Source organism: Coloeus monedula (genome assembly GCF_965178545.1).
Source record: "Coloeus monedula genome assembly, chromosome: 2".
In the NCBI taxonomy this organism is placed as follows: domain Eukaryota; kingdom Metazoa; phylum Chordata; class Aves; order Passeriformes; family Corvidae; genus Coloeus; species Coloeus monedula.
The window spans coordinates 14,758,323-14,830,411 of NC_138782.1; positions in this window are offsets into that span (position 1 = coordinate 14,758,323).

Sequence of the window (72,089 nt, forward strand, 5' to 3'; positions counted from 1 at the left end):
GTCAGGAGGCCTTGCTTGAAGCAAGAAAATCACAGGAGTGCTCCAAGACAGATGAAGAGCCCACGTGACCAGTGAGCAGGCAGTTCCCTTCCTACAGGCCATGGCAGGAGAATAAAAACCATGTGCAATACGCAGCAAGGAGGGGTAATTAGCTGTTGCTTAACACTCATGGCCAGGAATTGCAGCTGTTTCTCACTTCTGGCTTCTGAAGGACTCAGCTGCTCTCAGAGACCGTGAGGCCAAAAAGACGAGTCACGTGAAAACAAGTTGCAGAAACATTGATGTTAATGCGTGGAAAAATTGAGAATGAGAGGGCTGTGAGATACAGCAAGAAAGGTAACCAGGAAAAATCAAAGTCTCCCATTTTATTTTGCAGCCTTGCTTACACTGAACATTAGAATCCTTGCCCACATTCACTGATGTGTAGCTTGCTCTGCCATTCAGAACTTCTCTACAAGGGCCTTTGCACATAAAGAATGCTTCTGGCATGACCTTAGCACCATCTCCAAACCAGTGACCTTGCCACCACTGGAAATAGCCAAGCAATTGCTCTGTAGCTGTCAAATATATTCCCAAGAGAATCCCCATCCCCCAAGAGTGGAAGATGATGATTTTCAGGGACATTTTGGGCCTAGCACTAAACAGTCACTGGAAAGGAAGTCTGCTCATCCCTGTCCTTATCCCTCACCTTTCGAAAGCCATCCTTCAGGGCTTTGGCACTCGTAAGGCCAGCACTGGTGGGGTGATCCGTCTCCTTGGCCTGGTTCAGTGGGAGCCCTGTTAATGGAAGCAAAGGTTCCTGGAAATCTCTGGCACACTTCAAGCCCCCAACAGCTGGGCAACAGGCAAGACAGCTTCCAGATTGCAGAGCTCTGATAAGACCCAGAGATTGTGTCTGAGAGCAGCAAGGTACATATGCCTAGAACCTCTCCCAATGGATGGGCTACTGCCACAGTGCACTGGCAGCAGACATGGCATTGCTCTGTTGGCCAGCAGAATGAAACCTCCTGCATGATGGAGGCCTCAGCCCTGGATGCTGGAGAGCTGCTGTGTTTGATAGAGAAGGGCAGAGACAGAGCTTGCTCTTGACAGAGATTCTTATCTGTCCTAATTCATGCTGATTTTAGTAAACATCTTCCTGGTTCCTAAAAGAACTCCCGGGTTCTAATACCCATAAGCATTTAGATCAATATTTTCTTCTCTTTGTGGCAATATTTTAGAGGACATGAAAAGAAAACCTTAGCATTGCAGGAGTGTTAGTAAAACGTGAATTGTGTTCTTGAAACTGGATAATTGGCTTTGCCCAAGGATTTTCATTCTAAACTGGGTGAGACTGGGCCACTTTCAGGCCAGTCTGACTAAAGGCTGATTTTCCTAATGGAAGTGGAACAATGTAGCTCATTCTGAAACACTCTCCAACAGAGCCCTTAAAACTCAGAGGATGAATCACTCTTTACATGGCTTCACAGAGGATAAAAACACGTGGCAGCAAAGAAGCAGAAAACCAATGTCTTAAATCAGGATTTTTTGCCCAGCAAAATGGTCAGCTTAATAATAAAAAAGAGTCAGATATGGGCTTTGAGGAAGGAGGGCTATTCCGGATTGGGGGCAAGGCCTTGGAAGGTAAGAGCATCTGGGAAGTTGACAGGGAAAATACTGACTCCAGGGTAGCCTCCTTGGGACCAGTGCAGTCAGCCCCAAGTGCAAAGTGGAGACACAAAATATAACAGAGGCCACAATGCCAACATAAAGCATCTGAAGCTACAGTATTTCATGTGAGAGATTCCCTGGAAACCTCTAAAGAGCTGCACAGGGAAACACGCTCCTGCCAGCAGCCACTTGAGGCAGACCAGGGAGACACCCTGACCCACTTGCACAGAGCCAGCACAGGAGCAGCCTGGCCTCTGGGCTGCCCTGGGACAGCAGGGAGCCCAGAGGCCTGTGCTTTCCAGGAATGGCTCAGCTGCACACGCACCCTCCTGCTCCTCTCGCGGCCCCACAGCTGAGCAGCCCTACAGCTACACGGGGCACTGGGAGCAGCACAGCTCATTGCAGGGGGCACATGCAGGGCAGAACTGTTCCCTGGCAATGTGCCCAGGCTCTCTAGGCTGGCACAAGAGCCTTCCTCCCGCCAGAGAGCGGCCCAGCTCCCGCCTTACCTCTTTGTGAGGCTGAGCCATGCTCAGCCTTCAGCTGGTGCTCCCTGGCAGTGACCCCGGGGGCAGCGCTGCTCAGCTGCCCCTGCCGGGGCTCCTGGGCCAAGGCCCCCTGAGCAGGCTGCGAGCGGAGACCTGCACTGCCAAGGCCGGGCTTCCGCGCATCAGTCTTCAAGCCGAAAAGTTCAGCCAGTTCCCTTGGGAACAGAGGCATCCCAGGTCCTATCACACACCATGAACTCTTTCCCTTCTTCCTCTGGGTTTTTGTTGTAGACTCAGAAGAAGCTGTAGATCAGGTACAAGGGAAGAAGTGAGTTAGTTGAACTCCCACCTTTACAATCACCACAACTAATGGGTGAGGCACTCGAGGGGTTATTTATTATTGAGAAGATCGCTTTGTTTTTATTTTTCATGAAACTAGCATCACTATAATTGCTCTGAGCTGTATGGAGCTGGCAGGACAGGAGAGAGAGGTTCCACTACTTTGCTTCTGTGCTGCTCATGGCTCATCCACTACTTGGGGATCCCTTTCCTTCCAAACAGTTGGCAACCCACAGGGGTCTCTAGAATTTGACAATTCCACCTAGGAAGTAATTGCTTTCCCAAGCCAGTTTTCAAGGCCTTTGTTTCTGTAACTCCCCCTCAGTTCTCGGCTGGGTTTTCTTGGTGGTTTTTATTTCTCTTTACAACAAAGGCAGTGCTGGGGCACAAACAATGGCACCCCATGTGTTAGAAGCAAAAGAAGATTTGCAATCCCCATTAGATGTCCCCAGTATTCAAGCAGCCCATATCTGTAGGGAACACATTGCTCATGCAAACGTTCCAGCTTTTCTCTGCTTTCTTGCTCCAGGAGTTTATTCCCTGCTTTCCTTCCTGCAGAGACACCCAAACCCAACATAAACATGACCTGCCTCAAAACATTTCTGATCTTCGCTAATCCCGACAATTCAAAATTTTCTTAATGGAAATGGCATGGTGCAGGTTAATCTGAAATGCTCTCCATTGGAGCTTTTGAAACTCAGAGAACTAATCTTTCTGTACAGGCCTCCACCGATGATAAAATCGTGTGGCAGCTGAGCAGTAAAAAGCAATAACTGTCTTAAATCAAGATTATTTTCCCCTGTAGAATGGTCAGCACAATTATAAAAGCGTAACACGTAAGCTTTAATGAGATCGCCCATTTCTAGTGCAGAATTAATCCAGCAAAAATATCACCTTACATACTCAGCAATTCTTCTCCCCAGATGCATTCAGCATTCCAGCTGCATATCAGCAATAAAGGAGTCATTCCAAAGGGGCCGTGCCCAGGATTTGGCAGAACTAACACTGAGGCAAGGGACCAGTGCATCTGATCCCTTTTTCTGCATCAGCAAAATTGTTTCTTCAAATCTCATCTCTCCTATCATTCCACGCCCAGAGATGGCAAAGGAACAACAACACTGGCATTGAGGCTTTGAACTTGAAAGCAGGGGCTGACACACATGCACCAGACACCTCATTTGGTCTGGCACAACTCTTCTTGTCAGGGATCAGGCAAGGCAGGGAGGGGGGACAAGGCAGAAGGCATCTCCTCCCCCAGCCTCAGCCTGCAATACTGACACGGGCAGAGAGAGTCAGGGAAGAGATTTGTCCTTGTGAACCTGCCATAGGTGGCTTTAGGCTTGTGCTGTCAGAGGATGACAAACTCTGATCCTGCATAGGCTGCATCCATTTGGAAGTCTCCTTCCCCTTAACTGGAACATTCACAAGGCCTTTCTGTCTAAGGAGGTTTCCCTATTTCTCCCCGTGCAAAACCAGGCAATGTCCATGAATCTCCTTCAGATCTCAAAGGGTTCCACACAGAAACTGCCCCAAGGGAAGGTGTCCTCCTTCAAAGGCAGGAGGAAGGAGTGGGAACATTTCTCCTTTCAGGCTAAATGTCTTTTTTTCTCTACTAATTATGACCTTAGAAAGGGTGCAGGGAGATGAAAGGCATGTGCACGATGGAGAGGAATGTTTTCTGTTCCTGCGGTGCATTTCCCAAGCCCCAAGGTACCAGTGCAGCTCCTGGAGTAATTTTCACTGCACCACTGGAGCACACTCCCAGTGACCAGGCTCTGGGAGAGTGCACTGAGCCCAGCAAGAAACTGAAAGGAATTTGAAGACATTTAAACCAGGATGGTTTTCAACCAAACTGCCACAATGCCACCCCATGGTCAGCATTCCAATGGTCAGTTTAGGACAGACATGCCCTGTACCTACCTGCATGTTCAGAGTTCTTCTCTTTGCTTCTGCTGCTGGATCTTGGCCTTGAGAAAATGGAGGACAAAAGAATATATGAGGAGGTAGAAAGAGAAGGGCATGGAATGTGTGTAGCATCAAAGGAGGCAAACCTTCTTAGCATGGTCTGCCTAATGAAGGAGGAAATGCAACACATAAACCCAACACAATGCAAAGCTGAGGAATTGTCCTTAAGCTTTCAGGTGCTGGAGTCCCACAGAGCTTGCCAAGCTCTGGCTGAAACACAGCAGTCATTCTTCAACTTGCATCAGACCTGCCCAGTTCTCTCCTTTTGGAGCCAAGTGGCTCCTACAGCCTCTGTGAAGCAGCAAGAGCTGCTGAGCTGAGACACAAGTCTGTATGGAGGGCAGCTACTTTTGTTCTGCTGCCAAAGCTTGACTTTGCCTGCTCATGCCTTACACTGGTGACAGTCTCGGGCTACATGGGGTCATAGCACTGCTCTCTCCTGAGAATGACAGTACACCTCCTTGCTCTTTCAAGGACAAAAAGGCCTTTTCCAACTCAGCTGCCAGGTAAGGATATTCAGATTGCACTTTAAAAGCCTTACGGGTGCTTTTCAATTGGAATGATACTTCTGGGACTCCTTCTTTATCCTTGTCACTACGATAAACTTGACAGCTACATTTTCTCACACATATATCCAAGCCAATATCTTTGCATCAGGTACAGTCCTATAACTCTTCTCTAGCACCTTGCCCTCTTTGATCTTAAGCCCAGATCGAAACACTAAACATGGATCAGATTATACATCTGTACCCCAAGTTTTATCTGGGCTCTGGTTTCACGGTGGAGGCCCAGGCACAGAGAAGTCACACCTGACATTTACAGGAGCAGCACCTGAATTTGCAGACACCTCCTCAGTAGCCAATATTTGCCCTGACATATCCTCATGGCTGCAGAAGTTGACAGTCAAGGATCACAGTATTCAAAGAACCGCAGTATCCAGATCCATGCAATACAGTTCCCAAATGACAGCACAAACACCACAGAGGGAATCAGTAGCCGCGTCCAGCAGAGGACCTGTTCTGAGGTGCTCTTAAGCCCTGCCTCCTCTTCCCCACAACCACCTCTGCTCTTAGGGCATATGGTGTTGGGTTTGCCATTGTGCTGGATCACCACAGATGGGCCAAATGGGGAATACACTGAGGTTTGCCTAAATACATGGGAGAGATGACTGTGGAAAATAACCTCACGAGACAGGAAGAGCGAGGGGAACAGCACACTGGAGCAGCAGACACCTTGGCTTACCTCATCTCCTGGGACTCCTGGAAATCCAGCTGCGGAGAGCTTGGGACAGACGCTGCCGCACTGCTCACAGGGGGACTCACTGCCTTGCGTATTGGGGGGATCAAAGGTGGTCCCAATGACCCTTTCTTCATATCCCCACCACTGGAACACAGCAAGGAAGCCTGCAAAGAGTAGAACACCGTACTCCTCAGATCCAGCATCCAGCTTGCCCCCATTCATGCCTGAAGACATTTAGCCATGCTCTTAGCTGGGACCTGGCAGAAATGTCAAACTGATGGAGCAACTTGGTCTAGGACAGGGAATGGAAAGGGAAGTGGTGAGGGAGAGACCATGTCCCACATTTGCCACCGCTATCCCTGTGCTCACTTCTCTGGAAATGTGGCTACATTCCCAGATGGCATCCACATGTTTGGCACCAAGATGTTCTGCGGTGCCACTGCCTCCACTGGCCTTTTGGATCGTATGGGAATGGCCTTGGATCCCTATTCTCTCCCTGTCCCTAAAGCACCTAACAGCCAGTGCTGATCTCCAGCCAAGTCCCCACAAAGCCATCCTGCAGGATGTCCAAACCTGCTTTTCTCAAGCCCCTCATTTCTGCTGCTGCTTCCCTTCCCTCGTACAGTTCCCCAGCAGCCTTTGAGCCCCGATGCTGCTGAGCTCTGGGCATGCTCGGTGCTCTCTCTCCAGCTCCCACACATCCATCATCTCAGGCTCACTGGCATTTAGGAAGTTCTGCCGAGCTCCCTGCCCTGCTGCTCTCTGGAAGGCCTCTGCCTGCCCAAGTTGCTCCAGGGCCTCCATGCCATGTCCAGCAAGGGGGGTGGAGGCAGCAGGGGCAGATGCACACCCTTCCTTAGTATCCCATTGTCCCTGGCACAGCTAAAGAGCCAAATCAGGCCCTGTTCAAACTTCAGTGGAAGGATCAGTTCCTCTCAGGGATACGCTGGGCCCTTTCTCAGCAAGGCTGGAATCAAGTACACAAGCCTTGGGTTGGACATTCTGTTTACCAAAGCTGTTGTTCATCTGCCTCCTCCTGCACCCCACGGCAAACCCAGAACAACTGCAGGTCCTGGCCCTGCTGCAAAGGCAATCGTGGGGGTGGGCTCTGGGCTGCTCTCCCCATGGCCACCTGCCATCCCTTCCCTCTGGACAAAGCCATGCCAGAATGCACAAAGCTGCCCAGAAGCTGATGAAGTCTAGAAATAGCATCAGAGACAACTGGGCACAAGGGCATGGCTGTACAACTCAAAAGCTGACACAACCTGCAACTGACTTTGCAGGACTGCCTGGATGTTCCAGCAAACACCTTTCTCCGTCCAAACTGGACACAGCTGACAGAAAACACCACCAAGACACAGAGATGGTTCACACACACCCGTAGTTTACTAAATGTAGAAGGATTGGTTCACAAGATTGGACAACTTCAGCTGCTCTGACTGCCTGTTGGTGTTTTCTCAGCCATAAGACAGAGCAGGAGCCACAACAGAGCCAGAAACCATTCAAAGACCTCCCCTGCTATTGATACTCACTGAGGACATGAAGCCTGCACTACACACCCACTGCAAAGACAGCCTGAAGTGCAGTGTCCTGCTGAGCTCTCCCTTTGCTCAGCTGCTTCCCTGGCCTCACACCACAGCAAAAGGTCTCAGAGCTTTGCCTACAGCACATAAACTGAACCCCTTCCACACAGGACTCTAGCTTCATTTCCTTACCTTCCATCCTTTTCCCTCTGTACTCAACTCCTGGTTTGCTCTACTGTCTTCGTCGTAGCTAGTGCCATTTTTCCCATTCTCCTGCTCTCCGCTACATATTTTCTTTGCATTTGAAGAAGGAGAGCTCTTCTGGATGGGAGGCAATGGCTTGGAGGGAAGGAGCATAGAGGGAGATACTCGGAAAGACTTGGCAAAAACGAACCTAGTTACACCTGCAAAAGTGGAGACAAAAAATATAACAGAGGCCACAATGCCAACATAAAGCCTCTGAAGCTACAGTATTTCATGTGAGAGATTCCCTGGAAACTTCTAAAGACCTGCACAGGGAAACACGCTCCTGCCAGCAGCCACTTGAGGCAGGCCAGGGAGACACCCTGACCCACTTGCACAGAGCCAGCACAGGAGCAGCCTGGCCTCTGGGCTGCCCTGGGACAGCAGGGAGCCCAGAGGCCTGTGCTTTCCAGGAATGGCTCAGCTGCACACGCACCCTCCTGCTCCTCTCGCGGCCCCACAGCTGAGCAGCCCTACAGCTACACGGGGCACTGGGAGCAGCACAGCTCATTGCAGGGGGCACATGCAGGGCAGAACTGTTCCCTGGCAATGTGCCCAGGCTCTCTAGGCTGGCACAAGAGCCTTCCTCCCGCCAGAGAGCGGCCCAGCTCCCGCCTTACCTCTTTGTGAGGCTGAGCCATGCTCAGCCTTCACCTGGTGCTCCCTGGCAGTGACCCCGGGGGCAGCGCTGCTCAGCTGCCCCTGCCGGGGCTCCTGGGCCAAGGCCCCCTGAGCAGGCTGCGAGCGGAGACCTGCACTGCCAAGCCTGGGGGTCTGCACAGCATCCTTGCAGCCAGCCAGGGGCGGGAGGGCACCAGGGTGGGGAGGCCGCACAGGGCCCTCCTTAGGCATGGTCTCCATCCACTTCTTCCTTGAGGTTTTGTCTACAGAAGAAGCTGTAGATCAGGTACAAGGGAAGAAGTGAGTTAGTTGAACTCCCACCTTTACAATCATGCATGAGGCACTCAAGGGGATTTTTAAATATTGAGAAGATCACTTTGTTTTTATTTTTCATGAAACTAGCATCACTATAATTGCTCTGAGCTGTATGGAGCTGGCAGAACAGGAGAGAGAGATTCCACTACTTTGCTTCTGTGCTGCTCATGGCTCATCCACTACTTGGGGATCCCTTTCCTTCCAAACAGTAGGCAACCCACAGGGGTCTCTAGAATTTGACAATTCCACCTAGGAAGTAATTGCTTTCCCAAGCAAGTTTTCAAGGCCTTTGTTTCTGTAACTCCCCCTCAGTTCTCGGCTGGGTTTTGTTGGTGGTTTTATTTCTCTTTACAACAAAGGCAGTGCTGGGACACAAACAATGGCACCATGTGTTAGAAGCTGCCGAAGCTTTGCACTCCCCATGAGATGTCCCCAGTACTCAAGTAAACTGTATCTGTAGGGAACAAATGGGGCATCCAAACATCCCACTTTTGCTCCAGGGATTTATTGCCTGCTTTCTTCGCTGCAAAGAAACTGAAACCCAACACAAACATGACCTGCCTCAAAACATTTCTGATCATGGCAGTTCCTGACAATTCAAGATTTTCCCAATGGAAGTGGCATAGGGCAGATCATAAAAAGAAGACCTGTCTTAAATCTGGATTTTTTTCCCCCTGTAGAACGGTCAGTTCAATATTAAAAGAGATAGCTCATTTCTACTCCAGAATTAATCCAGAAATGCCACCTTACTTAGTCAGCAATACTTCTCCCCAGATGCATTCAGCATTCCAGCTTCATATCAGCAATAAAGGAGTCATTCCAAAGGGGCCGTGCCCAGGATTTGGCAGAACTAACACTGAGGCAAGGGACCAGTGGATCTGATCCCTTTTTCTGCATCAGCAAAATTGTTTCTTCAAATCTCATCTCTCCTATCATTCCACGCCCAGAGATGGCAAAGGAACAACAACACTGGCATTGAGGCTTTGAACTTGAAAGCAGGGGCTGACACACATGCACCAGACACCGCATTTTGTCTGGCACAACTCTTCTTGTCAGGGATCAGGCAAGGCAGGGAGGGGGGACAAGGCAGAAGGCATCTCCTCCCCCAGCCTCAGCCTGCAATACTGACACGGGCAGAGAGAGTCAGGGAAGAGATTTGTCCTTGTGAACCTGCCATAGGTGGCTTTAGGCTTGTGCTGTCAGAGGATGACAAACTCTGATCCTGCATAGGCTGCATCCATTTGGAAGTCTCCTTCCCCTTAACTGGAACATTCACAAGGCCTTTCTGTCTAAGGAGGTTTCCCTATTTCTCCCCGTGCAAAACCAGGCAATGTCCATGAATCTCCTTCAGATCTCAAAGGGTTCCGCACAGAAACTGCCCCAAGGGAAGGTGTCCTCCTTCAAAGGCAGGAGGAAGGAGTGGGAACATTTCTCCTTTCAGGCTAAATGTCTTTTTTTCTCTACTAATTATGACCTTAGAAAGAGTGCAGGGAGATGAAAGGCATGTGCACGATGGAGAGGAATGTTTTCTGTTCCTGTGGTGCATTTCCCAAGCCCCAAGGTACCAGTGCAGCTCCTGGAGTAATTTTTACTGCACCACCGGAGCACACTCCCAGTGACCAAGCACTGGGAGAGTGCACTGAGCCCAGCAAGAAATTGAAAGGAATTTGAAGACATTTAAACCAGGATGGTTTTCAACCAAACTGTCACAATGCCACCCCTGGGTCAGCATTCCAGTGGCCATTTTAGGACAGACATGCCCTGTACCTACTTGCATGTTCAGAGTTCTTCTCTTTGCTTCTGCTGCTGGATCTTGGCCTTGAGAAAATGGAGGACAAAAGAATATATGAGGAGGTAGAAAGAGAAGGGCATGGAATGTGTGTAGCATCAAAGGAGGCAAACCTTCTTAGCATGGTCCCCCTGATGAAGGAGGAAATGCAACACATAAACCCAACACAATGCAAAGCTGAGGAATTGTCCTTAAGCTTTCAGGTGCTGGAGTCCCACAGAGCTTGCCAAGCTCTGGCTGAAACACAGCAGTCATTCTTCAACTTGCATCAGACCTGCCCAGTTCTCTCCTTTTGGAGCCAAGTGGCTCCTACAGCCTCTGTGAAGCAGCAAGAGCTGCTGAGCTGAGACACAAGTCTGTATGGAGGGCAGCTACTTTTGTTCTGCTGCCAAAGCTTGACTTTGCCTGCTCATGCCTTACACTGGTGACAGTCTCGGGCTACATGGGGTCATAGCACTGCTCTCTCCTGAGAATGACAGTACACCTCCTTGCTCTTTCAAGGACAAAAAGGCCTTTTCCAACTCAGCTGCCAGGTAAGGATATTCAGATTGCACTTTAAAAGCCCTACGGAGGCTTTTCAATTGGAATGATACTTCTGGGACTCCTTCTTTATCCTTGTCACTAGGATAAGCTTGACAGCTACATTTTCTCACACATATATCCAAGCCAGTATCTTTGCATCAGGTACAGTCCTATAACTCTTCTCTAGCACCTTGCCCTCTTTGATCTTAAGCCCAGATTGAAACACTAAACATGGATCAGATTATACATCTGTACCCCAAGTTTTATCTGGGCTCTGGTTTCACGGTGGAGGCCCAGGCACAGAGAAGTCACACCTGACATTTACAGGAGCAGCACCTGAATTTGCAGACACCTCCTCAGTAGCCAATATTTGCCCTGACATATCCTCATGGCTGCAGAAGTTGACAGTCAAGGATCACAGTATTCAAAGAACCGCAGTATCCAGATCCATGCAATACAGTTCCCAAATGACAGCACAAACACCACAGAGGGAATCAGTAGCCGCGTCCAGCAGAGGACCTGTTCTGAGGTGCTCTTAAGCCCTGCCTCCTCTTCCCCACAACCACCTCTGCTCTTAGGGCATATGGTGTTGGGTTTGCCATTGTGCTGGATCACCACAGATGGGCCAAATGGGGAATACACTGAGGTTTGCCTAAATACATGGGAGAGATGACTGTGGAAAATAACCTCACGAGACAGGAAGAGCGAGGGGAACAGCACACTGGAGCAGCAGACACCTTGGCTTACCTCATCTCCTGGGACTCCTGGAAATCCAGCTGCGGAGAGCTTGGGACAGATGCTGCCGCACTGCTCACAGGGGGACTCACTGCCTTGCGTATTGGGGGGATCAAAGGTGGTCCCAATGACCCTTTCTTCATATCCCCACCACTGGAACACAGCAAGGAAGCCTGCAAAGGGTAGAACACCGTACTCCTCAGATCCAGCATCCAGCTTGCCCCCATTTATGCCTGAAGACATTTAGCCATGCTCTTAGCTGGGACCTGGCAGAAATGTCAAACTGATGGAGCAACTTGGTCTAGGACAGGGAATGGAAAGGGAAGTGGTGAGGGAGAGACCATGTCCCACATTTGCCACCGCTATCCCTATGCTCACTTCTCTGGAAATGTGGCTACATTCCCAGATGGCATCCACATGTTTGGCACCAAGATGTTCTGCGGTGCCACTGCCTCCACTGACCTTTTGGATCGTATGGGAATGGCCTTGGATCCCTATTCTCTCCCTGTCCCTAAAGCACCTAACAGCCAGTGCTGATCTCCAGCCAAGTCCCCACAAAGCCATCCTGCAGGATGTCCAAACCTGCTTTTCTCAAGCCCCTCATTTCTGCTGCTGCTTCCCTTCCCTCGTACAGTTCCCCAGCAGCCTTTGAGCCCTGATGCTGCTGAGCTCTGGGCATGCTCGGTGCTCTCCAGCTCCCACACATCCATCATCTCAGGCTCACTGGCATTTAGGAAGTTCTGCCGAGCTCCCTGCCCTGCTGCTCTCTGGAAGGCCTCTGCCTGCCCAAGTTGCTCCAGGGCCCCCATGCCATGTCCAGCAAGCGGGGTGGAGGCAGCGGGGCCAGATGCACACCCTTCCTTAGTATCCCATTGTCCCTGGCACAGCTAAAGAGCCAAATCAGGCCCTGTTCAAACTTCAGTGGAAGGATCAGTTCATCTCAGGGATACACTGGGCCCTTTCTCAGCAAGGCTGGAATCAAGTACACAAGCCTTGGGTTGGACATTCTGTTTACCAAAGCTGTTGTTCATCTGCCTCCTCCTGCACCCCACGGCAAACCCAGAACAACTGCAGGTCCTGGCCCTGCTGCAAAGGCAATCGTGGGGGTGGGCTCTGGGCTGCTCTCCCCATGGCCACCTGCCATCCCTTCCCTCTGGACAAAGCCATGCCAGAATGCACAAAGCTGCCCAGAAGCTGATGAAGTCTAGAAATAGCATCAGAGACAACTGGACACAAGGGCATGGCTGTACAACTCAAAAGCTGATACAACCTGCAACTGACTTTGCAGGACTGCCTGGATGTTCCAGCAAACACCTTTCTCCGTCCAAACTGGACACAGCTGACAGAAAACACCACCAAGACACAGAGATGGTTCACACACACCCGTAGTTTACTAAATGTAGAAGGATTGGTTCACAAGATTGGACAACTTCAGCTGCTCTGACTGCCTGTTGGTGTTTTCTCAGCCATAAGACAGAGCAGGAGCCACAACAGAGCCAGAAACCATTCAAAGACCTCCCCTGCTATTGATACTCACTGAGGACATGAAGCCTGCACTACACACCCACTGCAAAGACAGCCTGAAGTGCAGTGTCCTGCTGAGCTCTCCCTTTGCTCAGCTGCTTCCCTGGCCTCACAGCATAGCAAAAGGTCTCAGAGCTTTGCCTACAGCACATAAACTGAACCCCTTCCACACAGGACTCTAGCTTCATTTCCTTACCTTCCATCCTTTTCCCTCTGTACTCAACTCCTGGTTTGCTCTACTGTCTTCGTCGTAGCTAGTGCCATTTTTCCCATTCTCCTGCTCTCCGCTACATATTTTCTTTGCATTTGAAGAAGGAGAGCTCTTCTGGATGGGAGGCAATGGCTTGGAGGGAAGGAGCATAGAGGGAGATGCCACGGTAAATTTCTTGGCAAGACTGTAGCCAGTCAGTCCTGCAAAATGGAGAAACAAAATATAACAGAGGCCACAATGCCAACATAAAGCCTCTGAAGCTACAGTATTTCATGTGAGAGATTCCCTGGAAACCTCTAAAGAGCTGCACAGGGAAACACGCTCCTGCCAGCAGCCACTTGAGGCAGGCCAGGGAGACACCCTGACCCACTTGCACAGAGCCAGCACAGGAGCAGCCTGGCCTCTGGGCTGCCCTGGGACAGCAGGGAGCCCAGAGGCCTGTGCTTTCCAGGAATGGCTCAGCTGCACACGCACCCTCCTGCTCCTCTCGCGGCCCCACAGCTGAGCAGCCCTACAGCTACACGGGGCACTGGGAGCAGCACAGCTCATTGCAGGGGGCACATGCAGGGCAGAACTGTTCCCTGGCAATGTGCCCAGGCTCTCTAGGCTGGCACAAGAGCCCTCCTCCCGCCAGAGAGCGGCCCAGCTCCCGCCTTACCTCTTTGTGAGGCTGAGCCATGCTCAGCCTTCACCTGGTGCTCCCTGGCAGTGACCCCGGGGGCAGCGCTGCTCAGCTGCCCCTGCCGGGGCTCCTGGGCCAAGGCCCCCTGAGCAGGCTGCGAGCGGAGACCTGCACTGCCAAGCCTGGGGGTCTGCACAGCATCCTTGCAGCCAGCCAGGGGCGGGAGGGCACCAGGGTGGGGAGGCCGCACAGGGCCCTCCTTAGGCATGGTCTCCATCCACTTCTTCCTTGAGGTTTTGTCTACAGAAGAAGCTGTAGATCAGGTACAAGGGAAGAAGTGAGTTAGTTGAACTCCAGCCTTTGATATCTACTCATCAAATGGGTGAGGCACTCAAGGGGTTTTTTAAATATTGAGAAGATCGCTTTGTTTTGATCTTTCATGAAAATAGCATCGCTGTATTTCTTCTTAACAGTATGGACCTGGCAAGCCTGAAGGGCAAGGTGGAAGGCTGCAATGATAAGAGGGGAAAAAACCCATTCCTTCTTGAGACTGGGCTTCTGTGCATACCAAGTGCAGACCCACACAGTCCTGACTGCTGTTCCTGCAAAGCAGCAAGACCTCTCAGCAAGCAGGCAGGCCTTGCTGGTGTTTTAATAGCACCGTTATAACATCCTCAGGGTTGGAGCTGATCAGCAAGCAGCGGAAGAACAGGAAATTTATTTTTAGTGAGACCTGACATTGATGGCAAAGGTAGAAACAGGCCTTGCATCTTATGACCATGTCCACTTTGTGGTCTGCTGTGGCCACAGTCCCTGTCCTGGCTGGCAGTATGAGTGATTTGGCTACTGAGAAAAAGGAGAAAGCAGAGGAAACTAAGGACAGAATGTTGTGATGCCTTGGGCATCCTTGCAGGATCATCTGTACCTGTCAGCCACCTACTCTGACACAGAGCCAGCACTGACCACCATCGACCAGTTTTCCCTGAAATCTGCTGGGATTTTTTTCCATTTGGCTGAGGCCTTTCCTCTCCATTCTATCCTCACCTTTTTCTTCAGCGGTCTTTCCTTTTCCAGTGAAGTCCATGTTGGAACCCGTGCTTCTGCCTCGCAGAAGTATCTGGGTTTGAATTTGGGAACGCTCTCGGCGTAGACAGCGACGGGAGCTTGGTACCCAGCCTTAGAACAAGGTCGGGGGACTCCAATCGCCAGCAGTCGGCACAGAGAGGCAGAGCCAGACGCGTCTCCTGCCGCTGTGTCTGTGACACCCGCGACCTTCACAACCTCAGCGCGGGGCTGCCCCTTTGTGACGCGCTCGCCCGTGGTTCTCTCGTCTCCATGGCCGCAAAACCCCCATCCCAACACCATCCCCTTCCCTTCCCTTCCCAAGGGCAGCCAGCCCTAAGCCCCAGCAGGCCAGGCATCTGGGTTTGACACTGTCTAGGAGGAAAGGCACTTTCCAAAGCTACTTTTCAAGGCATTTATTTTTGTAACTCCCACTCAGATCTGGGCTGGGTTTTGCACTTTTTGGATTTGATTTTTTCTGTTCACAACAAACGAAGGGCTGGCACATGAACAATGGCACCCCATGTCAGAAGTTGAAGAAGCTTTGCACTTTCCATTAGATATCCCCACTATTCAAGCAGCCCATATCTGTAGGGAACACATTGGCCTATCCAAACAATCCACTTTTGCTCTACTTCATTTTTCCAGGGGTTTATTCCCTGCTTTCCTTCCTGCAGAGACACCCAAACCCAACATAAACATGACCTGCCTCAAAATATTTCTGATCTTGGCTAATCCTAACAATTGAAAATCTTCCTAATGGAAGGTCCTAAAGGAAGTGCCTGACTGGGCAGGTCATTCTGAAATGCTCTCCAACAGAGCTCCTAAAACTCAGAGAACTAATCATTCTGTACAGGCCTCCACCAATGATAAAACTGCCAAGCAGTAAAAAAAAAAGGAATAACTTTCTGAAACCAGGATTTTTTTCCCCCTGTAGAACATTACAGTCAATAATAAAAGAGAGAAAGAGAAGCTTTAATGAGATAGCTCACTCCTAGTCCAGAATTAATCCAGCAAAAATGCCACCTTACATACTCAGCAATGCATTCAGCATTCCAGCTGCATATCAGCAATTAAGGAATCATTCCAAAAGGGCCGTGCCCAGGATTTGGCAGAACTAACCCTGAGGCAAGGGATCAGTGGGTCTGATCCCTTTTTCTGCATCAGCAAAATTATTTGTTCAAATCTCATCTTTCCCATCTCTTAAAGGAAGCTTTGCCCCCTGCACTAGATGCTCCCAGTATTCAGTGGGCCAATATGATCAGTGTATCTGTAGGGTGTAAATTGGCCATGCAAATGTTCTCCTTCCTTGTGGCAGGGGTTTATTCCTGCTTTCTTTCCTGCAGACACACCCAAACCCACCATTAACATCACCTGCCTCAAAACAATTCTCATCTTGGCTGTCCCTGAAAATTCAAAACTATACACAGAGAGTTTCCCTGTCCCCAGGGACAGGCTCTAAGGCTGGGCTCTCACTTGCACGGAATGAAGAAGAGCTGCTGCACTTGCCAGCGGCTCTGGGGTCTCGCAATCAGCGCTTTGAGCGCAGCTTTTGTACACACTCCGCCTCCCTGAGCCGAGCAGCATTCCTGGGCATGGGCACCGCCGCTGCAGGCCAACATCCTCCAGGCACAGCTGCAGGAAGGAGATTGCAACGAGTCCTGGCTGAAGGAGTCTCCAGTCTGGTGCAGCCCTTCACCTGGGGCGGAATTGTCTTGTGCCGCCATGGGGGGAGCAAAGGGGTGATGGGCTCTGTGCAGATGAGGGTCTCCTCGATGTGCTGCTGGTCGCTGGGCTGATACAGCTGCTGGTGCGTTGCCCCGCAGCATCAGGAGCCTGCATGGAAAAATAACACTGCCAGTGCAAGTGACAGCCACCCATCCCTGCCATGGCCCTGCCCGCAGGGCGTCCTGCCTACCAAACTGCTCGAGTCAGGTCATGTTAGAGCAACATAAAAAATGTTCAAACGATGCATTTTCCACATGCTGTCAAAATCATGGCCATACAGTCCACATGTTGGAGGCAGACTGCTGTCAGCAGAATGGAGGAAGCCCCAGCAGCTGCTCTCCCCATGGCAGGATGCCCATGGCAGCAGAGGCAAGTCTCTGACCTTGCCCACTGCAGTGGGATCCAGGACAGTGCTTTGGAGTTGTTCCCACTGAACTCAGGCTGCTGCTACAGCAGCAGCATCACTTCACACATTTGATAACAAAGAGTTGGAATGGCACGCAGGACTTGCCCCAAGAGCTACAAATAAAAGGCAGGGTGGTTAGAAGAGTTTGCTCCTTTTTAATACAAGCAGGCCTGGATTTAAGCAGGGACACTGGGCTAATCGTACTGGGGACTGCTTTATAAGCCTTGTCTCTAGCAATTCCCACCAGTCTGCAAGATTTTGTCAGTAGAAAGGGGTAGATAAGATTTTACAGCACATCCATGAGCAAGTCTGGGCCAGAACTCAAAGCACAAGACAAATACTCCCAAATCTGCCCCCATGGGGAAAGGAAGCAGAAAAGCAGGTGAAACAAGTGCCATTGCAGCTAAATTGCCTGCATTTATCTTCTGGTCCAACCTTTCTGTACAAAATCTCCTCAATTCAAACACACAGCTTAAGATCAAGGAATAAAAGTGTTTCGAGAGCATTTCAAGCCTGATTCCTCTTACTTGCATGGAAAGGTAGATGCTAAATTCCTTAAAAACACAAATGCGGGTCTGTTTGGGACTGCATCCTTCAAAACAAGGAATGGAGGTTTAGAAGCACAGAACTGTTTCCATTGGGAAAGACCTTTAAGCTCACAGAGTTCCCCCAATAACCTGAGACCGCTAACACTGCCAAGGCCACCACTAAATCATATCCCAGGATGGGATGCCATTGGCCTTCTTGGCCACCTGGGCACACGCTGGCTCACGTTCAGCCACTGCCAAGCAGCACCCTCAGGTCCTTCTCTGCTGGGCAGCTTTCCAGCCACTCTGCCCCCGGCCTGTAGCCTTCCGTGGGGTTGTGGCCCAAGTGCAGGACGGGACACTTCACCTTGTTGAACCTCATACCACTGACCTCAGCCCATGATCCAGCCTGGCCAGATCTCTCTGTAGACACTTCCTACCCTCCAGCAGATCAACACTCCCACCCAGCTTGGCGTCGTCTGCAAACTGGCTGAGATGCCCTTGATCCTCTCCTCCAGATCACTGATAAAGCTATGAAACACGACTGGCCCCAGTGCTGAGCCCTGGGGAACACCACTTGTGACCAGCCACCAACTGCATTTAATTCCATTTAATTCCACCACTCCCTGGACCTGCCCATCCTGGCACTTTTCACGCAGGGAAGGAAGACTGCATTAAATACTTCAGACTTTTCCTCATGCTTTGTTCTATGCTTCTCCCCACATCCAGTAAAAGGCAGAGATTCTCCTCAGGCCTCCTTTTGTTGCTGTTGTATTTACAGAAATAGTTCTACTCTCTTTTGCAAGTTTCTAGGAAGAAATTCTTTATTGTGAGGCTGCTGAGGCACTGGGAACAAGTTACCCAGAGAAGCTGTGGATGCCCCAAGCCTGGAAGCGTTCAAGGCCAGGTTGGATGGGGCCCTGAGCAACCCGGTCTAGTGGAAGGTGCCCCTGCCTGACACAGGCTGGCTCAAAGGGTCGAGCTCTGGCGTGCCCTCAGTCAGAGGGAACGCAGCATCACTTCCACAACATCCTCAGGGAACGCCTTTGGTGGCGAAGCAGGGGATGCAAGCTGGACGCATGTGCTGCTTCCTCCTCAGAGGAGGTACAACAGGCAGCCGGTATGTGGGCTGGCGTCAACCAGGAGGAATAAGGAATAAAGGAATAGAGAGGGGCCTCTGGTGTAGGTTCCAATACAGATTTATTGCTGGAGGAGCCAGGGACCACAAAGGCTCAGAGGGAAGCCGTGCATGGCTTTTTAAAGGGGGGTGGAACAAGGCGGGGAAAAGGGAAGCACCCAATGGGGTACAACCAAGGGGGAGGATACCGTTAAACACGAACCAATGGGAAAACAGGGAGGTGGGACTCACAACAGGGAACCAATGGACAACTGAGAAAAAGAGAACTTTCTAGAACAGGGGGAGGTTACTTGGGTCTGAGAACCACCCAGGGGATGTGGCTTAGATGTCCGAGCCGTCCCATGATCCGCCCTCCGATCCACTGTCATGGGCGGGGAAATCCACCCAATGGATGGCCCTGACTTGAGTGGCATGTAATGATCTCGGCTCCTGAGTGAGGTGAGCCACCCCAACACCTGCCCACAGCCAGAGCTTTGGAAGTAGAGAATCTTTCAGGTCCTTTCCAATCTAAATCATTCTGTGATTCTACGATTTCCCTGCAGGAGTCAGATTAAACTTGGGCTTTGTCCCTTCCAATTTTGTCCCTGCATCCGTAGAGTCCTCCTGAGTTGCCTGCCCCTTTCTCCAAAGATGATAAACTCTCCTGTTCCCCTGAGTTCCAGCCAAAGCTCTCTGTGGGACCCATTGAGAGTGGGGCTAGTACATAAGGCAGGGAGTCAGGTATATCTTCCAGGGTTTCATTTCATAGGAGTAGTAGCAAGGAAATAGGTCAATGATGTTCTCCCATTGTTGTGCAGCAAACATACAGTAATGTTATATGAAACATGCTCATGGCAACCACGCTACAGAGCCCATCAGGACTGGAGCTGCTGTGGAGGTCAAACACAGTTTATCATCAGTCAGAGACTTGATGGGAGGATAAAATTAAATTTGAGTGATGTCAGTTCTTTGAGGCTTTTCTGAGCCCTGAAATTTCAGCTTAATGTACCTGAAGCATGAGTTTTATCTAGTGCAACAAGCCCATTGGAACGGGGCAGTTTCCTCAGGCCTGCGGGAGAATCCCACTGCAGATCCTTGTGCCACTGATTCCATCTCTCCCCACCTTTCTCAGTTCTTGGTGGCAAGGTCACTTAGGTTAGACACACAGCTCCCAAGAAGTGCTCCTGTATTTTTTCTGCACAATGAATTAAAGTGAGATTACACATCCCAAATCTGTGCTTTCTTTCTGGAAAACTGATAGATTTGGGGAATTTCTGGAGCAGGAAGCTTGCTTCCTCAAATATTTCCTGTGCATGGTAATGAGCACAGAGGAAAGATTTAATGTTAAAAGCTTTGCTCAGGCAATGCTCTTTTGACAAGTTCCCTCCTTAGCTCTCCTTGGGAAGATCTGAAAGGTTCAATGATCCCAGCAAAGCTCCTGCAATGGCTGCCCGTCAGCAGAGCAGGGCTGTCAGCTGTGAACCAAGTGTTGCCACAGGCAGCAGCTTACCCAGGGCAGCAAATCAGGAGCTAGGAAGGAGCTGATCTGAAGGCCAAACCTCCTTAGCTCCTTCCAAGAGCACTGCAACAATTCCTCATTCCAAGGAGGTGCAGTGCTGGACACCAGAGCTCCGTGTGAGGACTGGACACAAGTTTGCTCCCACCGAGTGCTGTGATGGTTTCTGCAGGAGCTCTGGGCTCCTGTGCCTGCCGGACACCATGAGGAGAGAAGGAGCCGAGTACACTGACGCACCTTTGCCTCGAGCATAGGCCGGCCTTGACCAAACACACTGAAAGGTTTCCCTGAGGAGATTTACAGCCAGACTGACAATCTCACAAAGTCAGACCCGAAACCAGTCAGAATTTACCCGTGAGAATATTACAGTGAAATTTTGCAGCTTTAGTGAAACCCACAGAGAAGGCCAAGAAGATAATCAATGAGAGAAGATGTTCTGGACACAAGCGGAGGATGTTCTTGTTATGGGACATTAAGAGTGTACAAGGAAGAACTTGTGGATAATATGTAGCAACTCTACCTTTGCTTGTATAGCTAATTGTTTTACTGCCTGAATGGTCATTGTTTGTTAGACAGCCTTGTTGTTTGCTAAGCAGCCAATCTTAGTTAGGCCACAGCATTTGTGAGGACGTTTAAGAATAGCAATAGAAAAAATAAAAAATCTTTCTACCTCTCTCAACTATGGATTACGACTAGTGTGTCCTTTTATGTCCACCTCGACAACAGCCACATATGGTGACCCCAAGACGTGATCCAAAGAGCCTGCCTGGAGAGCAAGAAGCCTCCACGGAGAACAGGGGAGGCGGATTCAATGGGAAGGAGAGTAGCAAGGAGAGCTACCAAGATTCAGATCGGACTGCAACCTTTTAAAGGTGAGCCTGTTGATGACAGAATGGGAGCAACTACATCCCAAGAGGAAAATTCAATAGTTAATATATGGACATCAATGTTAAAATGACGTGGCATAAATTATGATGAGCTGATATTGCAAAGACTGTTACTTTGGAGCAAAATCAAGGAATTGAGACCACGTGTGTCAACGCTTTTAGTATACAGACATGGGAAGCAGTAGTATGGAATATTTTGGACCTTGCTTCTCAGGGGGATGATACTGTTAAAGAATTTATGATGACAAGGAGGTTAGTTTTAGACACTTTGAAAGAACTGAAAAAAGAGCAAGATGCTGCAGCAGCTGGCCCGGCAGAGAGAACAGACACAGATAGTGCTGGTGAGACTGGTAACATTGCAGCGGGCGGGGGTGGCAGGGCACAGGCTGGCAAAGACAGACCTGTATTGTTTCCAATACCCAAGCTGTGGAGGGCTTTGCCTCCTCCCTTTGCAGATTCTGCTTCTCACTCCACTTCTCCCCCCCGTCCCTACAAAACCCTTTGATCTATCTTTACCACCTGCCAGGAGGGGTGACATTGATGGAAAAGGTGAAAATGAGAGTGTGCCATCAGCACCCCTGCTGCCCGCTGCTGCATCCCCGCTGTTTGCTGCTACTAATCCTTTTGTACAAGAAACAAAAGAATCCGTGCCAGAAAATCCAAATGATAGCTTGCTTTATAGAGATACTTTAACTTTGCCACCCTTATCTGTAGCTCGGGGTATGCGAGATTCTGCCACTGTTTGAAGAGATATCAGACTCCAAGTGTTATCTGATAGAGATTTTGAAGCAGCAGAAAAGATCATTCGGCAGTTGCCAGAGTCAAAAGAGCCATAAGACTCTGTAATTTCTGCTTTCCCAGTTATAAGAGGCAGGGGTCAAGTGCCCGATCAGCATGTTCCATTTAACTGGCAGGTATTATCTGAGCTATGCCAGCTTGCTACTAACTACAGTTTGGGATCCCCTGCTGTGACGAAAATGCTGAAATTCATGACAAGTTAACTCCCTTTGATTTAAAGCAGATTGCTAGATTGGTTTGCATGCCAGTTCAGGATATGGTGTTTGAGACTGAGTGGAGGGCTTCTTGTGAAGAGACTGCTCTAAATAATAAGCGATTGCCAATGGCTGATCCTCGGTTTGGCGCAGGTTTGCCTCAATTAATGGGGTTGCACGCTGTGGAGGAGCCTCAGCTGCAGGCTCGCCTGCACCCTTTGATCCTAGCGCAATCCCGTGATCATGCTTTGCAAGCTTTATTTAAAGTAGTGAGTATGTCAGCTCCTGGGAAAAGCTACACAACTATTAAACAGAGCCCTAATGAGACTTTTATAGCCTTTTAGACCGCCTTCAGGATGCGATAGAAAAACAAATTGTAGATGCAGATGTAAAAGAAGCTTTAATTTTGCAAATGGCACAAGACAATGCAAATGAGGAATGCAGGAAAGCTATTGATTTGCTGCCTATGAAAAAGTCCTCATTGAATGATACGATTAATGCACGTGCTAAACTTGGGACTACACCACATCAAATGGCTATGCTAACCGAGTCTGTTACTACAGCTGTCACAGCAGCTATTAAAATGACACATAACTGTTATAGCTGTGGACAGCCGGGCCATTTTAAATCTCAGTGTCCACACAGAACTCCATCCTCCAGAGCAACTGCAACCAACAACAACAAAGTAGCTCCAGGAGCAGTTCTGTGTAACCGATGTGGTAAACCAGGACATTATGTGAAACAACGTAAATCTCATTTCCAAGCCAATGGGCAGCCTCTCAAAAATCAAGGAAACTGCCAACGGAACACAAGGGGACAGCGTGTGCAGACAAAAATGCTTCCCCAGGAACTGCTGCGCCCGGCACAGGTTTATGTGACAGGCCTGCCAGCGGAACAAAAGGCTCAGCAGGGATGGATGTTTGCACCGCCAGCACAATGATTATAGATGCTCCTGCAGTTCAAAAAGTGCCTTTGGATGCACATGGACCTATAGGGCAAAACTTAAGTGCTTTACTAATAGGAAGATCCAGTGCTACTTTGCAAGGGATTTTTGTGCATCCGGGAGTAACTGATGCAGACTTTACAGGACAAATATGTGCAATGGTTTCTACACCCACTCCTCCTGCAGTCAGATCTGCTCATACTCGTATTGCTCAACTTGTACCTTTCAAGTCTTGTGTTCCCAGGACTGGACTTACAGAGAGAGGAGACCCAAGGCTGCGGTTCTACTGGCGCGCCTCAGGTTTTCTGGACTCAACAACTTTCCAAGCAGAGACCGCAACTGATTTGTGAGCTGACACTGAAAGGGGCACAGCCACAGACTGTTAAGATCAAGGGGTTGCTTGATACAGGAGCAGATGCCACAGTGATCTCATTTCACGACTGGCCAAACTCATGGCCTGTCACTGCAGTGGGAAATTCAATTGCAGGTCTTGGGGGAATGACACAAAGTTATTTAAGTACACATTTTGTGCTCATAAAAACTCCAGACAACCAGGTTGCTACAGTTCGCCATGTATGGGGACGTGATGTTTTGGCCACTTGGGGAGTTACAACTGGACAAATTTTTAATAGGGGTCATTGTGCAGGGCGGTTGCCACCCAGTAACACCTCTACGATGGTTAACTGACCGATCTCTGTGGCAGGCACAATGGCCTTTAACACAACAGAAACTTGCCGTCCTGAACGATTTAGTTGATGAGCAGTTATCGCAAGGGTACACAGAGCCATCTGTCAGCCCCTGGAATACTTCTGTATTTGTGTGTAGGTACAAAAATGCTGCTAGCAAGGATTTTCTTGCTATTTTCTAAGTCCGTGAGAGACTTTTCTCTCTCACAGAAGAGGTAGCAGAGTTATGTAAACACCCAAGCCACCTGCAACCTTGAAAAGTCTTGTTCATGGTATAGTAGAAAAATATTTTGACAATGGATCTTTTAGGATTTTAGCCAATCACCCCATGGGGTGGCTGTCCAATTAGACTATGAAGAAAAAAGTCTATAAAAGAGTTTGTAAAATAATTAAATAAATCAATCTTGCTGCACAATTCCTGCCTGCTGGATCTTCTCTCCTCCTCCTCCCTATGGCTGCAGGACATGGTGATATACCCTAGGGCCCAGGCCTGCGGTAATATTTGGAGCTGCCCGACGTGATCTGCACACTGCGAAGTGTCCTGCTGCTGCGAGCCAAGCCAAATTCCTCTAGAGGTACACTGTTCCCCTTCCCCCCCAGGACCGGGAGGTCCAACAGGACTGAGAAATGGCAAACAGCGGCTCACAAACCGACGCTGTGGTACTGGTCTGGAAAGGTGTGTTTAGTATAATGCACACCTCCATTCCTGAAAACTCAGTTCAGGAATTATTAGATTGGGCTACCTTAAAAGGGATTTCCGTGGACAGAGATACTGCCCTGGGCTTTGTCTTATGGCAGGAACTTGGCTGTGCTGTCCGACACGAGCTCCCGTCTGGGAACCCAGCAGCGTTAGAATTATACCAGACCCGGTGTTCATTATATATGCTGCTGACAGACCTTGACTGTGATAGCAGAGCTGGCTCGCCTATTTTGGTGGTAAGTGACAGAGGAATGTCCGAGGGGGACCCCGCTGACCGGGCTTCCGGGGCAAATGATGGTGGATTTGGAAAACCCCCCCCAGCTCCACAGGCAGAGCCTGCGCCACCTCACCCTGCACAATCGCAGGACTCCGCAGCCCCCAGGGACCCCGCGCCGGCAGAGGCAGGGGGGGTCAGGGCAGTGGGAGGGCACACAGCCTGCCTCACCGCTCAGCTTGGCGGCTGCCACGGCTTATCCAGGGCCGCAAATTAGCGGCTTAGCGAATTGGACCCCCAGAGCAGCTCCTAGCCCGTCTGCGTATGCACCAATAGAGCAAAAATCACCCCGATGTCCCTTCTTAGCCGGCATAGCGCCAGGTGTGAGTGCACCGAGACTGCCTGGGTGTGGTCCACTGCCCTCCTTGGTGCTGGACTATTCTGCGCAGTCGCAGAACCGAGCCATCAACCTTTTAATACAGCATCTGCCTTTGCTGACAGAGTTACCAAACATATCCCAAAGGCTGGAGGACCTGTTTAGCTTGCTAGGGCAGCTGCTGCAGATGCCAGAGGCACCCTGCCATGCAGGGCACACCGAGCCTGCGCCACCAGCACCGCCCGCGCCGCCCACGGGAGACGCGGCTCCAAACCAGGAAGCCGCGCGACCGGCGGCAAACCCAGAAGTAGCGCTGCCGCGGGAAAACCCAAAAGCGGCAGCGGCTGCGGAGCGGCGGCCGGGGGCAGCGGCGCCGAACGCGGCCGGGGAGCGAGAAACAGCAGCGGTTTCGGCAGCGACTGCGCCGAACGCGGCCGCGGAGCAAGGGCCAGCGGCAGCGCCAAGCACGGCTGTTGCCCCAGAGACGGCGGCAGCAGCTCCAGTACCGGTGCGGTCGGGACTGGCCGAGACGGCATCTCGTAAAGAAGCTGCTGTTCAAACTGCAGCGCAGCCAACTGCAGTGTGTGCTGTCCTGCCTCTAGTGAACTTAGCCAAAGTGCCCCTCCCCGTCCATCTCTGTTCGCTCCCAGCGTCTCAGAGTTGCCTTTGCCTGATGACTCATCGCCAGGCAGTGAGGCAGATGAAGTTCTGGCCCCACGTCGTCAGGCGGCTGTAGCCGCGCGGCGAAGAAAAAGGCTGCGCCGGTCTCACCCTTGGACCTTTCAGGACTGCACGGTAACAGTGCATCCGACCCACTACAGGCACTTCTTAGAGTCAGTTAAGATGCGAGCATTGGAGGAGGGTGACTGGAGGTTATTGGAAACACTTGGAATGCCAAATAGGATTCTGGGCATAACCGGGAAGCTGTTACACTCCATCCGCAGGCTATGCCAGAAGTTCAGGATGGTAGTGATTCCCCAAAATGGGAGATCCAAGCTTTCCCAGTGTATAAGGCTCTCCCAAATTCAGGCGAGCGTGATAAGCATGAGGTGATTGCTTGGAAAGTTGCCCAGGACCTGCAATCCAAGGTGGCACAATATGGACTAGGTTCTTCTGAGGTTATGCAGATAATAAGGGTGATAAATACAGATTTGCTTTCTCCATTTGATATCAGACACCTAGGCCAAATTCTATTTCAACCTCTACAATTTACAGTTTTTGAGAAAACCGGGAGAAAGCTGGCCGGCAAGACTGCATTAGCAAATTTGCAGCTCCCTGCTACTGATCCTAGACAGACAGCAGGAATGGATGCTTTGATGGGGACTGGTCCCTTCTCTGATCCCAGTCTACAGGGTACCTTGTCCTCTAGCATCCTGCAGCAAGCTCAACAGGTCGGCATGGCTGCCCTGTTGAAAACCATAGAGTTGTCTGCGCCCAGAAAGCGATATACTGAAATAGTTCAAGGGAAATCAGAGTCATTCCTCTCTTGTAGAGAAAGTCACCGCTTCTCTCGAGAAGCAGGTTGAGGATGATGGGTTAAGACAGATGTTGTTAAGGCAAGACAGATGTTGTTAAGGCAGTTAGTGAGAGATAATGCAAACGAGGAGTGCAGAAAAATCATAGATGCCTTACCAGGGGATCCTGAGGTAACAGACATGGTCGATGCCTGCGCTAAGGTGGGATCTGGGAACCAGAGAAGGTCTGCTTTGGCTGAGTTCCTGCAGCCTGTTCACGCATCTTCTGGTCGTGAACCAAAGCAACCAAAACAGGCGAAAAAACGGAAGCATCCTAAGCCGAGCCAAAAAGAGAACACACCGATCCCCCAGTGCAAGAGGTGTGGCAGGCCAGGGCATTGCTTGGACTATTGTAGATCCCGGACTCATGCCGATGGTCAGCCTTTGCCAGGAAACTTCCGCCAGGGTGCAAGGAGGGGGAATTGCTCTCCGATGCAGTCGCTCCCCCAGAGAGTGGCACAGGCACAGGCACAGGCCTACCCAGCCACCCTAGAGACGGCACCCAGGGATCAGACAGCACCCACGGATCAGACGGGTTAGACATCCACACCACAGCCGCAGTCATCTTAGACTCTAGCGGCATTTATAATGTTCCCTTGGGCGCATATGGACCCTTAGCCCAGGGATCCAGTGCGATGCTGGTGGGAAAACCTGACGTCGCCCATCAAGGAATCTTAGTGCACTCAGGAGTTATTGACGCTGACTTTAAAGGTCAGATTTGCGCTATGGTCTCCACGCAAAAACCCCCTGTAACTATTCCTGAAAAGACCTGCCTTGCTAAATTAGTGCCTTTTAAGTCTTGTGTCCCCAGGATAGAACAAACTCACGAAGATAACGGCAGTGGATCTACGGGACTTCCATAGGCCTTCTGGACTGCAGACATCTGACCAAAGGCCACAGATGACATGTACCCTGATCCTGCCGAACGCCCGTCCACCCCGGACTCAGCTTCGAGGTTTGATTGATACGGGTGCTGATGTAACGATCATCTCCTTCTCTGCGTGGCCTCCCTCATGGCCTTTAGCCCCAGTGGGATCGGCCATCGCAGGATTAGGAGGAACCACACAGAGCTATTTAAGTGAACGGCCTGTGGTGGTGAAGGATTCAGAGGGGCACACAGCTACAATTAGGCCTTATGTTGCTACCACTTCCCTTAACCTTTGGGGACGGGACGTGTTGGCAGCTTGGGGCGTACGGATTGGGACAAATTTTTAGCAGGGGTCACTGTGTGTAAGGGCGCACAGCATCTTACACTGCCTTTGCAGTGTTGATTAACACACCAATCCGAGTCAGACTCTGCTCGGTTAGTTGAATTAAGGGCCGTTACCATGGCTTTTCAGCGATTCTCACAGGAACCTTTGAATTTGGTTACTGACTCTGCTTATGTAGCAGATATCACCCAAGACTTAGATTGTTCACTTCTGAAGGAGGTGAACAATGCGGCTCTGTTTTCGCTGTTGCAAACCTTGTGGTCTGCAATTCAGGCTCGAGTGCATCCATATTACATTCTGCACATTCGAAGCCACACCAATTTACCAGGGTTTCTAACAGAAGGCAATGCCAGAGCTGCCATGCTGGCCAACCCTGTGTGGGTAGGGCCTCAGCCTGACAAAATTGCACAAGCCAAGGCATCGCATGGTTTCTTCCATCAAAGTGCACATACCCTGCAGAAGCAGTTCCATTTAACGCCAACCGAGGCGCGCGACGTTGTCAGTGCTTGCGCTGACTGTCACGGACTCGCTGTGCCTTTGCCAGCGGGGGTAAACCCCAGAGGGCTAAAAGCCTTGCAGATTTGGCAAACGGATGTAACTCACATCCCAGAATTTGGTCGGCTGAAATATGTGCACGTGTCTATTGACACTTTCTCCTCGGCTATGTGGGCTACTGCTCACACTGGAGAGAAGGGCCGTGATGTCATTGCCCATTGGAAATTGGCTTTCTCAGTCCTGGGCGTGCCAGCTTCTGTGAAAACTGATAATGGTCCTGCCTACGCCTCAGAGAAGAGGCGGCAGTTTTTACACCTATGGGGTGTAGACCATACCTTTGGTATCCCACATTCTCCTACTGGCCAAGCCATTGTCGAACACGCTCATGGTACCTTGAAGCGTGTTTTGGACAAACAGAAAAGGGGAATGCATGGAGAAACCCCACAGAGCCGACTAGCAAAAGCTTTGTATACAATTAATCACCTTACAGTACCACAAAATTCAAATAATCCTGTTATTCTGAATCATTTTCTCTCATTGCAGTCTGCAGGCGACAGACAGCTGCCCTGGGCAAAAGTCTGGGTATGGAATTTACTCACTAACCAGTGGGAAGGCCCGCATGAGCTTATCGTTTGGGGTCGTGGGTATGCTTGCGTTTCCACAGATACTGGGGTATGGTGGCTACCTTCAAAATGCATTCGCCCTGACCTACGGCACCAGAGGCAGAACAGGCAACCTCCAAATAATGACCAGAACACCAACCACCCAAATGGTGACCAGAATGTAGATCATCAGCCTAATGACTCTTCTGATGATGACCAGGATGTCAACCATCAGGCAGATGGTCCTTCTACAAGCAGAGACTGAACTTTAAATTTCTAGTTATGGAGTCAGATAGTTAAAGCCTTAAGGACATATTTAGAATGAATAACTGATGCCGATTTCTATTTAGGATTAATAGTAGGGTTGTTATCTTATAAAACAAAAAGGGGGAATTGTAGGTACAAAAATGCTGTTAGTGAGGATCTTCTTGTTATTTTTCTAAGTCCGTGAGAGACTTTTCTCTCTCACAGAAGAGGTAGCAGGGAATGTAAACAACCAAGCCACCTGCAACCTTGAAAAGTCTTGTTTATGGTATAGTAGAAAATATTTTGATAATGGATGTTTTAGGATTTTAGCCAATCACCCCCCAGGGGTGGCTGGTCCTTTGTCCAATTAGACTATGAAGAAAAAAGTCTATAAAAGAGTTTGTAAAATAATTAAATAAATCAATCTTGCTGCACAATTCCTGCCTGCTGGATCTTCTCCTCCTCCTCCTCCCTATGGCTGCGGGACACGGTGATATACCGTAGGAACCAGGCCTGCGGTAATAGGTTGCATGATCACTGACAATGCTGCCTTTCCAGAATTTATTTCTCAGTTGCCTTTCATAGTCATTTGAAGCTTTTAAACCTCACATGTCAATTTGCTCTGCCTTAGGGAAAAACACCTCTGAGCCCTGTGCAAACTGTAACCTTTTGACACCAAAGTCTTCATGGTTTCCAGGTTCGGATGTTAGAGAAGAAAATGCATGTGAATGTGTTAATTAGGTTTCTGGAGGAACAACTCTGTGTCACGTGGCTGCGTGTGTTTCCTTAGCTATGGGTCAAATCCCAGACTAGTAAAGCCTGGGAAGGCTGGCATGCGTCAGGGAAAACTAGTCCGTGAGCTTATGGGGTTGCCTTCACCAGCAGAGTGGATGTGTCCTTTGGGGATTCCTCTGGAGACAAAATTAGGCACCTGCTCCTTCCTGCAATATTCTCTTAGATCTTTCTAAAATATCCTAGAAAAGGCAGTGAAACCTCATGTCTACTTGCACACCCACTGTTTGAATAGGGACATTTTTGTCTCTCCACTAAGTCATTGCTCTTGCACACCAGAAACAGGAACACCAACAAACGGGAATGATGCATGATCCTCCTGCTGCTGCCTCAGAATATTGGTAGGTGCAGATCTGGGTAGCTACGCAGATTAACATTTAATTAGCATTTCATGCTCCTTCAGGATACCCAGATCTCAGGGCATTTTGTTTCCAAGCTGCAGCTATACCATCACTCTCGGGGGAAGAACAGTAAATAGGAAACAGCGACTGCCAGTATTGCAAGAGTGTGGGGCAAAATCTGAAGTGTCTGTGTAAAAAGATGAGTGGGAAGAGTGTCATTGCCACAGCCAAAGCTTAATTAGGGCAGCAGGATCAGTTCTTTACTGCATGGCTGCAAGATGATCATCAGGGACCTTCTTTTTGTACTTCATGCAGGAAAGGAGCTCTTAATAATACCCTGCTACTGAAACCCACCCTGGGGTGTAGCTCTGTAGTGGTTCCCAATGAAGCAGATTGCCTGCTTTGTCACTGCCAGCCCTGTGACCCTGTGAGGGACCAAACTTCATCCCACACATGTTCTGTCTCCAGGAAAAGCTTGCCTTGGCTTATATGAGGGGAAAAACCAGAAGAATAATAAAATGGACAATTAATCTGATCACTTTGGAGGACATGCTCATGCATTCACATGTCAGCCTTGTACCGGTTTGTTCGTCATCATGAAACATATCAATAGAAAAAACTCAGATCCCATGCTACATCTGAATGAAATTCCTTCAGATTATTAAGATTTCTGCTGTCAAGACCAGGACAAAACCCTTCTGACACTCACTTGCAGCTGTCCTGGATTTCTGCAGCCCTTTGTGGAAACCTGCTGTAGGTACAGTGTCTGGAGTTGGTTTGGGCCTTTAGGAAAGATGTGTGGAACAGTATGCAGGGCTCTCCTAGGAGAAAACTGTTTGTCCAAGACCAGGGACATCGTGCCTGCAGAAGTGGAGTGGCCCCGCTCCCAGCCCAAGAGTCTGTGAGCTGAGCCACGCCGGGGAGAAAAGACCCCGAGGGGCACCAGCCCAGCCGCCTCACCTGCCGTGACCGTTCTGCGGAGCTCTGCCGTGGGGTGGAAGTCGACGCTGGGCGAGCCACCGAGCTTTCATCTGCTGCTAGAACTACTCCGTGATAGCTCCTGTTTTTCCCGAGAGAGAAGCCGGCGCCATCTTGTAACGCGTGTCCTGGGCGGGTTTTCCTCTGGCATTTTGGGTCTTTGTTCCAGTGGGAGGACGGTGAGGTCTGACAGTTTGATATCTACAAGTTACTTACTTATTTTTCCTTGCCTTGTGGGCATTCTGTTTGTTAATAAAGTGTTGGGTTTTTTCCACTTTCATCTATTAGTATTCATTTCCTATTGCTGGAAAGGGATTGTTGGAACAGTTTAGAGGAGACAACTTATTCCAGACTGCCCTAAGTTTTCTCAAACTGAGACAAATGGCTTCACATAGGAACATCCCCAAGGCTGCTGAGAGGAAGGCACGAAGGAAGACAAACCTAGTTGTGCCAGTTTGGCCAAATTTAGAAATATATCCCCTGAGAGAAGGCAGGTCACCACCCCTCCCCCACCAGGTTCGGGAAGAAATAAATTTTCCCCAAAGGAAAGTGAAAGAGATAAAAACGATTTCTTTAACAAACACACGGGAAAAGGAAAATAATGCTAACTAATAAAAATCTCTCGCTGTGGAGAAAAAACCTGGCAAAGTGTTAAGAGTCCTCCCTTTGGTCTCCTCGGAGCTAGGACTTGGCCCAGGGCCAGGCCCTCTGTGCTCGCTGGAAAGTCCTCCTGATGTGCTCTGATATTGAAGCAGTCCAGTAGAAAAGGGAGAAAATCTGAAATTCCTGGGAAGGAAAAAAAGTTCAACTCTCAGTCTCTCTCTGGAGAAAAAGAAACTGAACAACTGGCCAAAAGCTGACCAGGCAGCTGCAAGCCGGGTGCCTCCTCCCTCCCCTGCCACAGCTGGAAAAAAAGTCACTATCTCTGTGTGACCTTGAACAAGCTGCAAACTGCTTTGAAAAAGTTTTGCTCAGTTTTCCCTTCCTCCTCTCAGGCTCAGTTTAAAGGCATAAAAAGGCACAAAAATTAATTTCTGGGCATAGGGCAGCAATATGGGATACACATCATAAATTCACGCCAAGGCACTAGTATTTCTGAGGGAAGTTCTTTTGCACCAAACCAACCGGAGTCGTCAAACAGCTGACCGGACGTTTCGAGACATGGGCCAAAGGGGAAACCTTTCAGTGTGTTTGGTCAAGGCCGGGCTATGCTCGAGGCAAAGGTGCGTCAGTGTACTCGGCTCCTTCTCTCCTCATGGTGTCCGGCAGGCACAGGAGCCCAGAGCTCCTGCAGAAACCATCACAGCACTCGGTGGGAGCAAACTTGTGTCCAGTCCTCACACGGAGCTCTGGTGTCCAGCACTGCACCTCCTTGGAATGAGGAATTGTTGCAGTGCTCTTGGAAGGAGCTAAGGAGGTTTGGCCTTCAGATCAGCTCCTTCCTAGCTCCTGATTTGCTGCCCTGGGTAAGCTGCTGCCTGTGGCAACACTTGGTTCACAGCTGACAGCCCTGCTCTGCTGGCAGGCAGCCATTGCAGGAGTTTTGCTGGGATCATTGAACCTTTCAGATCTTCCCAAGGAAAGCTAAGGAGGGAACTTGTCCAAAGAGCATTGCCTGGGCAAAGCTTTTAACATTAAATCTTTCCTCTGTGCTCATTACCATGCACAGGAAATATTTGAGGAAGCAAGTTTGTTGTTCCAGAAATTCCTGCAATCAGTCAGATTGCCAGAAAGAAAACACAGATTTGGGATGTGTAATCTCACTTTAATTCATTGTATAGAGAAATACAGGAGCACTTCTTGGGAGCTGTGTGTCTAACCTAAGTGACCTTGCTACCAAGAACTGAGAAAAGTGGGGAGAGATGGAATCAGTGGCACGAGGATCTGCAGTGGGATTCTCCCGCAGGCCTGAGGAAACTGCCCCGGGCTTCCACTGGGCCATGGCTTTTTACTCCACATCAAAACTTCATGCTTCACACTGGGGTGGTGAATCTTCCCTGGCCTTGTCAGGCCACACTGTGATCTCAGAAATGCTTGTTAGGCCTCAGCCTTGATGAACAGCCCCTGGACTCAGCTCCTCTTGAGCTTGCCCAAAACACTGAGTGCTCCCAGGAACTTGTGCTGTCTAACCAGCTCCTGGGGTTTTCTCTGAACAGTCTTGGAAACTACTTTTCTTGCCTGAATGCCATAACATCCTTCTTCTCGCACTTCCAAAGACAGGGTGCTGACCAAAGTGCGGCCATGATGAAGCATTTTATGACTGAAGCCCACTGTCTTGTGGCCCATAAACAGCGGTCCAAAAGGAAGCCCTCGAAGCTCTCCTGGACCACAGCGGCTGCCACTGGCAACCTCCCGTGGGGCCTCTCAGAGCCAGCGAGCTCAAGTTTCCTGTACTCACAGGATCGTCGATAACAATGGATCCTGGGCCAATACCCCCCCTCCTCACGGCTCCAGTTTAACTACTGTTAAGCTTGAGTGCTGTTAAGCTTTTAGGCCACATTCCTTTTCATCCTTGTCCTTTCTCTCCCTTTGTCAAACCCGTCTAAACACACACACACACACACAGAGTTCTCAGTTCATGTCTGGTTTGATTGACTGCATTTTGTTTGTTGCTTTTTTTCCTTGTTGTGCCTTAAAGGACTAGTAAGTAATAGCGTGAATGTTGCCAACAAGTTTTGTTGAGCTGTTACTTAACATTCTGTACTAGTTTGAAAACAAACCAGTGAGAGATCACAAGACAGAACTGTAATTTAATAGGAAAATTAAAATAATTGCAATAGTACAAGAACACTGACAGAGTCAGGATACAACCTGACACCCTGTTAGTCAGGGTGGTGGTAGCAGCCCAGATGAAGTGGTCCTATTGAAGCAGTGATCCTGTAGAAGGATCTGGTTTTCAGAAGAGGGTCCAGTAGTAGCTCTTATCCTCTAGGAATCCAGTAGGGAAGAGCTGCATGTGCTTCAATCCTACCTGATTATATCCAGGTGGGAATGCTTGGCTCCTCCCCCTGGGTGGAGCATCTCCCAATGGGCTGATGTAATTCTGTGAGTCATGCAGTGGGCCATTGATTGCCCATTAAACAGAGATAGCCCCCAGAGGGATTTATCAAGGCTGAGTCATGGTAGGAGATCAGAAACACAGCCCCATCTGTTTTAACAGCTTGTGAAGGTGACAATAGAATACATACTCTTGGTTGCATCTTACACTGTAACCTAGGACATATTCAATCTGGTTTTACTGATAACCTTGACAGTGAATTTTTAAGCAATCTCAAACACTCGTTTGTAACAAGCCTTGGGAGCATGAGGTACAGGGCTGACATTGGAAAGCAGGAGAATCACTCTAAAGTGACGAGTTTCAATGTCCATTTCATTGCTCTTCTCTTTATTTCACTCGATTAAGCCAAGCCAAGCTTTTCTTGGAGGCAGAACGTGTGTGGGATGTACTACGCCATTATCCCATAACTCTGGGCTGAATGGCACCCAGGCTAGGGTACAGATTTGAGGAACCCTTGTCACCTGTTCAATAACCTCACAGTCCGCTCATCCTTCTGCAAACAAGTTGCAAACAACGCCGTTGGACTGCTGTCCTGGGTAAATATACATACAGATGCCTTTTCCAAAGCAGTGCCTCTTTTCCCAGTGAAATACACGTCCTCTTCTTACCTATGGAATTGTGATTGAAGACACCTCTGAGCCAGATCTGTCTGACATTGCAAAGGAGCAAAGCTTTGGGATTTGGGCACATTCTCTTTGTTGCTTTGCTCAGGCCTTTTGTGAGCACAGAATACATCGAGGCAGAAAACTGTAGACTACACAGGATCTTCTGGGTCCATTGTCCCCCAAACATGGTAAGAGGTGGCCCCATTGTCATGCTAAATAACAAACAGCAGCACAAATGACATGAAGAAAACATGGCAAAAGAGGAAGAGGAGAGGCGCTGTGAGGAAAGAATACCGTGAGACAGTGGCACGTTGAGTCAGCTGCACTCTGACAACCTCTAGGCTAGCAGGTCTCACATTCTCGGCTTGTTTTTTTTTAAAATTATTTTATTTAAAACAAACAAAAAAAAATCAAAATAAAAGATATACTGTTGAAAATCTATTTTCAAAATTTAAAAGATAAAATGACAACACATTTATTCAAACCTACATCTACATGTCAGAACATATGTACATCTGTAACTACAAAGCCTAACGTAGAAATCCAAATCTTCAAACATTCTTCGGACAGGCAGCACCTTCTTCCTGAGCTCGAGGAAAGAGAGCTCTTCTGGACAGGAGGCAAGGGCTTTGTCGGTTACGGAACACAGGAAACGTCCAAGGAAAACTTCTTGATAAGACTGTAGCCAGTCACGCCTGCAAAGTGGAGACACAAAATATAACAGAGGCCACAATGCAAACCTAAAGCATCTGAAGCTACGTATTTAATGGGACAGACCACCTGGAAACTTCTAAAGAGCTGCACAGGGAAACACGCTCCTGCCAGCAGCCACTTGAGGCAGGCCAGGGAGACACCCTGACCCACTTGCACAGAGCCAGCACAGGAGCAGCCTGGCCTCTGGGCTGCCCTGGGACAGCAGGGAGCCCAGAGGCCTGTGCTTTCCAGGAATGGCTCAGCTGCACACGCACCCTCCTGCTCCTCTCGCGGCCCCACAGCTGAGCAGCCCTACAGCTACACGGGGCACTGGGAGCAGCACAGCTCATTGCAGGGGGCACATGCAGGGCAGAACTGTTCCCTGGCAATGTGCCCAGGCTCTCTAGGCTGGCACAAGAGCCTTCCTCCCGCCAGAGAGCGGCCCAGCTCCCGCCTTACCTCTTTGTGAGGCTGAGCCATGCTCAGCCTTCACCTTGTCCTCAGTCGGAAGTTGCTTCAGGCACCCCATGCCACGACTAGGAAGGGGGGTGGAGAGAGCGGGGGCAGGTGCACACCCTTCCTTTGCGTTCTGTCATTTTTGGCACAGCTAAGAAGTCACGTCCGGAGGTGTCCAGCTCAGCACTTTGCCATCTCTCTGCAGGTCATCGAGCCTTCACCAGCCCAAAATGTCGGAGAGGTTTTCCCGCACATGCGGAGGCTGGCTGGCAGCGTGCTTCCTCAGCTTGGCGCCCATCACCTTGTAGAGGGCGCAGGCAAGCTTGGTGACCACAGTGCGGACATTGGCGCTTCGGACAGGCAGCGCCTTGTTCCCCAGGAAGGACCAGAGCACGGGCAGGGCGTAGCGCTGGACGACTTCGGGGCTCCTGGGATAAACCCATCCCACAAGCGCTGCCGGAGGAGAGACACAAACTTCTTAACCACCAGCCTTAATGCAAACAAGGATCTACCTCTAGTTGTGATTTTGGGAGTCTCTCTGGCTAAGATCAGTGAAATAACAGTGAGAGCCCCATGATCCAGAAATGGGCAAAGCAGCTGAACATCCCCAAAACAGAACCACCAAGCCCTCAGGACTAATTTCTCCAGATCCGAGCCTTGCACCTGTGGCAGACTTCACACCTTTACTAAATCATTCCACAATCTGTTTCCGGCATGATGAATGACCAAAATGTCAAATTGCTGTTTATTTCCATTTAGAAGTTGTCTAAACCCACTGCTGAAGGTTTGAAAGGCACTTTAGAGAGGAAATTGAGAGATTTCTAATAAAAAGGATGACTCCGTTTTTGTGACCTGGCTTAATTAGCAGTGGATTTAGACCCAGCTAAAGCAAGGCTATAAATAAAGCAAGGCTATAAATAAAGCAAGGCTATACACTGTCTTCTCTAGTATATATTGAGGTTATCATTTTTCCATGCCTTGGCTATTGCTGACATAGCAAGCTCCTCTGAGCAATCAATTACCAGCTGCATTTGGAGCATTTTGGGCAGCGCTGACATAGGAAGACCCTGACTGCACACCCTGAAGTGCTCAGTCCAATGGCACTTCCCCAGCACAGGCAGGGAGCCTCAGCACTCTGCTTCTGCCCCTCTGCCCCCAAAGGCTGCCTTGCACAAAATCCGTGCCTCTAACATGTGTGCTGAGTTTTGGCCTAAGCTGTGACCCCCAGGCACTGCAGGCTTCCACCTCAAAATTTTCCAAGAGCAAAGCAAGAATTCTGTGAGGACAAAACAAACCGATCCCCTGAAACAGCATTTGCCACCATTTTCCCTAAAGGATCAGAGCTGTCCCGGAGCTTCCAAGAGAGGAGCCAACTTGGGAACGTTTAGCCCCTCCCTTTCCTGGAGGCGGCTTCTGAGATGCCCCAGTGAGAGCTCAGCCCTGAGGCCGAGCGCCGCCCCCATCTCAGATGCTGCACACCTCTGCAGCAGCCAGGGAAAACCTGCCCAATACACCTTCCATGGCTATTGGGCAGGAGGGACAAGCTCAGCACCTCCTGATTTGGAGGAGCCACTCTAGTGTCTATTCACTGGCATTCCCTGTAAATTCTGCCTCGGAAGACCTCTTGCCTTAGAAGGGGAGGCCATACCTGAGAGATGCTCCGTGACATCCAGCAGAGCTTGGCCCTTCAGTTCACTCCTTCGGTGGCTGAACTCTTTCAGCAGGGATACTTTATCTACAAGGGAAACACACATTTCTGCTCTCTCTTCTGAGGTCATAAGAGAAAGGACAGTGGGGAGGGAAAGGGCAGGGGCAACTACATTTTGTAAAAGAAAGGAAATTCCTGCCGATTTTTGAATCTTTTTCTTCTTTCCTTCCAGCCTACTTGGGAGGATTTTAAATTCCAAAAGAAAAGCTCTCCTTTCACATTTTAAATCCAAAGTTGTCTGCTGTACCAGGAGCTATGGTAAGCATTTCACATCAGGGACCTCAAGACTTCAATCACATGTAAGCAGTGAAAAGGTTTTGCATCCCAGAGCTTTGCAGAAGTGATCTTCTCTCTCCCCTATGGAAAAGGGTGAGAAGGCTCCAAAACGCACACCTCCATTGCCACCTGAAGGATAAGCTGTTTTTAAATTGTCAGGTTACCTGTGTGGATCTAGGGACAAGACTCCAAGTTACTCATACAAGAGCTATTACTGCTCAGTGCCTCAGTAGCCTGTGGGTTTCTGTAACATCTGTGAAATCAGATCTTGGCAGAGAGACTGGAAAATGAACTGATTTCCCAATACTTGACCGGCGTATGTATTTTAGTTTTCCTTGTGCCTATCTGTTGCGGTTTTGGGGGTCTCGTTTGAATTTGCTGTTGCCTTCATTGGCCTGCAAGCCTCCAGTCCTGCCACTCTAATAAGCCAAGGCAAGATTTTCCTGGAGACAGAACGTGTGTGGGATGAAGTTTGGTCCCTCACAGGGTCACAGGGCTGGCAGTGACAAAGCAGGCAATCTGCTTCATTGGGAACCACTACAGAGCTACACCCCAGGGTGGGTTTCAGTAGCAGGGTATTACTAAGAGCTCCTTTCCTGCATGAGATACAAAAAGGAGGTCCCAAATGATCTTCATGCAAGCATGCAGTAAAGAAGTGATCCTGCTGTCCTAAAGAAGCTAATGCCTATGATGTGGAGCCTTCCAGGAGGCTGCTCTGCAGAGGTTCTGATGCGCCAGTGTCCCTTCATGCCAACAGCAAAGCTATTCATTTGGGAAGTCAAATGGGGCCCAGGCAAACTCCAAAAATCCCTTTGGCCCTGAATTCCAGCAAAGCTGTAGTCCAGCACTTCCTCTTCAGACAAGCAGCACAGAGCCAAGGGCTCCTGGGACTTTTGGGAAATGCTGATGCACATTCAAGCCTGTTGGGGGACTGGTGCGTAAGGACTGCACCTGCACAGCTTCTGGTGGGTGTCAGCTGGAGGTTTTCACAGACAACAGCTGTCAAGGCACTCAGCCTTGACTCGCAGAGGCAGAGACACACTTGAGGAGAGTCCATGCCAGGGCTCAGCCTTACCTAAGTGAGCCATGGATTCTTCCAGCGCTTTCACAGCTGCGGCATAAACCCCGGGGTCCTTTGAGTTTAGGTTGTTTGTTATTCCTTCAACCAAACAGATGATCACCGGGTTTAAGCCATCTTTCAGGATGCCTATGATTTCAGCCAGCACGTCCAGCGCCTTCTGCTTCACTTTCTTGTGCGTATCACCAAGTCTCGGGACAAAATAATCAAAAATCTGTGAAGAGAACAAACAACATGAAAGCTGGATTAAAATGTCCTTGTTTGAGGAAGGGACACAGAAGTGAGCACTCAGCAATGTAAAAGATGAAAGTGATCCTTCCTGTCAGGTCAGCACTTGCTTGCACAATTTTCCTGTTTTCCTGTGGGCCACTCACTGGAATGGTTGTGCAACCTCATGCTGGTTGAAAGATTTTCATATATTTTGAAGAGCTTTGGGTGGGGACAGAATAGTTCCTATGGTGTTTCTCTCCACATTTCAGTCATTAAATTAATCCCATTTATTGATGCAAAACAGTATCTTTGCTTTTGAAGTATGGAACCAGATATTTACAATGCCCCTTTTTCTACACAATTGCCTCGAGTTCTGAGGGCAGTTACGATTTTGCCAAAACTATGGCTGGAGGAGATCCAGGTTTTGTTCCATCTGTCTCAGAACTTGTGTCTGGAGAAGTGCAGGGCTCTGATCAACTCTTCCAGGATCCAGACCAATTGTGTACCCAGCAGGTAGACTTCTGAAATTTAATGTGCTGTACCGCTCTCATTAGAGCAGGTTCAGTCCCTTGACAGCCACATTATCAGGCACCATTTTCTGGACAAAGGGAAAAAGCAGCTGCTGGGAGGAGAAGGAAGAGATCTGTCCCTAGCCATTTCCCTCTTTTTCCAAAGAGAAAAAAGACCCCCCCAAGAAGGGTGAGCACCGTCTTTCCCAAGAGGAATAGGGATGCCGATGGAAACGAGTAGCCAGAGCTGTGCCTGTGCAAGACAAGTCGGAGTTTACAGAAGTATCCTTTTAAAAAAAATTGGTTTAAACCTGCCCAGCCTGATATTTCTCTTCCCCATCCAAACCCATTTTTTTGTCTAGAGAATAATTGCCACGCTTTCAGTGGCTGGATTCCCTTCACTTAACCCAAGTGGGAGTAGGAGACAGCAGAAGTTACACCAGCAGAAAACTCTGTCCTCATCTGATGAACAGCATCAATGGGCACCTGCCAGACAAATACATCTGGACTGAAATCACTTGTCCTGAAGCGTGGACCTGAATTAAATGTTTCAGGGGAAGAGGCACCAGCCTGTCCCACACAGCCAGGATGTAGTGCCAAGACACACTGAATTAACTTTCCTGCTACAGGCTTGGGAAAGGAGCTAAAGGAAAGGAACAATGAAGACACCCTGCATACTTGGACACTGTTAGTGGAGACGAGCTGGGGGCTGCTTTTGCACAGGTCTAGGAGGAGTGCCACTCCTTCCATCCGTGTCTTAAACTCCTTGGCTTCCAGGAGATTGTACAGCTTCTGGAGCGGCTCCGTTTCTTCCACAGCCGGAGGTAACGTGACCTGGGCTTTTGGGCGGCGTAGGAGGCGTCCATCAGAGGTAGACTTCACCCTGGAGAATAAAACCAAATGAGGACCTGTTGGTGATCATACCTTCAGTTAATTGTGAGCAGAACATCTTGGAGAGGTTTCCTAATGATGTGATTTGAAGCTAGAAAATCCTGATCTGAAAACAACGTGAGACCTCATGACAGTCATTACAGGAGACAATCTGCAAGCAACTTTCTCACCAGTGCTTACTCAGGAAAACCAAGGATGAGATGCATCTCACTTATCTCCAGACAGCTTCCCAGGTACACATGTTGCACTGGTTTGTGAGGAAAGAGAGACGCTACTTCCAAGTTTAAATGCTTCATCATGAGGGTGGTGCGTGTCTTATAATAAGGAAACTCATCCCTCTGGAGAAGCGGCTCTACAGCAGGCATGACAATCTGGAAAAGTAGCTCAGATGCATCTGAACAGATGGATAGGGGCATATCTGAAGGATCCAGAAAATCCGTAACAGGGATAAAAACAGAAGCCAGACATCCCAGCACTACGCTCATATGATTGCTTCCCTAGAGACTAGATCCACAGCTTAACAAACCCACTGGGAACAACTCTCTTGAGCATGGGAAGATCCTGACTATGCTACTGAGGCATGTGGTCACTCTCCTGCCAGCGCTGAGCATGACAGAGCTAAATAACTCCCCTCTGTTATCAGAGGACAACAGGTACAAGTAGCTCTCCCACTGGCAGGAAGAGACAGCAAGGACCAAATTCCTGTCTCAAATGCTGATTGCAGCACAGGGGGAAATAAACCAAACATGCTGTCCATCAAGCAAACAGTATGAAGGACAGGAATGTCAAGACAAAACGTCCACATTGAGACACCTGTTGACCAAAGTTGCTCAGGAACTGGCTTGCTACTTACTACTCATCTTGGTACTGTCTGAGGGTAAGAAAACCATGACTCAGGGAGGCGAAACCACATGCATGGGAAGTGCTATTTTGGGGAATGGCATCTTGCTTCTAGACTGGGACTTCTCATCAAAACACCCATCTGAAAAAGCCTGCTCTCAGAGGAAAAAAACCCTGCTTGAATTTACTTGTCCCAAGTGAGGCAGCGGAGACATGGCCCTCTCACAGCCTCCACAGCACTGTCCTTGCCACTGCACTGGATCTTCTGAGCTGCAACCAATGGGTGTCTTTTCGTCGCCCATTTTTTGTGGAAAGCCTTCCAGAGAAGTTGTGTTCAGCGTAATGCAGAAGGAGACATTTTTTATGATAGAGCATTTGTAGGGAAAGGAAACAATGTCTGGCACAGGTCATCTCCACCAGAAAGATTTTCCTGAGGAAGAGACATGTAAAGCTTGCCATGTGCTTTGTCACATCTAACTAAAGTGCTCAGTACCGTTTACTAGAAGGCAATGTGTCCTGGGGCTTCTTCGAGCCATCGCTCCTCTTCTTCACAGGCTTCTCGACAGATGGGTGTTCATCCTTCTGCGTTTCCATCCCCTACAAAGGCATAAAGAAACCCCATGGATCTTTAGAATGTAAAATAGGAAATTACCTGTTTAAAACACCACTTATAAGCAGGATCACTGCTACCAAGGCTTGGGCAAACATTTCCAAACTTACAGAAGGAAACAGGCCAGAGGTTCAGTGATGCCAACTCTTTGTTTTCAATAGCCCAAGGCAGGTTATGGCTGCTACCATACTGAGCAGCAGTCTAAAATCCCAAATTCATTCCTCTTGAGCATAAATGGGAATAATGCAAACTGGTAGGGAACTAATGCTCTTAAAGGAAGCTGCAGAAAAATTTGGACTCTTTGGAGGTTGGCCCATTGTGTTGGAAGTTGATTTGGTTCCACACTCACTCTCCCTGTTGCTGCACAAAGGCACATTCCCTTCTATAACGTAGGTAAAAAGAATAAAAAAAAAAACCCAGGCAAACAACTGATTTTCCACTGGATGCTGCTGAATTCACCAAGCTTCTTCCAGCTCCACAGGGCATGACAGCAGGGCAGTATTCCCAGAAGACAGACAGTAATTGTAGCAATTGGGATTGACTGGGACATCTTTTGTATATTTGGAAATTTTCTTGGCACTACTGCTTCTGGTGTCTTTTGCAAAGACTCTGTTATCTCCAGAAGCACTGTTCTCACTTAATTGCGTCACTGGGGGCAGAGTAGGGATAGTGGGGTGGGGGGTTATGCTTAAATGTAAACCTATTTTCTCCTCTTTCCCTTCCCTCTTTGTGGCCGATATTCAAAATACTACACTTTTCCTCTAATATTATCAGTTCCTTTGTGCTCTGCAGATGAACAGGCTACGGATTAACAGTTCATTCCCAGGAGCAAAATGATTTGGCAGAAAAGGAATGAGATAAGATTAGGTATGTTTGATCTCATATCAGCAGTGGCAATACTTGCACAAAGGAGACATTTCTCCTACCAAGCACTTACTTTCTTCTTCATTCTTGTCAGAATATCTTCCAGGTCACGGGTGGAAAGAGATTGTTCCAAAAGCCTTTTAAATTTTTGGTGGTTCAGCATCATTTTCACCATCTCCTGTCCATAATGCCTAAAACAAAGAAAGAAAGAAAGAAAGAAAGAAAGAAAGAAAGAAAGAAAGAAAGAAAGAAAGAATAGAACGTGAACAAACAAAGGAGGAGTGTTAACAGAAATAGCTGATACCTTAACCTCAGCAGCTGCCATACCTGCATGAGAAGGCATTACCTACTCAGCAAAGAGAGAGATTTACCTCCACTTGTCACTGCACAGTGCTGTCAGCTGAACACAAGAGGCAAGAGGAGAACGTGGGGCAACAGAAAAATACAATCTCACTCTGAAACTGTGGGTGCGCTTCTGTGGCATCGAAGGATCCCAGGGAACAAGCGAAACACCTCTGCTTTGAGTCAGAGCTTATGAGCAGTGTCTTGCTGCCATTGCACAGGAATTTGCCTTTCTTTAACTGGCAGGGAAGCCAGGACCAAATGCCTCATGCTTGCTTTTGATTATTCTATACCATATGTATGCACAGGGACAGCTAGTTGCTCATGCCTTCTTGGCAGCTATTAATGGGAATTGAATCCTCAAAGTAAGGGGATTTTTTTGGGTGGTTTGGGTTGATTTTGCCACTAGGAAACCACAGTTCTCTTCAAGAAGCAATTTGGAGGTCATTCAGCCACAGATAAGAGCATTATAGGAATCTGCAGAAGAGGTTTAGAAAGACTGAATACATTGGCTAAAGACCCCTGGAATCATTCAAGTCCCAGGAAGTTGGCAATGCTCCCTCTTGCGGGACAACCTCAGGTTCCCCAGCACAGTCATTTCCCCAGACAAGCCAGGGCAGTGGTCACAGCACCAAGCCTGACAGAGCTCAAGAAGCCTTTGGACAATGCTCTCGGGCACATGGAGTGACCCTTGGGGGGCCCTGCCCACGGGCAGGAGCTGGACTCGATGACCCTGATGGGTCCCTTCCAACTCAGCGTATTCCGTGACTCTGTGAACCTCATCCACACAGTGAGGGAACTTGATATTTCCTTTAGCTTCCACTCTTTTGTGGTTTTGCCCTTTACAGCCAAACACCCAACAGTTTTCCTGTTTTAGGAGGTGAAATGAAGATCATTACCTTGTGTCCTTGTGACAGTCCTGAGCAAGCGTCCCTGCCGCGTGCGCCAGCCTCTCAGCCCTGGGCGTTCCTGCGAGCTTCGTGACTCCAGTTTTCTCCATCAAGGACAGGAGGAGTTGGGCCGCGCACTTCCGCACCTGGACGTGGCGGCTCCTGGGAAGAAGAGAGCGGACACTGGGGCACAGGGAGCAGAGGGACACAGCGCAGGCCTTGGCCAGAGCATGCTCCCTGTCATTGCTGGGGGAAGGAGGCCTGGGTTCTCCCTGACACTTGGGACACCTGTAGAAGGTTCTGTCCGCAGAGAAACACAAAGTTAGCACTGTACAGAAGGACTGCCTGCAAGCAAGAGCGAGGAATTCAGTCTCCCTGCACTATCTGATACTCAATGTCTTTCCCCAAATTCACTCTGAGAAAGAGGGAAATTAAAGACAACCCAGGCTGACCCTTCAGGGGCCAGCCACTACACAGACAGCCGCAGCAGGATTGAGGATATTTGCACCCATTTACCCCCAAATCTGCAGACCTTGGGAAAGAAACAAATGCAGGGAAAACACGCTGTGGGACATGAAGTTGCAGAATATCCAGCAATGCAGCCAGTTTCTTCTGTGAGGCTTGGCAAGAGATACATCTGAACGTTTGCCCCTTTTCCAAAGCTGAGGAAAGGGTGGCAGTCAGTTTAGCCAGGTTGTCCTGTTCTAGACAGTGTCTCTTGGGGACTATCAGGCCCAGCACCAACACTTAAGGCAGCACCTGCTTCAGCTGTCCCATGGCAGTCGGCCTGTGAAGGTGCCTGTACAGTGATTCATCATCTCAAGGCTAACATGAGACATCAGTTGGAATAGCAAGTGGGGCTCTAAGGCCAGGACAGTCCTACAAGACTCCTCTTGGCAGGAGCTGCACCTGCTGTGCAGGCTGGGCCACACCCAGCACGTTCTCCCCCATGTGCTCCATGCCGCAGCAAGAACCCTCCTTACTTCTCAAGTGAATGGCATAATGAGGATGCATGGTTTTTCCCAGGGCCTCTGTGGTTAGGGCTGTGAAATATCAAAGAGCGCTCACAGCTGCAGTTGCAATTGTCCCTCTTCCCACAAAACCACAGGGCTCTATCCTTAGCCTTTGCAGGCACTTGCACTTGCCCACCATTCACCACATCTAGGCAACTCGGACAGACTGGGAGAACTCCAGGAAGCAGCAGCAAGCTGAGTCAGGGGAGGTTGAGGTTGGATATCAGGAAAAAGTTTTTCACCCAGAGGGTGGCTGGGCACTGGAACAGGCTCCCCAGGGCAGTGGTCACAGCACCAAGCCTGAGAGAGTTCAGGAAGCCTTTGGACAACGCTCTCAGGCACATGGTGTGACCCTTGGCGTGTTTGTTCTGTGCAAGGCCAGGAGCTGGACTCAATGATCCTGATGGGCCCCTTCCAACTCAGCATATTCTACAGCTCTGTGATTCTGTCAACTAAAGGGCTGCACGAGGGCAGAAATAGGTGACAAGAGGAAAGAAGTGAGGTTGATTGGAGAATCAAGTCACTGAGTTCACAGAGATGCAGGATACAGGACCCTTCCCTCCCACCATTCCCATTCTCTCTCTCAGCCCTTCTCCCCCCCACACAATAGAAGGTGAAGAATATCACTAAGAGAAGAAGAACCTACTGGACTCCACTGTCCATGAGAGCAGTCATTGCTCGTGCAGGAGTCACATGCTCCACCATGACTCCCAGGGTGTGACTGGCTGCTTTCTGAACAAACTCTGGGGAGTTCCACACCATCTGGAGAAGGACCCGAGCAACCTCATCCACCTCCGAGTCCATGTCCTTCTGCAAGGTCACAAAGAGCTCTCCAAGAGTGACGATTGCAGAGTAAGACACCTTTGAGCGAAGGCTGGTCACCTGGGGAAGTCATGAGGGGAAACATAAGAATCACTTTGAAAAGAAAACCAGTTGCCTTAGACAAAAGTCCCAGGAAATGACAACACTTCCCGCTGTGTCCAGGGGAACACAAAAGCACAGGCAGAGCAGAAGAGCCCAAGCACAGAAAGGCACTTCACTCTGGCACCTACTTGTGCTAGGCCTCAGGCCTGCTTCCTGCAGGCCTAAAACATATTCTTTCACTTAAAGTGTTCTACTTAACTCTTCTGGAATGTCCACTGCTTTGGTTTTAGGCCCTTTCATTCAAAAAACAAAGAAACAAATTAAAGCAAGGGCTGCTCTCAAGCCATAAAGGCACAAGTCATAAAGACAAAAGAGTCATTTGCTCCTGTTTGAAAAAGCAACAGCAGCAGTTGAAGCCCTCAGCCAGGAAACAGAAAACACAGGCTCAAGTCTACAGACTAATTGGCAGTGTTGAATTACAGCTTGGGCAGAGATTTGGACTGCAGCAAATAACAGAATTAGTGTCTCCGCTTCTGCACTTGCACGTTGCACTGTAATGGCAGCTCGCTCCAAGAGGAGAGTGTCAGATGCCCGACCTACCAGTAAATAGAGCTACATGTGCACACAGATCCTATAGAGAGCTGACAGACATGAGAAAGATAAGGTCTAGAAACAGAAATGAAGGCAGTCCCTGAGCACACAGGGAGATGAACAAGCACATATCTACTCTACACACCACGTATGAAGCACGGAGGACGATTCAGAACAAGGTTCTTACCTCGCTGGTAAGTGCCAAGCAAACCTCACGAAGTCTACAAAGAAGGACTTCTGAGTGGGACTCAGCCAGGTGTTTGATGCTGAAGAGTCCCTTCTCCTTCAGCTCCCTGAAAGGCAAGTACCAAGAAGATTGACTTTCTCTCCACCCAAGAACTAGGCAGCACCCTCTGAATTTACCAGGCTGGCGGCTCAGTCAAACAAAGGGAGGTGCTTTTCAAGCAGTACTTGATGAAATCGTGGAACTCGCTGCCACAGGTTGCTGTGGCTGTCAAAAGCATACACAAATCCAAGAGGCAAATAGAGGGCTTTCAGAGTCTTCATTTGTGGCTGTTTAACAAGACAGCCTTTCTGAAGTCTCTGGCACATGAAGTCCCTATGTCAGTGCTTCCTGGAGGCTGTGAGACCGTGCCATGCTGCTGTTTCTTGTCACCTCCCTGTACCTGTCCCTGAGACACAGTCCCATTGGGCTGCGTCTGGGGCATTTTCCTTCTTTGCCAGCCCCAGCAGGCAGTTCAGCAGTGAGAGTCTGCACTGGCACTCTGTAGCTGAGTTTCCACTCTGCAATCTAGGCCTGTCTGTCACCCACTCCACTCCACCTCACACATTCCCCAAGAAAGCAGCAGGATGCCCCAGAAGATTCCACACCAGGGCAAGAACAGATGAAAGTCTGGCTTTTCCCAAAAGCCCCTACCTAAAACAACAGCAACATGTTATTTACAAGGTGCAAACAACTCCCTCTCTCAGCACTTGCTTTGTGCAGGACCTGAGCTACAGGAAGGCGCGTGATGCATCGGGGCTGCAGCGCAGGGCTGGCGGCCGACGCCACGGGCATCCCTGAGTGTCACCCGGACCCCCCACAGCTGCAGAAGCTCTCTGCACCTCACAGGGCACCAAACAGAAATGGGGAAGAGAAAGCAGAAGAGAAAGGGCAGAGCAAAGGCGAGCAGTGAGTAGATGATAACCCAGACATCAAAAAGACAACCAATATCACCTAACATTTGTGGGGTTATCACCTCTGGACTTCTACAGGCCTCCTTCTGTCTGTGTCTAAGTTTGGGACACATTGTGAGTATTGACAAAACATCTCAGGCCCATATGAAGCAGTGAGAAGGAAACAGTTGAATTGCAAAAGTGCAAGATTCCTAGAGGATTTTATTTCTTTTTCCTTCTCTTCTGCCGTGAGCCACTCAGGACTAATGACAGGCTGAGTGACTCTATAGCACAACTCAGTGCATTTCTCAGAAAGAAGAGCTCCCTGTAGCTGCTCCTGGGACTCACATGCGGAAGGTCACAGGCAGACCCTGACTCCTGCCACTGCTGCCAGCAGTGGGGCCAGAGACAAATCTCACTCAGTCCCACTGGGCCCCGAGACACCCAAATCTCTACACTCCAAACTGCTGCCATCCTGCTTCTGGCTTCAGCCAGCAAATCATCTTGTCCCACAGCTTTCTCTCTTCCCTCAAGATTTCCTTTGCAGCCCCACAGGGCAGCAGGCAAAGCAAGGAAACAGCACGGACCTGCTGCAGCTGGAGCACTGCTGCAGACCAAGGCCAAGAAAAGGCTGCTCTCCAATCTTTATCCTCTCTCTGCTCTGGAGTGGTTTCACTGGTGCCCCGAGGCCCTCTGGGCTGTTGGGGCTCAGAGGCACTAGCAAGATACTCTCCTAACCTACCTTAACGCTAAGAGGGAGACAGAGTGAACGGGGCCTTTCTTACCAGTCATCGCTGCTGAGCAAGGAGAGTGCCTCGAGCAAGGACTGCTGTGGCTCCAAAGAGGCTCCGTCCTTCTGCCCCTTCCCACGGAGCGGCTCCTCTCGGCGCTCGGCACCAGTGGCCGTCTGCGGGGTCACTGTAAGGAGAGGGTCAGCCATGAGCGCTGCAGCCCCGGGCAAGGCACCCCGCCATGGAGCGGCCTGCAGCCCCATCTCCCAGCCAGGCTTCCATGAGGTACAAACTGGCACTGGCTCAGAGAATTCCCTGCTCTCTGGCTCCTTGCTTTCTCCCAGCCCCCCCAGCTGGGCACAGCTCCTTGGCTCAACCTGACAATTGCCCACACAGCGCCAGCTCCCAAGTGCCACAGGTACCACCGCCAGTGGCACCTTCCTGAGGCCGCAGAGCTCCCACTCCCTGGGAGACAGTGCCCACCAGCAGGACTTGCTCCCCAGGAGGGACCCCTCAGCTGCCTCTCCTGTCTCAGCGCCCTGATTTCCCCGAGCCCTGAGGACAGAGGCACTCTGCAACTCCCTGAGGAAAGACCTGCAGCTGCCTCGTGACAGCACCAAGCCGAGCCTGAACAACCGAGTCCTGCTGGGCCCGGCTGAATCCCCTCAGAGCAGCTACCAGGGAACAGCGATACCTGACCCTTCACACCTCACAGCGCCTCTGTTCCCATTGGCTTCAAATATTCTAGACAGAGGGCAGCTGAGTGCACTTACATTTCAGCCTGCTCTTGGGAAGGGAGTAGTTCATGGATTTTGTTCTTTCTAATCATCATGGATCTTTACTATTTCAGTAAAGTACACACTGGCTGTATTTGAAAGATGCTGAGGTGAAATCTGTTTGTCATCAAATGGACTTGTGTGCACACTGTGCAAGACTAAGCTTTCTCTTGTGGAAAAATGGAATCTCTAGCCCAGATGGTTGATAAAAAAGCCTTCCAAATGCAAATTGATGATAAGAATACGTAAATACAGATGCAGATTGTTGGCAGACACAATCTCTTGACAGTTGGTTTACAAGGTATGAGAAAATTCAGATGATAAATGCATTTCTTAAGAAACCCACTTGTCATCCAAAGGACTGTTGATCATCAATTTCATGTCATGCACTCAACAGGTCGTTTTCTAATGTGTACAAGGAAACATCTGAGCTGTGTCAAATGATGGAGTTTAAATATTGCACAGAATCTAGATGAACTGCTCTAGACTCTGTAGAAGTTTTGTGCTACCCTGCATGTTCTCACACAGTATGGACGAAGCGTAACATCAAAAATATTCAGATGGGAGCTAATCTGGCTGTCACTGGTGTACCCCTGTCACTGCCATCAGTGGTGTCACTGCAGAAGGATGTCGATGTACACAGCTATATTCAATAGGAATGGGGAGCCACGTCAGGCTAGTTCTGGTCAATTGTGACCATGGAAGTAGCATCACTAGAAAAGAGCACTCAAAGTATCATTCCTAGCTCCCTTCTTCTTATCTCACCCTACTCAATATCATAGCACAGGCAGGCTGCCCTCACAGGAGAGGCAAGAGCCACCAGGGACTATGTGCTGTGTATTCACTGCGGGCAGCAAACAGCCTGGGAGCAGCAGGCAGCCCCTCCTGGCTGTCACCTGCTACACAGGCCGCTGTATTTGGGTGGGGTGACCCAGGAGGCGCTGCTTGTTCCCTCTTGGCATTGCAGGCCGTGGGATGGCAGCGGCGAGAAGCCATTGGGCACTTCTGGGAGCAGCAGCACGGCTGCACCAAGTGGCTGACTGCCATGCAGAGACAACCCTTGCTGGGAGAGCAGGAAAGCTGGCTGCAGAGCCGGACAGCAGCACAGGCAGAGGGCCAAGATGGAGAGTGGACAATTGATCGTGGTGGTACTCGTAGGTGCACAGTGAGCACACCCTGCCAGACTGCCCCGAGCTCATCCCTGCAGTTACAGCTGCCTCCTGGCACCAGTGCTGTAGTTTGCTCTATCAGGATGGGCAAAAGCCAGAGCTTAGCTCTTCACCACTACTTTATGCAGCTCAGCTTTCCAATGGATCAGTAAGAACCAACTGCTCCAGTACTGCCGAGCTGGAGTAACTCAAGAGTAGATTTGCTGTTCATTCTCAGCACAGGCTATGAACCCAAGATCCCAGCTGTGGTGGCTGAGGCAGGAGGCGGTTTGTGCTCCTTGTGCAAGGAAAGCCGGTGCAGGAAAAAGCTGCTGTGGAGCAGGCTTACCTGAGGAGTTGTGTGGGAAGCTGCCGTCTCCATGGATGATGGGCTTCTTGGGCAGTAAGGGTACGTTGTCCTGCTTCCTCAAGACCTTCTTCTTCAAGGCACTACCAGGGTGTTTTCTCTGCACACTGGAAGCTGTGCCATTGACAGGTGGTAGGCTAAAGCCTGCAGGGACCAAAGAGGAGCTTGGAAGTGGAGGGTGACAATGGAAAGGCCCAGAAAACTTGCTGGAGCTGGGTAATGTCTCTTTGTTATCCCAAAGAACTTCAAGTATAACAGTGGCACAGGACCATGGGAAAGTGATCACAGAATCAGAGACTCCTAGAAGAGTTTGGGTTGGAAGGAACCTTTAACCACCATCTAGTCCAGCCCCCACGAGCAGGGACATCTTCAGCACGAGCAGGTTCCTCAGGGCCCCATCTAACATGGCCTTGAACACCTTCAAGGATCGATCAACAACAGCTTCTCGGGGAAAACTCTTCCAGTGTTTCATCCCCTTCATTATAAAAAAATTCTTCCTAATATCTAATTGAAATCTACCCTCTTCTGGTTTAAAACCAAATTGCAGTGATGCTTCCCCGAAGAAACAAGGAAACCCCAGTAGTGCTTTGCTTTTGTTTTCCTGTTTCAGAGGCTGGCTGGGGAAGTTACCAAAAGAAAGCGCAGATAACCTTGCCTGATGCCCTCGGGCTGAGTGCTGCCTCCTGAGGTCCCTGCTGCTGCCCTGGGGCAGCGCACACAGCACTGCAGTCAGGGCCCCTCAGCCGGGATTCAGTCGGGAACGCTGCTTGCTCCGGGGGCTACACCAGAAGCACTGGCTCAGGGCTTCAGCACAGCTCTACAGCACCAGCTCCTCAGCAGGGAGCGGTGGGAGAAGGGTCTCTGGGGTTTTCATTAGAAGGAGTTGAATTTTGTTTCTTCCAGGTTGCACCTTGGTTGAAAAGCATTCTTTTGGACCCACTTTTCCTGGAGGCTGCTATCCAGGAGAGTCTGAAGCCCCAGTGTACTTTGCAAGACAGAATTTTACACTTTGAAGGACTTCAGAGGGGAAGGTGGGAAGCTGATATTCTGTTACGGACTCAGTGAGGCCATGGGCAAGACACTTCATGCCTCTCCATTTTCCTTTGGGGACCGGAAATACATCCTATGCAAACTCCCACTCAGATGCAAGTGTAACAGCCCCCCAGTCTGAGGGCAACACTGTGCAGAGGGCAAGCAAGTGATCAGAAAGGACCACAGGTGTAGCAACCACTTACTTGCTGCAGCTCCATCCCCAGGGTCAACTGTCTGTGGAGGCAGCTGCAAGGACGTTTCCTTTTCTCTCTCTGTCTTGATCTCTTCCTCCAAAAGCTCCATTGGCATCCGCTCTAAGTTCCTTTGAGCCAACATGCCCAATGCAGCACGGACCTACATGCAATGCGAATGCATCACAGACTGTAAGCAGAGACACACAAACCAGACACAACATCTCATCAGGAGCACAGAGCCCTTAGAGTTCCACAGTCCTTGATGCAGCTCCATGTACATTCCAATGGTTTCTGAAGAATGTCTCCCGTCCTCACCTTGGCAATTACACACAGTGAGGTGGAATGCTTTATTGCCATAACCTCCCACTGCTCCAAGGTACTGTTTCTCACCCTCTGTCAGGAGGCCTTGCTTGAAGCAAGAAAATCACAGGAGTGCTCCAAGACAGATGAAGAGCCTACGTGACCAGTGAGCAGGCAGTTCCCTTCCTACAGGCCATGGCAGGAGAATAAGAACCATGTGCAATACGCAGCAAGGAGGGGTAATTAGCTGTTGCTTAACACTCATGGCCAGGAATTGCAGCTGTTTCTCACTTCTGGCTTCTGAAGGACTCAGCTGCTCTCGGAGACCGTGAGGCCAAAAAGACGAGTCACGTGAAAACAAGTTGCAAAAATATTGATGTTAATGCGTGGAAAAATTGAGAATGGGAGGGCTGTGAGATACAGCAAGAAAGGTAACCAGGAAAAATCAAAGTCTCCCATTTTATTTTGCAGCCTTGCTTACACTGAACATTAGAATCCTTGCCCACATTCACTGATGTGTAGCTTGCTCTGCCATTCAGAACTTCTCTACAAGGGCCTTTGCACATAAAGAATGCTTCTGGCATGACCTTAGCACCATCTCCAAACCAGTGACCTTGCCACCACTGGAAATAGCCAAGCAATTGCTCTGTAGCTGTCAAATATATTCCCAAGAGAATCCCCATCCCCCAAGAGTGGAAGATGATGATTTTCAGGGACATTTTGGGCCTAGCACTAAACAGTCACTGGAAAGGAAGTCTGCTCATCCCTGTCCTTATCCCTCACCTTTCGAAAGCCATCCTTCAGGGCTTCGGCACTCGTAAGGCCAGCACTGGTGGGGTGATCCGTCTCCTTGGCCTGGCTCAGTGGGAGCCCTGTTAATGGAAGCAAAGGTTCCTGGAAATCTCTGGCACACTTCAAGCCCCCAACAGCTGGGCAACAGGCAAGACAGCTTCCAGATTGCAGAGCTCTGATAAGACCCAGAGATTGTGTCTGAGAGCAGCAAGGTACATATGCCAGCAGAATGAAACCTCCTGCATGATGAAGGCCTCAGCCCTGGATGCTGGAGAGCTGCTGTGTTTGATAGAGAAGGGCAGAGACGGAGCTTGCTCTTGACAGAGATTCTTATCTGTCCTAATTCATGCTGATTTTAGTAAACATCTTCTTCCTGGTTCCTAAAAGAACTCCCAGGTACTAATACCCAAAAGCATTTAGATCAATATTTTCTTCTCTTTGTGCCAATATTTTAGAGAACATGAAAAGAAAAGCTTAGCATTGCAGGAGTGTAAGCAAAACGTGAATTGTGTTCTTGAAACTGGATAATTTGCTTTCCCCAAGGATTTTCATTCTAAACTGGGTGAGATTGGGCCACTGTCCTGGGTTGCAGTGTATTCTATTACCATCCCCATCAGCCGTTGAAATCAGGTGGGGCAGTGTTTCCCTGCCTCCTCCCCCCAGACTATCTTGCTGTTAATGGCCCATCATTGTCCTGCCGCATGACTCAGAGATAACTCCCTCTGGACTATCATCTGTTAATGGGCCCAATCAACACCTGGCCTCATGACTCATTACCCCATTGTGAGATGCTCCACCCAGAGGGAGGAACCAAGCATCCCAGCGTGGATATAAGCTGAGGCTGAACGCCAGAGAGGGAACCTTTCCACTGGATTTCCAGAGGACAGGAGCTACACAGTCACCACTGGACCTTCTGAGGAGGAGCAGACCCTTCTTTTTCCTACAGGATTGCCACTTCGGGAGGACTGCAGCCACCATTCTACCAGACCACTACCACCACCCTGACTAACAGGGTGCCAGGTTGTATCTTAACTCTGTCAGTTTAACCCAGTGTTATCCGCTTTTATTGGGGTTTTTTTGTTTTTCTTTCCCCCTCCTTTTATTTCCCTATTAAATTGTTATTCTGACTTGGTGTCTCCCACTAGTTTGTTTTCAAACTAGTACAGCCACTTTCAGGCCAGTCTGACTAAAGGCTGATTTTCCTAATGGAAGTGGAACAATGTAGCTCATTCTGAAACACTCTCCAACAGAGCCCTTAAAACTCAGAGGATGAATCACTCTTTACATGGCTTCACAGAGGATAAAAACACGTGGCAGCAAAGTAGCAGAAAACCAATGTCTTAAATCAGGATTTTTTGCCCAGCAAAATGGTCAGCTTAATAATAAAAAAGACTTAGATATGGGCTTTGAGGAAGGAGGGCTATTCCGGATTGGGGGCAAGGCCTTGGAAGGTAAGAGCATCTGGGAAGTTGACAGGGAAACTACTGACTCCGGGGTAACCTCCTTGGGACCAGTGCAGTCAGCCCCAAGTGCAAAGTGGAGACACAAAATATAACAGAGGCCACAATGCCAACATAAAGCATCGGAAGCTACAGTATTTCATGTGAGAGATTCCCTGGAAACCTCTAAAGAGCTGCACAGGGAAACACGCTCCTGCCAGCAGCCACTTGAGGCAGGCCAGGGAGACACCCTGACCCACTTGCACAGAGCCAGCACAGGAGCAGCCTGGCCTCTGGGCTGCCCTGGGACAGCAGGGAGCCCAGAGGCCTGTGCTTTCCAGGAATGGCTCAGCTGCACACGCACCCTCCTGCTCCTCTCGCGGCCCCACAGCTGAGCAGCCCTACAGCTACACGGGGCACTGGGAGCAGCACAGCTCATTGCAGGGGGCACATGCAGGGCAGAACTGTTCCCTGGCAATGTGCCCAGGCTCTCTAGGCTGGCACAAGAGCCCTCCTCCCGCCAGAGAGCGGCCCAGCTCCTGCCTTACCTCTTTGTGAGGCTGAGCCATGCTCAGCCTTCACCTTGTCCTCAGTCGGAAGTTGCTTCAGGCACCCCATGCCACGACTAGGAAGGGGGGTGGAGAGAGCGGGGGCAGGTGCACACCCTTCCTTTGCGTTCTGTCATTTTTGGCACAGCTAAGAAGTCACGTCCGGAGGTGTCCAGCTCAGCACTTTGCCATCTCTCTGCAGGTCATCGAGCCTTCACCAGCCCAAAATGTCGGAGAGGTTTTCCCGCACATGCGGAGGCTGGCTGGCAGCGTGCTTCCTCAGCTTGGCGCCCATCACCTTGTAGAGGGCGCAGGCAAGCTTGGTGACCACAGTGCGGACATTGGTGCTTCGGACAGGCAGCGCCTTGTTCCCCAGGAAGGACCAGAGCACGGGCAGGGCGTAGCGCTGGACGACTTCGGGGCTCCTGGGATAAACCCATCCCACAAGCGCTGCCGGAGGAGAGACACAAACTTCTTAACCACCAGCCTTAATGCAAACAAGGATCTACCTCTAGTTGTGATTTTGGGAGTCTCTCTGGCTAAGATCAGTGAAATAACAGTGAGAGCCCCATGATCCAGAAATGGGCAAAGCAGCTGAACATCCCCAAAACAGAACCACCAAGCCCTCAGGACTAATTTCTCCAGATCCGAGCCTTGCACCTGTGGCAGACTTCACACCTTTACTAAATCATTCCACAATCTGTTTCTGCATGAACAGAGACTGAAATGTCAAATTGCTGTTTATTTCCATTTAGAAGTTGTCTAAACCCACTGCTGAAGGTTTGAAAGGCACTTTAGAGAGGAAATTGAGAGATTTCTAATAAAAAGGATGACTCCGTTTTTGTGACCTGGCTTAATTAGCAGTGGATTTAGACCCAGCTAAAGCAAGGCTATAAATAAAGCAAGGCTATAAATAAAGCAAGGCTATACACTGTCTTCTCTAGTATATATTGAGGTTATCATTTTTCCATGCCTTGGCTATTGCTGACATAGCAAGCTCCTCTGAGCAATCAATTACCAGCTGCATTTGGAGCATTTTGGGCAGCGCTGACATAGGAAGACCCTGACTGCACACCCTGAAGTGCTCAGTCCAATGGCACTTCCCCAGCACAGGCAGGGAGCCTCAGCACTCTGCTTCTGCCCCTCTGCCCCCAAAGGCTGCCTTGCACAAAATCCGTGCCTCTAACATGTGTGCTGAGTTTTGACCTAAGCTGTGACCCCCAGGCACTGCAGGCTTCCACCTCAAAATTTTCCAAGTGCAAAGCAAGAATTCTGTGAGGACAAAACAAACCAATCCCCTGAAACAGCATTTGCCACCATTTTCCCTAAAGGATCAGAGCTGTCCCGGAGCTTCCAAGAGAGGAGCCAACTTGGGAACGTTTAGCCCCTCCCTTTCCTGGAGGCGGCTTCTGAGATGCCCCAGTGAGAGCTCAGCCCTGAGGCCGAGCGCCGCCCCCATCTCAGGTGCTGCACACCTCTGCAGCAGCCAGGGAAAACCTGCCCAATACACCTTCCATGGCTATTGGGCAGGAGGGACAAGCTCAGCACCTCCTGATTTGGAGGAGCCACTCTAGTGTCTATTCACTGGCATTCCCTGTAAATTCTGCCTCGGAAGACCTCTTGCCTTAGAAGGGGAGGCCATACCTGAGAGATGCTCCGTGACATCCAGCAGAGCTTGGCCCTTCAGTTCACTCCTTCGGTGGCTGAACTCTTTCAGCAGGGATACTTTATCTACAAGGGAAACACACATTTCTGCTCTCTCTTCTGTGGTCATAAGAGAAAGGACAGTGGGGAGGGAAAGGGCAGGGGCAACTACATTTTGTAAAAGAAAGGAAATTCCTGCTGATTTTTGAATCCTTTTCTTCTTTCCTTCCAGCCTACTTGGGAGGATTTTAAATTCCAAAAGAAAAGCTCTCCTTTCACATTTTAAATCCAAAGTTGTCTGCTGTACCAGGAGCTATGTTAAACATTCCACATCAGGGACCTCAAGAGTTCAATCACACGTAAGCCGTGAAAAGGTTTTGCATCCCAGAGCTTTGCAGAAGTGATCTTCTCTCTCCCCTAAGGAAAAGGGTGAGAAGGCTCCAAAATGCACACCTCCATTGCCACCTGAAGGATAAGCTGTTTTTAAATTGTCAGGTTACCTGTGTGGATCTAGGGACAAGACTCCAAGTTACTCATACAAGAGCTATTACTGCTCAGTGCCTCAGTATCCTGTGGGTTTCTGTAACAGCTGTGAAATCAGATCTTGGCAGAGAGACTGGAAAATGAACTGATTTCCCAGTACTTGACCGGCGTATGTATTTTAGTTTTTCTTGTGCCTATCTGTTGCGGTTTCAGGGGTCTTGTTTGAATTTGCTGTTGCCTGCATTGGCCTGCAAGCCTCCAGTCCAACCACTCTAATAAGCCAAGGCAAGCTTTTCCTGGTGACAGAACGTGTGTGGGATGAAGTTTGGTCCCTCACAGGGTCGCAGGGCTGGCAGTGACAAAGCAGGCAATCTGCTTCATTGGGAACCACTACAGAGCTACACCCCAGGGTGGGTTTCAGTAGCAGGGTATTACTAAGAGCTCCTTTCCTGCATGAGATACAAAAAGGAGGTCCCAAATGATCTTCATGCAAGCATGCAGTAAAGAAGTGATCCTGCTGTCCTAAAGAAGCTAATGCCTATGATGTGGAGTCTTCCAGGAGGCTGCTCTGCAGAGGTTCTGATGCGCCAGTGTCCCTTCATGCCAACAGCAAACTATTCATTTGGGAAGTCAAATGGGGCCCAGGCAAACTCCAAAAATCCCTTTGGCCCTGAATTCCAGCAAAGCTGTAGTCCAGCACTTCCTCTTCAGACAAGCAGCACAGAGCCAAGGGCTCCTGGGACTTTTGGGAAATGCTGATGCACATTCAAGCCTGTTGGGGGACTGGTGCGTAAGGACTGCACCTGCACAGCTTCTGGTGGGTGTCAGCTGGAGGTTTCCACAGACAACAACAGCTGTCAAGGCACTCAGCGTTCTCTTGACTCGCAGAGGCAGAGACACACTTGAGGAGAGTCCATGCCAGGGCTCAGCCTTACCTAAGTGAGCCATGGATTCTTCCAGCGCTTTCACAGCTGCGGCATAAACCCCGGGGTCCTTTGAGTTTAGGTTGTTTGTTATTCCTTCGACCAAACAGATGATCACCGGGTTTAAGCCATCTTTCAGGATGCCTATGATTTCAGCCAGCACGTCCAGCGCCTTCTGCTTCACTTTCTTGTGCGTATCACCAAGTCTCGGGACAAAATAATCAAAAATCTGTGAAGAGAACAAACAACATGAAAGCTGGATTAAAATGTCCTTGTTTGAAGGGATACAGAAGTGAGCACTCAGCAATGTAAAAGATGAAAGTGATCCTTCCTGTCAGGTCAGCACTTGCTTGCACAATTTTCCTGTGGGCCACTCTCTGGAATGGTTGCGCAACCTCATGCTGGTTGAAAGATTTTCATATATTTTGAAGAGGTTTGGGTGGGGACAGGATAGTTCCTATGGTGTTTCTCTCCACATTTCAGTCATTAAATTAATCCCATTTATTGATGCAAAACAGTATCTTTGCTTTCGAAGTATGGAACCAGATATTTACAATGCCCCTTTTTCTACACAGTTGCCTCAAGTTCTGAGGGCAGTTATGATTTTGCCAAAACTATGGCTGGAGGAGATCCAGGTTTTGTTCCATCTGTCTCAGAACTTGTGTCTGGAGAAGTGCAGGGCTCTGGTCAACTCTTCCAGGATCCAGACCAATTGTCTACCCAGCCGGTAAACTTCTGAAATTTAATGTGCTGTACCGCTCTCATTAGAGCAGGTTCAGTCCCTTGACAGCCACATTATCAGGCACCATTTTCTGGACAAAGGGAAAAAGCAGCTGCTGGGAGGAGAAGGAAGAGATCTGTCCCTAGCCATTTCCCTCCTTTTCCAAAGAGAAAAAAGACCCCCCCAAGAAGGGTGAGCACCGTCTTTCCCAAGAGGAATAGGGATGCCGATGGAAACGAGTAGCCAGAGCTGTGCCTGTGCAAGACAAGTCGGAGTTTACAGAAGTATCCTTTTAAAAAAAATTGGTTTAAACCTGCCCAGCCTGATACTTCTTTTCCCCATCCAAACCCATTTTTTGTCTAGAGAATAATTGCCACGCTTTCAGTGGCTGGATTCCCTTCACTTAACCCAAGTGGGAGTAGGAGACAGCAGAAGTTACACCAGCAGAAAACTCTGTCCTCATCTGATGAACAGAATCAATGGGCACCTGCCAGACAAATACATCTGGACTGAAATCACTTGTCCTGAAGCGTGGACCTGAATTAAATGTTTCAGGGGAAGAGGCTACAGCCTGTCCCACACAGCCAGGATGTAGTGCCAAGACACACTGAATTAACTTTCCTGCTACAGGCTTGGGAAAGGAGCTAAAGGAAAGGAACAATGAAGACACCCTGCATACTTGGACACTGTTAGTGGAGACGAGCTGGGGGCTGCTTTTGCACAGGTCTAGGAGGAGTGCCGCTCCTTCCATCCGTGTCTTAAACTCCTTGGCTTCCAGGAGATTGTACAGCTTCTGGAGCGGCTCCGTTTCTTCCACAGCCGGAGGTAACGTGACCTGGGCTTTTGGGCGGCGTAGGAGGCGTCCATCAGAGGTAGACTTCACCCTGGAGAATAAAACCAAATGAGGACCTGTTGGTGATCATACCTTCAGTTAATTGTGAGCAGAACATCTTGGGGAGGTTTCCTAATGATGTGATTTCAAGCTAGAAAATCCTGACCTGAAAAACAACGTGAGACCTCATGACAGTCATTACAGGAGACAATCTGCAAGCAACATTCTCACCAGTGCTTACTCAGGAAAAACCAAGGATGAGATGCATCTCACTTATCTCCAGACAGCTTCCCAGGTACACATGTTGCACTGCTTTGTGAGGAAAGAGAGACGCTACTTCCAAGTTTGAATGCCTCATCATAAGGGAGGTGTGTGTCTTATAATAAGGAAACTCATCCCTCTGGAGAAGTGTCTCTACAGCAGGCATGACAATCTGGAAAACCAGCTCAGATGCATCTGAACAGATGGATAGGGGCATATCTGAAGGATCCAGAAAATCCGTAACAGGGATAAAAACAGAAGCCAGACATCCCAGCACTACGCTCACATGATTGCTTCCCTAGAGACTAGATCCACAGCTTAACAAACCCACTGGGAACAACTCTCTTGGATCAGCCTGTCTCTTCCATGAGCATGGGAAGATCCTGACTATGCTACTGAGGCATGTGGTCACTCTCCTGCCAGCGCTGAGCATGACAGAGCTAAATAAATCCCCTCTGTTATCAGAGGACAACAGGTACAAGTAGCTCTCCCACTGGCAGGAAGAGACAGCAAGGACCAAATTCCTGTCTCAAATGCTGATTGCAGCACAGGGGGAAATAAACCAAACATGCTGTCCATCAAGCAAACAGTATGAAGGACAGGAATGTCAAGACAAAACGTCCACATTGAGACACCTGTTGACCAAAGTTGCTCAGGAACTGGCGTGCTACTTACTACTCATCTTGGTACTGTCTGAGGGTAAGAAAACCATGACTCAGGGAGGCCAAACCACATGCATGGGAAGTGCTATTTTGGGGAATGGCATCTTGCTTCTAGACTGGGACTTCTCATCAAAACACCCATCTGAAAAAGCCTGCTCTCAGAGGAAAAAATCCCTGCTTGAATTTACTTGTCCCAAGTGAGGCAGCAGAGACATGGCCCTCTCACGGCATCCACAGCACTGTCCTTGCCACTGCACTGGATCTTCTGAGCTGCAACCAATGGGTGTCTTTTTGTCGCCCATTTTTTGTGGAAAGCCTTCCAGAGAAGTTGTGTTCAGCGTAATGCAGAAGGAGACATTTTTTATGATAGAGCATTTGTAGGGAAAGGAAACAATGTCTGGCACAGGTCATCTCCACCAGAAAGATTTTCCTGAGGAAGAGACATGTAAAGCTTGCCACGTGCTTTGTCACATCTAACTAAAGTGCTCAGTACCGTTTACTAGAAGGCAATGTGTCCTGGGGCTTCTTCGAGCCATCGCTCCTCTTCTTCACAGGCTTCTCGACAGATGGGTGTTCATCCTTCTGCGTTTCCATCCCCTACAAAGGCATAAAGAAACCCCATGGATCTTTAGAATGTAAAATAGGAAATTACCTGTTTAAAACACCACTTATAAGCAGGATCACTGCTACCAAGGCTTGGGCAAACATTTCCAAACTTACAGAAGGAAACAGGCCAGAGGTTCAGTGATGCCAACTCTTTGTTTTCAATAGCCCAAGGCAGGTTATGGCTGCTACCATACTGAGCAGCAGTCTAAAATCCCAAATTCATTCCTCTTGAGCATAAATGGGAATAATGCAAACTGGTAGGGAACTAATGCTCTTAAAGGAAGCTGCAGAAAAATTTGGACTCTTTGGAGGTTGGCCCATTGTGTTGGAAGTTGATTTGGTTCCACACTCACTCTCCCTGTTGCTGCACAAAGGCACACTCCCTTCTATAACGTAGGTAAAAAGAATAAAAAAAAAACCCAGGCAAACAACTGATTTTCCACTGGATGCTGCTGAATTCACCAAGCTTCTTCCAGCTCCACAGGGCATGACAGCAGGGCAGTATTCCCAGAAGATAGACAGTAATTGTAGCAATTGGGATTGACTGGGACATCTTTTGTATATTTGGACATTTTCTTGGCACTACTGCTTCCGGTGTCTTTTGCAAAGACTCTGTTATCTCCAGAAGCACTGTTCTCACTTAATTGCGTCACTGGGGGCAGAGTAGGGATAGTGGGGTGGGGGGTTATGCTTAAATGTAAACCCATTTTCTCCTCTTTCCCTTCCCTCTTTGTGGCCGATATTCAAAATATCCAATACCCCACGCTTCCCCTAACACTATCAATTCCTTTGTGCTCTGCAGATGAACAGGCTGCGGATCAACAGTTCATTCCCAGGAGCAAAATGATTTGGCAGAAAAGGAATGAGATAAGATTAGGTATGTTTGATCTCATATCAGCAGTGGCAATACTTGCACAAAGGAGACATTTCTCCTACCAAGCACTTACTTTCTTCTTCATTCTTGTCAGAATATCTTCCAGGTCACGGGTGGAAAGAGATTGTTCCAAAAGCCTTTTAAATTTTTGGTGGTTCAGCATCATTTTCACCATCTCCTGTCCATAATGCCTAAAACAAGAAAGAAAGAAAGAAAGAAAGAAAGAAAGAAAGAAAGAAAGAAAGAAAGAAAGAAAGAAAGAAAGAAAGAAAGAAAGAAAGAAAGAAAGAAAGAAAGAAAGAAAGAAAGAAAAGAAAGAAAGAAAGAAAGAAAGAAAGAAAGAAAGAAAGAAAGAAAGAAAGAAAGAAAGAAAGAAAGAAAGAAAGAAAGAAAAGAAGGTGAACAAGCAAAGGAGGAGTGTTAACAGAAATAGCTGATACCTTAACCTCAGCAGCTGCCATACCTGCATGAGAAGGCATTACCTACTCAGCAAAGAGAGAGATTTACCTCCACTTGTCACTGCACAGTGCTGTCAGCTGAACACAAGAGGCAAGAGGAGAACGTGGGGCAACAGAAAAATACAATCTCACTCTGAAACTGTGGGTGCGCTTCTGTGGCATCGAAGGATCCCAGGGAACAAGCGAAACACCTCTGCTTTGAGTCAGAGCTTATGAGCAGTGCCTTGCTGCCATTGCACAGGAATTTGCCTTTCTTTAACTGGCAGGGAAGCCAGGACCAAATGCCTCATGCTTGCTTTTGATTATTCTATACCATATGTATGCACAGGGACAGCTAGTTGCTCATGCCTTCTTGGCAGCTATTAATGGGAATTGAATCCTCAAAGTAAGGGGATTTTTTTGGGTGGTTTGGGTTGATTTTGCCACTAGGAAACCACAGTTCTCTTCAAGAAGCAATTTGGAGGTCATTCAGCCACAGAGAAGAGCATTATAGGAATCTGCAGAAGAGGTTTAGAAAGACTGAATACATTGGCTAAAGACCCCTGGAATCATTCAAGTCCCAGGAAGTTGGCAATGCTCCCTCTTGCGGGACAACCTCAGGTTCCCCAGCACAGTCATTTCCCCAGACAAGCCAGGGCAGTGGTCACAGCACCAAGCCTGACAGAGCTCAAGAAACCTTTGGACAATGCTCTCGGGCACATGGAGTGACCCTTGGGGGGCCCTGCACACGGGCAGGAGCTGGACTCGATGACCCTGATGGGTCCCTTCCAACTCAGCGTATTCCGTGACTCTGTGAACCTCATCCACACAGTGAGGGAACTTGATATTTCCTTTAGCTTCCACTCTTTTGTGGTTTTGCCCTTTACAGCCAGACACCCAACAGTTTTCCTGTTTTAGGAGGTGAAATGAAGATCATTACCTTGTGTCCTTGTGACAGTCCTGAGCAAGCGTCCCTGCCGCGTGCGCCAGCCTCTCAGCCCTGGGCGTTCCTGCGAGCTTCGTGACTCCAGTTTTCTCCATCAAGGACAGGAGGAGTTGGGCCGCGCACTTCCGCACCTGGACGTGGCGGCTCCTGGGAAGAAGAGAGCGGACACTGGGGCACAGGGAGCAGGGGGACACAGCGCAGGCCTTGGCCAGAGCATGCTCCCTGTCATTGCTGGGGGAAGGAGGCCTGGGCTCTCCCTGACACTTGGGACACCTGTAGAAGGTTCTGTCCGCAGAGAAACACAAAGTTAGCACTGTACAGAAGGACTGCCTGCAAGCAAGAGCGAGGAATTCAGTCTCCCTGCACTATCTGATACTCAACATCTTTCCCCAAATTCACTCTGAGAAAGAGGAAAATTAAAGACAACCCAGGCTGACCCATCAGGGGCCAGCCACTACACAGACAGCCGCAGCAGGATTGAGGATATTTGCACCCATTTACCCCCAAATCTGCAGACCTTGGGAAAGAAACAAATGCAGGGAAAACACGCTGTGGGACATGAAGTTGCAGAATATCCAGCAATGCAGCCAGTTTCTTCTGTGAGGCTTGGCAAGAGATACATCTGAACGTTTGCCCCTTTTCCAAAGCTGAGGAAAGGGTGGCAGTCAGTTTAGCCAGGTTGTCCTGTTCTAGACAGTGTCTCTTGGGGACTATCAGGCCCAGCACCAACACTTAAGGCAGCACCTGCTTCAGCTGTCCCATGGCAGTCGGCCTGTGAAGGTGCCTGTACAGTGATTCATCATCTCAAGGCTAACATGAGACATCAGTTGGAATAGCAAGTGGGGCTCTAAGGCCAGGACAGTCCTACAAGACTCCTCTTGGCAGGAGCTGCACCTGCTGTGCAGGCTGTGCCACACCCAGCACGTTCTCCCCCATGTGCTCCATGCCGCAGCAAGAACCCTCCTTACTTCTCAAGTGAATGGCATAATGAGGATGCATGGTTTTTCCCAAGGCCTCTGTGGTTAGGGCTGTGAAATATCAAAGAGCGCTCACAGCTGCAGTTGCAATTGTCCCTCTTCCCACAAAACCACAGGGCTCTATCCTTAGCCTTTGCAGGCACTTGCACTTGCCCGCCATTCACCACATCTAGGCAACTCAGACAGACTGGGAGAACTCCAGGAAGCAGCAGCAAGCTGAGTCAGGGGAGGTTGAGGTTGGATATCAGGAAAAAGTTTTTCACCCAGAGGGTGGCTGGGCACTGGAACAGGCTCCCCAGGGCAGTGGTCACAGCACCAAGCCTGAGAGAGTTCAGGAAGCCTTTGGACAACGCTCTCAGGCACATGGTGTGACCCTTGGCGTGTTTGTTCTGTGCAAGGCCAGGAGCTGGACTCAATGATCCTGATGGGCCCCTTCCAACTCAGCATATTCTACAGCTCTGTGATTCTGTCAACTAAAGGGCTGCACGAGGGCAGAAATAGGTGACAAGAGGAAAGAAGTGAGGTTGATTGGAGAATCAAGTCACTGAGTTCACAGAAGATGCAGGATACAGGACCCTTCCCTCCCACCATTCCCATTCTCTCTCTCAGCCCTTCTCCCCCCCACACAATAGAAGGTGAAGAATATCACTAAGAGAAGAAGAACCTACTGGACTCCACTGTCCATGAGAGCAGTCATTGCTCGTGCAGGAGTCACATGCTCCACCATGACTCCCAGGGTGTGACTGGCTGCTTTCTGAACAAACTCTGGGGAGTTCCACACCATCTGGAGAAGGACCCGAGCAACCTCATCCACCTCCGAGTCCATGTCCTTCTGCAAGGTCACAAAGAGCTCTCCAAGAGTGACGATTGCAGAGTAAGACACCTTTGAGCGAAGGCTGGTCACCTGGGGAAGTCATGAGGGGAAACATAAGAATCACTTTGAAAAGAAAACCAGTTGCCTTAGACAAAAGTCCCAGGAAATGACAACACTTCCCGCTGTGTCCAGGGGAACACAAAAGCACAGGCAGAGCAGAAGAGCCCAAGCACAGAAAGGCACTTCACTCTGGCACCTACTTGTGCTAGGCCTCAGGCCTGCTTCCTGCAGGCCTAAAACATATTCTTTCACTTAAAGTGTTCTACTTAACTCTTCTGGAATGTCCACTGCTTTGGTTTTAGGCCCTTTCATTCAAAAAACAAAGAAACAAATTAAAGCAAGGGCTGCTCTCAAGCCATAAAGGCACAAGTCATAAAGACAAAAGAGTCATTTGCTCCTGTTTGAAAAAGCAACAGCAGCAGTTGAAGCCCTCAGCCAGGAAACAGAAAACACAGGCTCAAGTCTACAGACTAATTGGCAGTGTTGAATTACAGCTTGGGCAGAGATTTGGACTGCAGCAAATAACAGAATTAGTGTCTCCGCTTCTGCACTTGCACGTTGCACTGTAATGGCAGCTCGCTCCAAGAGGAGAGTGTCAGATGCCCGACCTACCAGTAAATAGAGCTACATGTGCACACAGATCCTATAGAGAGCTGACAGACATGAGAAAGATAAGGTCTAGAAACAGAAATGAAGGCAGTCCCTGAGCACACAGGGAGATGAACAAGCACATATCTACTCTACACACCGTGTATGAAGCACGGAGGACGATTCAGAACAAGGTTCTTACCTCGTTGGTAAGTGCCAAGCAAACCTCACGAAGTCTACAAAGAAGGACTTCTGAGTGGGACTCAGCCAGGTGTTTGATGCTGAAGAGTCCCTTCTCCTTCAGCTCCCTGAAAGGCAAGTACCAAAAAGATTGACTTTCTCTCCACCCAAGAACTAGGCAGCACCCTCTGAATTTACCAGGCTGGCGGCTCAGTCAAACAAAGGGAGGTGCTTTTCAAGCAGTACTTGATGAAATCGTGGAACTCGCTGCCACAGGTTGCTGTGGCTGTCAAAAGCATACACAAATCCAAGAGGCAAATAGAGGGCTTTCAGAGTCTTCATTTGTGGCTGTTTAACAAGACAGCCTTTCTGAAGTCTCTGGCACATGAAGTCCCTATGTCAGTGCTTCCTGGAGGCTGTGAGACCGTGCCATGCTGCTGTTTCTTGTCACCTCCCTGTACCTGTCCCTGAGACACAGTCCCATTGGGCTGCGTCTGGGGCATTTTCCTTCTTTGCCAGCCCCAGCAGGCAGTTCAGCAGTGAGAGTCTGCACTGGCACTCTGTAGCTGAGTTTCCACTCTGCAATCTAGGCCTGTCTGTCACCCACTCCACTCCACCTCACACATTCCCCAAGAAAGCAGCAGGATGCCCCAGAAGATTCCACACCAGGGCAAGAACAGATGAAAGTCTGGCTTTTCCCAAAAGCCCCTACCTAAAACAACAGCAACATGTTATTTACAAGGTGCAAACAACTCCCTCTCTCAGCACTTGCTTTGTGCAGGACCTGAGCTACAGGAAGGCGCGTGATGCATCGGGGCTGCAGCGCAGGGCTGGCGGCCGACGCCACGGGCATCCCTGAGTGTCACCCGGACCCCCCCACAGCTGCAGAAGCTCTCTGCACCTCACAGGGCACCAAACAGAAATGGGGAAGAGAAAGCAGAAGAGAAAGGGCAGAGCAAAGGCGAGCAGTGAGTAGATGATAACCCAGACATCAAAAAGACAACCAATATCACCTAACATTTGTGGGGTTATCACCTCTGGACTTCTACAGGCCTCCTTCTGTCTGTGTCTAAGTTTGGGACACATTGTGAGTATTGACAAAACATCTCAGGCCCATATGAAGCAGTGAGAAGGAAACAGTTGAATTGCAAAAGTGCAAGATTCCTAGAGGATTTTATTTCTTTTTCCTTCTCTTCTGCCGTGAGCCACTCAGGACTAATGACAGGCTGAGTGACTCTATAGCACAACTCAGTGCATTTCTCAGAAAGAAGAGCTCCCTGTAGCTGCTCCTGGGACTCACATGCGGAAGGTCACAGGCAGACCCTGACTCCTGCCACTGCTGCCAGCAGTGGGGCCAGAGACAAATCTCACTCAGTCCCACTGGGCCCTGAGGCACCCAAATCTCTACACTCCAAACTGCTGCCATCCTGCTTCTGGCTTCAGCCAGCAAATCATCTTGTCCCACAGCTTTCTCTCTTCCCTCAAGATTTCCTTTGCAGCCCCACAGAGCAGCAGGCAAAGCGAGGAAACAGCACGGACCTGCTGCAGCTGGAGCACTGCTGCAGACCAAGGCCAAGAAAAGGCTGCTCTCCAATCTTTATCCTCTCTCTGCTCTGGAGTGGTTTCACTGGTGCCCCTCGGCCCTCTGGGCTGTTGGGGCTCAGAGGCACTAGCAAGATACTCTCCTAACCTACCTTAACGCTAAGAGGGAGACAGAGTGAACGGGGCCTTTCTTACCAGTCATCGCTGCTGAGCAAGGAGAGTGCCTCGAGCAAGGACTGCTGTGGCTCCAAAGAGGCTCCGTCCTTCTGCCCCTTCCCACGGAGCGGCTCCTCTCGGCGCTCGGCACCAGTGGCCGTCTGCGGGGTCACTGTAAGGAGAGGGTCAGCCATGAGCGCTGCAGCCCCGGGCAAGGCACCCCGCCATGGAGCGGCCTGCAGCCCCATCTCCCAGCCAGGCTTCCATGAGGTACAAACTGGCACTGGCTCAGAGAATTCCCTGCTCTCTGGCTCCTTGCTTTCTCCCAGCCCCCCCAGCTGGGCACAGCTCCTTGGCTCAACCTGACAATTGCCCACACAGCGCCAGCTCCCAAGTGCCACAGGTACCACAGCCAGCGGCACCTTCCTGAGGCCGCAGAGCTCCCACTCCCTGGGAGACAGTGCCCACCAGCAGGACTTGCTCCCCAGGAGGGACCCCTCAGCTGCCTCTCCTGTCTCAGCGCCCTGATTTCCCCGAGCCCTGAGGACAGAGGCACTCTGCAACTCCCTGAGGAAAGACCTGCAGCTGCCTCGTGACAGCACCAAGCCGAGCCTGAACAACCGAGTCCTGCTGGGCCCGGCTGAATCCCCTCAGAGCAGCTACCAGGGAACAGCGATACCTGACCCTTCACACCTCACAGCGCCTCTGTTCCCATTGGCTTCAAATATTCTAGACAGAGGGCAGCTGAGTGCACTTACATTTCAGCCTGCTCTTGGGAAGGGAGTAGTTCATGGATTTTGTTCTTTCTAATCATCATGGATCTTTACTATTTCAGTAAAGTACACACTGGCTGTATTTGAAAGATGCTGAGGTGAAATCTGTTTGTCATCAAATGGACTTGTGTGCACACTGTGCAAGACTAAGCTTTCTCTTGTGGAAAAATGGAATCTCTAGCCCAGATGGTTGATAAAAAAGCCTTCCAAATGCAAATTGATGATAAGAATACGTAAATACAGATGCAGATTGTTGGCAGACACAATCTCTTGACAGTTGGTTTACAAGGTATGAGAAAATTCAGATGATAAATGCATTTCTTAAGAAACCCACTTGTCATCCAAAGGACTGTTGATCATCAATTTCATGTCATGCACTCAACAGGTCGTTTTCTAATGTGTACAAGGAAACATCTGAGCTGTGTCAAATGATGGAGTTTAAATATTGCACAGAATCTAGATGAACTGCTCTAGACTCTGTAGAAGTTTTGTGCTACCCTGCATGTTCTCACACAGTATGGACGAAGCGTAACATCAAAAATATTCAGATGGGAGCTAATCTGGCTGTCACTGGTGTACCCCTGTCACTGCCATCAGTGGTGTCACTGCAGAAGGATGTCGATGTACACAGCTATATTCAATAGGAATGGGGAGCCACGTCAGGCTCGTTCTGGTCAATTGTGACCATGGAAGTAGCATCACTAGAAAAGAGCACTCAAAGTATCATTCCTAGCTCCCTTCTTCTTATCTCACCCTACTCAGGATCATAGCACAGGCAGGCTGCCCTCACAGGAGAGGCAAGAGCCACCAGGGACTATGTGCTGTGTATTCACTGCGGGCAGCAAACAGCCTGGGAGCAGCAGGCAGCCCCTCCTGGCTGTCACCTGCTACACAGGCCGCTGTATTTGGGTGGGGTGACCCAGGAGGCGCTGCTTGTTCCCTCTTGGCATTGCAGGCCGTGGGATGGCAGCGGCGAGAAGCCATTGGGCACTTCTGGGAGCAGCAGCACGGCTGCACCAAGTGGCTGACTGCCATGCAGAGACAACCCTTGCTGGGAGAGCAGGAAAGCTGGCTGCAGAGCCGGACAGCAGCACAGGCAGAGGGCCAAGATGGAGAGTGGACAATTGATCGTGGTGGTACTCGTAGGTGCACAGTGAGCACACCCTGCCAGACTGCCCCGAGCTCATCCCTGCAGTTACAGCTGCCTCCTGGCACCAGTGCTGTAGTTTGCTCTATCAGGATGGGCAAAAGCCAGAGCTTAGCTCTTCACCACTACTTTATGCAGCTCAGCTTTCCAATGGATCAGTAAGAACCAACTGCTCCAGTACTGCCGAGCTGGAGTAACTCAAGAGTAGATTTGCTGTTCATTCTCAGCACAGGCTATGAACCCAAGATCCCAGCTGTGGTGGCTGAGGCAGGAGGCGGTTTGTGCTCCTTGTGCAAGGAAAGCCGGTGCAGGAAAAAGCTGCTGTGGAGCAGGCTTACCTGAGGAGTTGCGTGGGAAGCTGCCGTCTCCATGGATGATGGGCTTCTTGGGCAGTAAGGGCACGTTGTCCTGCTTCCTCAAGACCTTCTTCTTCAAGGCACTACCAGGGTGTTTTCTCTGCACACTGGAAGCTGTGCCATTGACAGGCGGTAGGCTAAAGCCTGCAGGGACCAAAGAGGAGCTTGGAAGTGGAGGGTGACAATGGAAAGGCCCAGAAAACTTGCTGGAGCTGGGTAATGTCTCTTTGTTATCCCAAAGAACTTCAAGTATAACAGTGGCACAGGACCATGGGAAAGTGATCACAGAATAAGAGACTCCTAGAAGAGTTTGGGTTGGAAGGAACCTTTAACCACCATCTAGTCCAGCCCCCACGAGCAGGGATATCTTCAGCACGAGCAGGTTCCTCAGGGCCCCATCTAACATGGCCTTGAACACCTTCAAGGATCGATCAACAACAGCTTCTCGGGGAAAACTCTTCCAGTGTTTCATCCCTTTCATTATAAAATAAATCTTCCTAATATCTAATTGAAATCTACCCTCTTCTGGTTTAAAACCAAATTGCAGTGATGCTTCCCCGAAGAAACAAGGAAACCCCAGTAGTGCTTTGCTTTTGTTTTCCTGTTTCAGAGGCTGGCTGGGGAAGTTACCAAAAGAAAGCGCAGATAACCTTGCCTGATGCCCTCGGGCTGAGTGCTGCCTCCTGAGGTCCCTGCTGCTGCCCTGGGGCAGCGCACACAGCACTGCAGTCAGGGCCCCTCAGCCGGGATTCAGTCGGGAACGCTGCTTGCTCCGGGGGCTACACCAGAAGCACTGGCTCGGGGCTTCAGCACAGCTCTACAGCACCAGCTCCTCAGCAGGGAGAGGTGGGAGAAGGGTCTCTGGGGTTTTCATTAGAAGGAGTTGAATTTTGTTTCTTCCAGGTTGCACCTTGGTTGAAAAGCATTCTTTTGGACCCACTTTTCCTGGAGGCTGCTATCCAGGAGAGTCTGAAGCCCCAGTGTACTTTGCAAGACAGAATTTTACACTTTGAAGGACTTCAGAGGGGAAGGTGGGAAGCTGATATTCTGTTACGGACTCAGTGAGGCCATGGGCAAGACACTTCATGCCTCTCCATTTTCCTTTGGGGACCGGAAATACATCCTATGCAAACTCCCACTCAGATGCAAGTGTAACAGCCCCCCAGTCTGAGGGCAACACTGTGCAGAGGGCAAGCAAGTGATCAGAAAGGACCACAGGTGTAGCAACCACTTACTTGCTGCAGCTCCATCCCCAGGGTCAACTGTCTGTGGAGGCAGCTGCAAGGACGTTTCCTTTTCTCTCTCTGTCTTGATCTCTTCCTCCAAAAGCTCCATTGGCATCCGCTCTAAGTTCCTTTGAGCCAACATGCCCAATGCAGCACGGACCTACATGCAATGGGAATGCATCACAGACTGTAAGCAGAGACACACAAACCAGACACAACATCTCATCAGGAGCACAGAGCCCTTAGAGTTCCACAGTCCTTGATGCAGCTCCATGTACATTCCAATGGTTTCTGAAGAATGTCTCCCGTCCTCACCTTGGCAATTACACACAGTGAGGTGGAATGCTTTATTGCCATAACCTCCCACTGCTCCAAGGTACTGTTTCTCACCCTCTGTCAGGAGGCCCTGCTTGAAGCAAGAAAATCACAGGAGTGCTCCAAGACAGATGAAGAGCCTACGTGACCAGTGAACAGGCAGTTCCCTTCCTACAGGCCATGGCAGGAGAATAAAAACCATGTGCAATACGCAGCAAGGAGGGGTAATTAGCTGTTGCTTAACACTCATGGCCAGGAATTGCAGCTGTTTCTCACTTCTGGCTTCTGAAGGACTCAGCTGCTCTCGGAGACCGTGAGGCCAAAAAGACGAGTCACGTGAAAACAAGTTGCAGAAACATTGATGTTAATGCGTGGAAAAATTGAGAATGGGAGGGCTGTGAGATACAGCAAGAAAGGTAACCAGGAAAAATCAAAGTCTCCCATTTTATTTTGCAGCCTTGCTTACACTGAACATTAGAATCCTTGCCCACATTCACTGATGTGTA